Source organism: Juglans regia, chromosome 2 (assembly GCF_001411555.2).
Source record: "Juglans regia cultivar Chandler chromosome 2, Walnut 2.0, whole genome shotgun sequence".
Taxonomy (NCBI): domain Eukaryota; kingdom Viridiplantae; phylum Streptophyta; class Magnoliopsida; order Fagales; family Juglandaceae; genus Juglans; species Juglans regia.
The window spans coordinates 13,704,743-13,776,831 of NC_049902.1; the positions used below are offsets into that span (position 1 = coordinate 13,704,743).

The 72,089-nt window shown below is 36.7% G+C and overlaps 2 protein-coding genes and 1 long non-coding RNA gene across 4 annotated transcripts in view; all 3 read right to left on the reverse strand.

The window, feature by feature from the left end:
* Window positions 1-5,535: 5,535 nt before the first annotated feature.
* Window positions 5,536-38,838, reverse strand: LOC108996090. Its single transcript, XM_018971861.2, has 9 exons — window positions 37,965-38,838; window positions 28,722-28,851; window positions 26,987-27,477; window positions 25,292-25,372; window positions 25,056-25,160; window positions 23,957-24,070; window positions 23,796-23,879; window positions 22,126-22,197; window positions 5,536-6,135 (listed from the first exon to the last, which is right to left on the reverse strand). Exons 1-9 carry the CDS (start codon window positions 38,283-38,285, stop codon window positions 5,863-5,865), a joined length of 1,671 nt encoding a protein of 556 aa, XP_018827406.1. The 5' UTR covers window positions 38,286-38,838; the 3' UTR covers window positions 5,536-5,862.
* A 26,786-nt stretch (window positions 38,839-65,624) lies between these two features.
* On the reverse strand, window positions 65,625-66,536 carry LOC108995857. The gene is made up of 2 exons (XR_001996920.2): window positions 66,205-66,536; window positions 65,625-65,983 (listed from the first exon to the last, which is right to left on the reverse strand). It is a non-coding gene; the product is annotated as an uncharacterized LOC108995857 (long non-coding RNA).
* A 392-nt stretch (window positions 66,537-66,928) lies between these two features.
* LOC108996056 (cold-responsive protein kinase 1) overlaps window positions 66,929-72,089 on the reverse strand; it is a 7,183-nt gene continuing 2,022 nt past the window's right edge. Inside the window, exons 4-7 of one of the 2 annotated variants that reach the window (XM_018971841.2) lie at window positions 71,957-72,089; window positions 71,451-71,688; window positions 70,620-70,770; window positions 66,929-67,662 (exon numbers count right to left, since the gene is read on the reverse strand). The exon at window positions 71,957-72,089 is cut by the window's right edge and continues 78 nt beyond it. In XM_018971841.2, coding sequence (XP_018827386.1) covers window positions 67,255-67,662; window positions 70,620-70,770; window positions 71,451-71,688; window positions 71,957-72,089 — 930 coding nt within the window. In that variant the 3' untranslated portion in view covers window positions 66,929-67,254. The remainder of the gene's footprint in view (window positions 67,663-70,619; window positions 70,771-71,450; window positions 71,689-71,956) is intronic. The other variant, XM_018971847.2, reaches the window with a different exon arrangement.

Consider the following 72,089-nt stretch of genomic DNA (forward strand, 5'->3'; position numbering starts at 1 on the left):
AAAAGTGATGCTCCTCAAGAATCTTCATCACTATCTTCAATTGGGACTTGTGGTCTTCAATGTTCTTGGAGTATACCAAGATATCATCAAAGAAAACCAAAACAAACTTCCTCAATAAGGGCTTGAAAATGGTATTCATGGCGGCTTGGAATGTGGAAGGTGCATTACACAATCCAAACGGCATCACAAGGTATTCATAGTGCCCATTATGCGTTCTAAAGGCCGTCTTGTGCACATCTCTTTCTTTCATACGGATTTGGTGGTATCCCGCCCTCAAGTCAAGTTTAGAAAAGATGCTAGCCCCGTGCAACTCATCTAACATCTCATCAACGGTAGGTATGGGGAACCTATCCTTGATGGTGGCCTCGTTCAAAGCCCTATAATCCGTGCAAAATCTCCAAGTACCATCCTTCTTCCTTACCAATAAGACCGGTGAGGAAAAAGGACTATTGCTAGGCCTTATCAAGCCTCCTTTCAACATTTCTTCCACTTGCCTTTCTATCTCTTCTTTTTGGAAATAAGCATACCGGTATGGGGGAACATTCACCGGTTTGCCCTCATTCTCCAAGGCAATGGAGTGATCAAAGACTCTAGAAGGTGGCAAGGTAGTTGGCACCTCTAGAACTCCCTTGTGGTCCTTCAAAACTTCTTGGACCTCCACGGGCAGCAATGACATGTCATCCCTCTTGCTCCCGTCTTCATTTTTCTCAATCTTCAAAAGTGTCTCTTGCTTTGCTAGAATAATGGCAAAGCAACTAGCTCCACCTTTACATAATTTTTCAAACATCAAGGCCTCACAAGACCTCACCTCCTTGGAGGTCAAAGCTGTCCATAACTTCTTTTTGGACCCAATCCGAAATTCCATAGTCATCTTCTCATAGTCATTAACAACTTTGCCAATGCCTTTGAGCCATGCATTACCCAAAACTACATCAAGTCCCACTAGTGACAAAATGTGCAAGTCCGCCATGATTCTAACTCCTTGAACATTCATCTTAACCTCTTTCACAAGGCCCTCACACCTCAACTTGTCCCCATTAGCCACTTTAACATCAAAAGGCTCAATGGTGCTCGGTTTCAACCCAACTTTGGTGACTATGTTGGCGTTGATGAAGTTATGCGTTGAGCCACTATCCACCAACAAGGTGACTTCAAATTTCCCAATCCATGCCATAACTCTCATGGAAGTGGGTCTTTGGATTCCGGACATAGCATTGAGTGATAGCTCGGCTTCTTCTTCTTCCTCCTTGGTTTCATTCTCTTCTTGCTCGGATTCATCTTGTGAGGACTCTTCATCCTCCTCTTCTTCAATCATCAAGTAAGCTTTACCCGATCTACATGCATGTTCCTTGCTCCATTTCTCTCCACATTTGAAACAAAGGCCTTTTTTGATTCTTTCTTGGACTTCCTCCCTTGACAACTTTTTAATTTCATAAGGCTTTGGTTTGGAACTACCCCCTTCCACTTCTTTTCCTTTCCAAGGAGTTTTGGTTTGCAAAGGTTTAGAAAATTTGCTCCCCACTTCCTTGGAATGGCGTTTCTCCATATGGGTGCTTTCTTCCAACACTTCGGCCATTCGCATTACCTCTTGCAATCTTGTGGGTTGCTTCAATTTTATTTCCTTGGCAAGCCAAGGCTTCAAACCGTCTACAAAAGTTCCAATCAAGGCTTCTTCGGTCCAACCCCTCACCATAGTTTGGAGTTGCCGAAACTCATCTATGTAATGGTGCACCTTTCCTTCTTGTTTCAACTTGGCCAATTGTCCATGGTGATTGACAATTGGTGATGGCCCAAATTGCATCAAGAACTCTTTTTCAAAGGCCGTCCACCCAAGTCGTCTCCTTTCTTGGTCATATTGGTCGCGTAGCCAACGCCACCACTTGCTTGCTCTCCCTTCAAGATGAAAACATGCTGTCGACACCCTCTCATCTCTTGGTACTTCATAGACACGGAAATAGTGGTCCACTTTGTCCAACCACTCATATGGATCCCCCCCATTGAACTTGGGGAAATCCACCTTTGGTCTCCTTGGTCCCCGGTCATGTGCCCGGTTTCCAACTCTATGGTCGTAGTGGTCTTCTTCATGTCTTTCATCTCTATGGCCCCTTTCTCGTTCACGGTTGTGACGTCTCCTATGGCCATGATCATCATGTCCATTACGCCCTCCATGGCCTAAGTCATACTCGGCCTCATTTTGTTCTTCATGTCTTGGGACCTCATATCTCACGTCTTGAGTTTCCCTTACTATACTCGGGCTCCTTGAGTGGTGGGTATCATTCCGAACCCATCTCTCCACGGCTATGTGGTCATTTTCCACTCTTCCCCCTCTTCTATACCCTTCTCTTGGGGGTTCATGTCTAGGCTCACGCACGGATCCGGATATGCTTGTTTCCACTCCTTCCACAAAGGCATCATGCCTTTGTCCATCCACCTCTTGTCGGGAAGCTTGGCCTTCCACAATCCTCCTCTCGATTCTTTCGATGTTCTCGTGAGTCTCCCTTCTCAAAGCCTCCGTGGCCCTTCGATGTTCCTCACTTTCTCGGTTGGTGGCATTCATGGCCATTCTAAGCTCGGCCATTGTAGTATTGACATCACTCAAAATGTCTAATACTCTTGTGTTGTGATCTTCAAGTCTCTCTATACGTTCCCGATTGGAACCCGCCACCATCTCGGTCTCTTGATGGCTTGTGGCCATGTTGCTTGCAAACTAGCTTCTTTGAACACTTGCAAACTGACTTGCGACTGAAAATTCTGGTTGAGGAAGTTTCGGACAGCAACTTGTACTCTTCAATGGCGATAGGAAGGGCTCTCAAGTCCAACCTTGAGTTGGCCACCTAAAAAGATGGACAACCCCTCTTGCACAAGCTCTTGTCCGACCTTGGATCCTCCACCTTCAAGGGTGGTCGATCCCTTCAAGAACTCTACTCCGTCCTCTACCTCAACCCCCAAACTCCAATGTTCAACAATTCACAAACAACAAATAATGGGATCCAACGAGGGTCTCCCCCAACAAATTCACAAAGTTTGGGTTAACGCGTCGTTTACCTCGTGGAGAAGTGAGCACTTCTCAAAAATCACCAAACAAGATACCTCTCAATGAAAGCACCATAAATGTTAGGGACCCCGGTCTAGTCCCTAAACACTTGCCTTGCTAAGCCAATAGTAACCTTGAGATGACCGAGTCCAAGTCCTTCTCTTGCTTGGTCCACGTCCAATGTAGGTCAAGATGACCAATGTGTCAATGGGAGAAGATGTATTTCGGCTAGAATTGGTAAATGATATTAAGATTGGATGATGTAAGTGTAGGGTTGGATGATGGGTGATGCACGAGCATGAGGTATGGTAGGGTTTCCCGACTTGGCAAAAGGGTAATGGCGGCTAGGGTTTATCAAATTAGGAAGGTAGTTGGCGGCTAGGGTTAGCTCAATATGGGATGTAGGTGTGGTGGCTAGGGTTGCCGAAATAGGGTAGTATGGGATTTAGGAAAGTTTCCTAATGATGATGGATGCAAAAGGAATGTTGGGTGGCGGCTAGGCAAGTCCCAATAAGGCAATAGTTGGCCGAATGGGAATTGACCTACCAAGTGATGCAATTCGGCTATGACAACCAAAAGGGTTAGGGCAACTTATGGAAAGTTGACTAACACTTGTTATAGTCGAAATGATGATTCACACGGATTGAGAGACCAAAAATAATGAAGAACTTCAAGAACAAATGTGGAACTCCAAGAACAATATATAGAATACTATTGCTCTCGAATGAACTAAAATGACACAAGGATCAAATGAACAATCAAACCTTGATTCACGTATTGCACAAGGAATGATTAAGCTACATAAAATGATAAATCAATTTGGGATTCACGTATTGCACCCAAATTGCCCAAGTGCTCATGCACCGAAGATGATCTCTCAAACAATGTTCTCTCTCTAGAGTTTTTGCCAAAAGATGGAAATGAAATGACTAGGGGCCCTATTTATAGGTTACAACTTGGAAACCCTAAAATGGTCCCTTCAAAGTAAATAACAAATAATCAAAGGACTAAATAAGTAAAACAAATAAAAGGGAGCCATGGATTAAACCATGGTGTGACATGCACGGACCCAAGGTGGGTCAAGTGGTTGCATGTTGGTTGGTTGGTCCATGGCTAAGTGTTGGTTCGGCATGGCCCATGTGGTTGGCTTGGGCGTTGGCTGCATGGCACGGGCTGGAGCCGTGCGCTGGATGGCACGCCTGGATGGCATGCCACTGGCCTGCTCCGCATGGCACGGGCTGGAGCCGTGCGCTGGATGGCACGCCATGGGACGTGCCACTAGCCTCGCTGGTGCGCTGCAGGATGGGCGTGGGCGTGCTGGCATGGGCGTGCTGGCGTGCGACAGGAGGAACCAAGGCTATGCGGGTGCGCGGCATGGTCAGCCTGGTCGTGCGCGCGCGAGCGCGGACTGGCTGGTCTGTGTGGCGTATGGGCGCGCGCAGGGCCCTGCGGCCCACTGGTGTGCGCACGGGCCTGCGCACTGCGAAGTGCCTGGGCGTGCGGCCCGCTGGGGCGCCTGGTGCTGCGCGCATGTGCGCGCGGGCCTGTGCTGCGCGCCTGCGCGCGCTGGCCTGTGCTGCGTGCTTGTGCGCGCTGGCTTGTGCTGCGCGCGCTGCCGTGTGTTTGCTAGCCTCGCTAGCCCGCATGCTGTGGAGGCATGGTTGTGGGTTAACCACGGTGCTAGTACCCACCATGGTTAGGGTTTGTGCTGCTCTCCTTGAGGCCACTCGACGTGGGGGTCTAACAAGAGTACTGTGAACGGCGCGCACGAAGACCCACCCCGTGACGACGACCCCGTGAGCCGACGATGCTTCAAGACCCACGCCGTGATTTTCGGTACAATAATATTTCGGAACCGTCGATGATGATTCCTAGTATTTTTCTCACTTTCTTTCAACAAGCAAACCAATGTTCCGAAACTTTTTCCGCACGGCCAAAACCCAGCACTTCCTGGACATTCGGACATGAATAGCTTGGAGAAGAAGCTGCTGTTTTCATCTTCCCGCATTTTGAAATTTTGATTTTTTTTTTTTTTTAATTGACGTGGCAAAAAAAATATTTTTTTTTTGAGCCGACTGTGCGCCGTTTGCACATGCCGACTGTGCCTAGAATTATTGATTTTAATATAATCTAGATTCTTGAAACGAATTTTCATCAAGTCTAGATTCTCTATCTATTTACTTGATTTTGACTTTTTTGAATGAGTTTTCAAATTAATTGTGGGTTCAAGAGATTCCAATCTCGCAGGTTGATATCACAATCATAATTGATTTCATTAACAGGATTCTCAAAATATGAAATATCAAGAACTATTAATATAAATGAAATGAAATGAAACAGCAGGAGCCTTTTGCCGCCAAGGCAGAAACATGTATCACTTGACTGCCGGTTACTAATTAGTAACCAGCTTCCTAAGAATTTTACTCAAATTTGGAAGGTTTTGTTGGTCTGGGATAGTTCCCATGGTTATTTGGGAATCCAGAAAGTCGATGGAATTCACATATTCCCAAAGAGTCAAACAAGGTTCTCAACCTCATTGGTTCTCTCGACCTGAGAATGCCCCCCCGTCTTTGGTCCATTCATTTAACCAAGTGATAGTCCATTTACAGCTTTTAACTTGGAGCATTTCTCAAATTCATTGGCACAAATAAGTTTCTAATTAACCTACATTCTTCTTTGCATATGTGGGGCAGTGTCGAGCATTATAGACCATTCCCACAAAAAGTAAATGGAATTACCAGTGTTTGCATGTACAAATCCCATCACTTCTAACCGTTGATTTCAGCAATCCCCCTTGGGAGGGATGGCAAGAAAACTAATACCAGTATTCAGCATGAAGTTCTTCGGTGCCATTGCTTCTTCCCTTTCTTCTGATGCAAGTTGAATGGACTCCAGCTCTTTCTGCGTTTGGAGCACTCACAAAATAGGCCAGAGGCGAGAGCCTGCTGAAGCCACAACTCAAATGCCTCTTCTTCTTCATCCAGCATTTCAGCATCCAAATCCCATGGGAATCTGCATGAGCTGGACCGTTGAGTTTTCTCCAGACCAACCATGTTTACGTGGAAGCTGGGACGATGTGTGTTGGGCCTACAAGCCATTCCCTGCACACAGCCGTTCAAAAGCTCAAATAATGAAGGAATTATTAATCATGTAAAGAAAAAAAAAAAGCACTGATCATTTTCTCTACCAAAATTATGCCCAATGCGAAAGCAACAGAAACAGACAACACTTGCAAGAATTCAAATGGTTGTCCATGTCCAGGGGATTAAGAATCCCCGGTAACTCTTGTTCTCAGATCTCAAGACTCCTACAGGAAAACTGCAGGCCACTATACAGCATTTCATATGCCTATAAACGTTCAGCAAGATAAAAAGGCCAATCTTATGTTTTTGCAATTTCTTATAACCTTCTTTCAGAAAACATAAAAAGATCGCCAAATCTATAGAATGAAGTCTACAAACTCATACAAATATATATAACAACACAGATATGAAACTACATGCAGCACCCAGCAGGTACCCACTTAAATAATTTAAAACTGAAAAAATGAAAAAAGAAAATATATAGCTATTTCGCAGCAAGTTAAAGGATGATCTTTCAAAAGGACATTCCATCAAAATCCACATTGGATAGCTATCCAAAACAATTCCTAATTGGATTAGGAATTCTCAAATCTGTAACAGCCGATCGATAGCATCTCACTTGAGGAAAATCCACGCGAGGGAGAGGCTGTCACAGCAAAGAAGGCTGGACATAGTGACTGCTGAGAACTACCCAAGAACAACTCCTAGAATCAAAATAATTCTTTACAGCTCATCACATATAGCAGTAGGTGGGGACACATAAGATAGCAGGCAAGTAGAGTTGGGATGTACTTTGGGTTGGGCTCTTTAGTCTTATGCAGTAAGAGTCTCGTACGTAGTTAGTTAGTTACAGAATAAGCCCATGTGCAGAAATTGTATAAAAATGGGTCCATGTAAATACAGAGGACTCATTCAGTGATTTTTTTTAACAAGTAGATTCATTAAGTGATTTTTCTTCAATGAAAGATTTGGAGGATATCGCTTCCTTAAATAAGCCAGTCAATTTTTGTTCTTGAAGTCAATTTTTCTAATTGATTCCTTTCTTTTTCTTTCTTGTTTTAATCTTTTTCACCTAAGAGTTCTACCAAGTTGGTATCAAAGCAGTTGCAATCCGGAGGGCAGCTGTGAAGAATCAGAGATGGCAGAGGGTACTTGAATCAATCAACTTCAGAAGTCACTTGTTAGTACCAATAGGCGGTTGGAGCAGCAGAAGCAAGTACAAGATGAACACTCAAGTACCTTGAAGGATATAATGGTTCAGCTGAGGCAGCTGAATTTCCAGTCTTTTACCAATGGCCATCGTAATGGTCCAAATCAAAGAGCAGAGGATGATGAAGCAGAAACTTCAGCAGCGGGTCAGAGTGCAGCAGGTTTTGCCAGAAATATTAGGCTTGAATTTCCTAGTTTCGATGGGACTGATCCAGATGGTTGTATTTACAAAGCCAACCAATATTTCTCATTACACCATACTACGTCACAGCAGAAGCGTTTCTAGTCTTCTTATCACATGTTAGGAGATGCCTTGGTATGGTTCCAAGATGCTGCATGGCTGTTTTCAGAATTGGGATGCATTTACCAAAGCCTTGGAAGTGAAATTTGGGAGTGCTCTGTATGATGATCCAATGGAGGCTCTGATGAGGTTGAAGCAGACCATGACTGTGGCAGGTTTACAAAGGCACAGTTTGAGGTAATTTCTAATTGACTCAAGTGTTTACCTGAAAGTTATTTATTGGGTTATTTTTTGAGCAGGTTAAGGGATGATATTATTATCAGCCTTTGGGTTAGCAAGATTACAAGAAGAGTTGTTGGAATACAAATAGGAAATTTGCTGTAGTTAACCAGAAAGGTGGGAATTATTCTGGGACATATTGTAATAATCCTGGATATGCAAGCAAGTCCTCAGTGGTTTTCGAGAAACCTAGTATTCCGATTCAGAAGGTTAATTCTTCACAAATGGAAGAAAGGCGCAAGGGCTATGCTTCAGTTGTAATGAAAAATTTGGTAAGGGTTATGTTTGTAAAAAACCCAAAATCTACTTGATGGAGGGTGTACAGATTGATGAAAGGAGCATGAGGCAGAAATGGAAGATTCCGAGGCTATAGTGTGTGATGGAGAAACCGAATTGGTGCAGGGAATTTCCGAGATTTCATTGCATGCAATTACTGGGTGTCCTAATCCCAGAACTATGAGGTTCTTGGGCCAAATTGGGTCTCATTGGGTGGTGATTTTAGTAGATACGGGCAGCTCCCATAATTTCTTGGACTCTTTGATTGTGTCTAAATGTGACGACGTTTCTTCTAGAGATCAACTTAAAGTGAAAGTAGCTAACGGGAGTTGATTGTAAGTACTGGCAAGCGTGGATCAGTGGAGTGAAAGTGCAGGGGCTTTAATTCTCGACAGAGTTCTATGTCATAACTCTGGGAGGTTGTGATGTAGTGCTTGGGGTTCAATGGTTGCAGCACGTAGGACCCATAGCATGGGGTTTCCATAAGTTGGCTATGGAATTTTCTTTCGGTGATAGAACTCATATTCTAAAGGGGCGTACTGTTTCTAATTCCATTTTGGTCAATGACGATTGTTTAGAACTTCCTAAGAAGGAAAGAAGAGAGGTGATTTTGCAGTTGACAGCCAGCAGTGAGGAAGTAACTTCAGATAACCAGTTGAATGGAAGTAGTGATTGTTTAGCTTAGCAGCAACCCCACAAGAACATCGGATCAGCAAGTGGTTGAAGAAGTTTGAGGTCGCATTTCAGGAACCAAAAGGGTTACCTCCAAGCAGAAAGCAAGACCACCAGATTAATTTGAAAGAAGCAGCCAAACCAGTTTGTGTACATCCTTATCCCTATCCTTTCTATAAAAATTTGAGATAGAAAAGTTTGTCAGGGAACTTTTGGAGTCTTGGGGTAATTAGGGCCAGTCTAAGTCCATTTTCTTCTCCTGTTTTAAAGGCAGATGGGAGTTAAGAGGATGTGTATTAATTATAGAGCCCTTGATCAAGAGACAATTAAGGACAAATTTCCGATACCAGTAGTTGATGAGTTATATGGTGCTATGATTTTCTCTAGGCTTGATCCATGTTCTGGTCATCACCAGATAAGGGTCAGAACGGACGACATACACAAGACTGCCTTTAGAAACCATGAGGGTCACTATGAGTTTATAGTGATACCCTTTGGGCTCGCTAATACTCCTTCAACTTTTCAGGGCTTCATGAATGATAGGGCTGTACAAAAACCGAGGAAACCAGCCGTCACCGACGCTAACCGGGCGCTGGAGTACCGAACCGGCAAAGAATCGGTTGGCTGGCAGTAGAAATATATGAAAACCGACGTCGGCCGATTTGGTCCCAGTTTGAATCTAGTTTAAACCGCCGAATTGGCCAATTATATATATATATTATATGTATATAAAACGACTTCATTTCAATTAAGTGAAATGGCGTCGTTTTAGACCAGACGTTTATAAAAAAACAAAAATTGAAACCGTGCCATTTGGTTTAAGCCAAACAGCGTCGTTTCGGCCTAGGGTTTAATAACCCCCTCCCCCTCCCTCTTCTTCTTCTTCCCGATTAATTCTTTCAAATCCTCTTCTTGAAGCCTTCGAACCCCACTCCCAACCTCGCCACCCCGCAGCCCCCCACAATGTCGTTGCCCTCAATTTTCACGGTGTTCACGCCGTTTGTTAAACACCTACACGTCTCCTCTCCCGAACTTATCTCATCTCTTCAAAGTCTTCGTGACTTGAGTTCCACTTCTCTGACGCTGCACGCCGGTGGCTTTTGTTCTTTTGAGGTTGTCATCTCTCTGTGACTCAAGTTCCTCTTCTGCACGTCGTATTTTTTTTTTTTTAGTGTGTTTTAATGTATTCGGTTTTGATGTGTTCATCTTTAATAATTATTTTTTCATATGATTTGTTGTCTAAATTGTTTGTGTATGTACAAGGATTTTAAAAATTTGGGATCGTGAACAGTGACCCAAGACCTAATTCCCCCCGAGTGTTAGATAAAATTATTGGGTGCTAATTTAATATTTTTTTGCATAAATTGTTTTGACAATTGTGTTGCAAATTTTTTTTGAAATAAATTGTGAGGTTGATGAGCGAGCTAAAATCTAGATTAGAGTCTTAGACTAGTGATGTTTGCCACGTTGCAAACTAGTTGATGTGTAATTGTGCTGATGTTCGTTCTTTATTTGTTTTAATTTTGTGTTTTGAAATTAATTATGCATTTAAATTTTCACATGTTAGATGAATTCTTAGCCAACTCCAATTGATGTTGATCCGTTTCTTAACAATGGTAGTTGTCCACTTCCTAAGAAACGGAAGGGGAATGATCCGTTGATTGTTTGGAATCATTTTACAAAGGTGGAGGGTTGCCCTGTAGATGATCTTAAGGCTAAGTATAATTATTGTGGCAAGATGTGCGCTTGCCACTCAAAGAGGAATGAAACTTCAACCATGCAAAACCATCTACCTTCATGTCCCAAAAATCCTCATAAAAGTGGGCCTTTGGATATATACCAAAAAACATTGGCGGTCGAGGCAACACCCGAGTGGGGGGTTGGAGGGAGTGATGGCAATACGGTAAGGAATCTTGTAACCCACAAGTATAGTAAAGAGGCTGTGAGGTTCTCGATTGTAGAGATGGTAATTATCGATGAATTGTCATTTAGAATTGTTGAAGGATGAGGATTTAGGAAAATATGTTGGTTGCTTGAACCTCGATTTAAAGTGTCATGTCACGATCGCAAGAAATTGTATGAAATTGTTTGCATCAGAAAAGGAAAAGCTGAAAAAGTCATTTAAAGATAGGGGCATGAGGATTTCATTGACTAGTGATACATGAACATCGGTACAAAATTTTAATTATATGTGTCTAACTACACATTTCATTGATAAGGATTGGAAATTGAAAAAAAATATATATAAATTTTTGTTTAATCCCTAATCATTGGGAGATACTATTGGGAGATATATTGAATCGTGCCTCCTTGATTGGGGCATTGATAAGATATTTACTGTTACTGTTGATAATGCTAGCTCAAATGATACTGCAATTTCATATTTGAGACAGTTTTTTACGATGAATGTGTTGGGGGAAAAGTATATGCACATGAGATATTGTGCTCATATTTTGAACCTTGTTGTAAATGAGGGTCTGAAGGTGTGTAATGATGCCATCACAATGGTTAGAAATGCGATTAGATATGTGCACTCTCCTTTACAAGATTAGACAAATTTAAGAGATGTGCAGAAAAAGAGAAAATTGATTGTCATAAAATGTTGTCTCTTGATGTACAAACTCAATGGAACTCAACTTATATGATGTTGGAGGCAGCTGAGAAATTTGAGAAAGCTTTCAGGCGGATAGAGAGTGAAAACTACAATTTCCTCGCTTACTTTAATGATGGACACGTGGGGCCTCCTAGAGCTAAGTGGGAGACGGCACAGGATTTTGTAAAGTTTTTTAAAAATGTTTTATGATGTCACTACGAGATTTTCTAGATCTTTATATGTCACGGCCAACACTAATTTTTTGGAGATTTGTATGCTCCAAAAAAAGTTGATTGGGCTAAGTGAGAGTGATGATAGTTGTATGCTCCAAAAAGATCTTGACTTGAGCCAAAAAAAGGCCCAAAAGAAGTGGCCCAAACTGGCCGGAACCGATCCGGCCAGTTTCACCCCTCTACATCGGTTGGTTTCGGCCGGTTTTCCTAGGGAGAAACCACAAGTCAGTCGGTTTCAGTTTGGGGCCAAAACCGAACTGACCAGTTCAGTTTTCAACCCTAATGAATGATGTATTTAGATCCTACTTAAGGAGATTTGTTATCGTCTTCTTTGATGACATTTTGGTTTACAACAAATCAATTGAAGATCATTTGATGTATTTGAGAACACTACTGGCCACTTGCAACAGCAACACCAGGTTAAATATTTGGGTCATGTCATTTTGGAGAATGGTGTTGGAGAATGGTGTTAAGGCTGATCCATCCAAGATTGAATCCATGTAAGCTGGCCAGTACTCTCAAGTCTTTGAGTGGTTTTGTTGGGCTAACTAGTTACTACATGAAATTTATAAAAGGATATGGCCTCATTGCTGCACCACCCACTTAAAAAAGAACTCGTTTAAGTGGAACCAAATTGCAACTGATGCATTCCAAAATTTTGAGAAGACTTTCATCGTGGAGTGCGATGCTTCCGAGGAAGGGGTAGAGGTCGTTTTGATGCAGGAAAATAGACTTATTGCCTATCTCAGCCAAGCATTGAAAGGAAGAGCTTTGAGTCTTTCTACCAATGAAAAAGAATTGTTGGTCTTAGTACGGCAGTGAGAAAGTGGCGGCCTTACTTGTTAGGGAGATCTTTTAAGGTTAAGGCAGATCACATAAGCCTCAAGTTTTTGCTAGAGCAAAGGGTAAGTACACCTCAGCAAAAATAGATTACAAAGTTACTGGGGAATGACTTCACTATAGAATATAAGTAGGGTAGTGAGAACCGTGTAGCTGATGCACTTTCACAAAGTTAGGAAACTGAGCCTCGGTGTGGTATGCTCAAGTATGAGGAAGAAGGGTTGTTCTCATCTCTCATTTCTTATACTTCTTCGGAGTGGCTTGCTGAAATCAAAGCCTCCTATCAACACAATGAAAGGGTTCAAGTAGCGATTGAGCAACTAACCTTAGGCCAAACACCATAGAAAGGTTATAGCCTTAAGGATGGTCTACTATTGAGGAAAGGAAGGATCTTTGTGGGGGATAACTGTGCTCTCAAAGGAGAAGATATTGGACTATATTCATAGTCCTGTGGGTGGTCACTCTGGTTACTTGAAGACTTACCAACAAGCCAAGGCAATTTTTTATTGGCAGGGTATGAAAAAGGATATTAGACAATGCATCAAGGAGTGTGATGTTTGTCAGAAGAATAAGGTGAAAAACATCCACCCTGTTGGGCTTTTACAGCCACTCCCTATTCCTCAGAAGATCTGAACAGACATTTCTATGGATTTCATAAAGGGTTTGCCCTTGTCTTATGGGTACAGTGCAGTCTATGTAGCTGTTGATAGGCTCTCGAAATATGCTCATTTCATGTCAGTAGTACATCCATATTCTGCATTAAAAATACCACAGTTATTCTTTTCTCCTATGTTTAAGCTACATAAATTAGTATTGTGAGCGACTGTGACCCAGTTTTCACGAGTTCTTTCTGGACTGAATTACATCGGTTGCAGGGCACTCAATATCTCCGAGTTCCTCTTACCATCCTCAATCTGATGGGCAAACTGAGGTGGTTAATAAATGTGAGGAACATTACCTTCGTTGTTTTGCAGGTGAGAAGGTGAAGCAATGGTCTACATGGTTGCCTCTGGCAGAATGGTAGTATAACACTAAGCACCATTCTGCATCTAAGATGACACCATTCCAAGCAGTCTACGGCATTCCACGTCCAAGATTGATAGAGTGCATTCCTAGCACCACTCTGAATGCAGTAGTGGAGGATCATATGAAGTCAAGGGAGGGAGTACTAGCAACTTTACACCCCAATTTGTTAGCTGCACAGGAGAGGCTGAAGTTTCATGCAGATAAAAGGAGAATTGAAAGGTCTTTTGAACCAAGAGACTGTTTAACTACGTCTACAACCCTACAAACAGAAAAGCCTTGCTTTTCAAAAGACTCTAAAGCATTCCCCTAGATTTTTTGGCCCCTTTAAGATTCTACAGAAGATTGGTCAGGTTGCTTATAAGTTGGATTTTCCAGCTTCTCAGATTCACCCAGTATTTCATGCTTCTTGCCTTAAGAAAGGGTTCTTCTGTTACCATCTCTTCCACATGCTGATGATACTGAAGTTATTCAGCCAGAACCAGAGAGTTATAGAGACGCGAATTTTAAAACAGGGGATGAAGGCTCTTGGTGCACTGGAAGGGAACACAGCCAGAGGATGCCACTTGGGAGGAGTTTTATAGTTTTATATCCTCAGGCAGCATTATCCTCATCTGATGGGTAAGGTTTTCTGAAGATGTTGCTCAAACTTGAAAACAAAGTTTTATTGAAGCAGGGGCAAATGTTAGGTAGCTGAGGCAAGACTCAGGGTGACTTCGGGAAAAGGACATGTGGTGTGATGAAATCTGATTAAGGAACATGTGGGTTGTAAAGAAATTTATTTTTTATTAGCATCGGGTGTCCAGGAACAGCGCCCCGACTAATCTTGGGGATGCACAGGCCCTCGCTTGTGGGTTGTAAAGACATATAGCAGTATGTGGGGGACACGTAAGGTTGCAGGAATGTAGAGGTCGGTTGTACTTTGGGTTGGGCTCTTTAGCTGCATTTGAATGCTGAGGTGATCTCAGATTATTAGTTAATCTGTGAATAGTAGTATTTTGTGTCCTATTGAGATGTGTTTGAATGTAAATAGGTTGAGATTCGTGTTTGAATATATGAAGTAGGTTTAGATGAGTTGAACTTTTTTATGTGAAGTTGAAAAAGTAGTGGGTCCCATCAATAATTAGTTTGAGATGGGTTGATATCACTTTAACAACCAAACATAGCAGTCTTATGCAGTAAGAGTCTTGTATGTCGTTAGTTAGTTACAGAATAAGCCCATATGCAGAAATTGTATAAAAAGGGGTCCATGTAAATACAGAGGATTCATTCAGTGATTTTTCGTCAATGTAAGAATTGGGGGTTATGGCTTCGTTGAATAAGCCAGTCAGTTTTTGTTCATGATTCCTTTATTTTTCTTTCTTGTTCTAATCTTTTTTGCCAAGAGTCCTACCACATACCCTCCAGAAATCAAACAAAATTTGTAAAAAACCCTAAACTTCGTGCTGCAGCACACTGTCCTGAAAATCAGCCAGCTGCTGCCATAGAGGATCTTGACTGAACTCCGGCTGCAGTATATCCCAAGATCTGAACCCTGGCTGCTGACACATACCAAACAACCCTAGGATTCCTAAATCTTGGTAACACTAAGCCACAAAACCCAAGATTCATAACCCTACATGTCAAGTGCACAAGCTATGAATTCATGCATACTTGACATGCCAAAACACAACTACATGCGCACACAGCATACAGCATACAGTGAAGACTAATGATAGAAATCATGGTTTTAAAGTCAGATCCTTACAACTTACAAGACTGCCATTATTTATACAGCATGCATACCTAAAACCTACAGCAAAAGTTGACAATTTCCAAGCTTTCCTCTCATATGTTTAAAATTTTAAATAGAAGCTCTTAACATAAGCATCACACAAGTTTACATCACGTCAAAAAGCCAAAAATTTAAGAGCATGATCTGCCCTTACAACCCAATAAACCATAGGCTTATATCCCTCTCATGCAAGTCCTGAAAACTTGCTAAATTCACATCAAGGATTGACAAGAACTGCTGTCAGCAAACCACAGATCACCCTAAAACCAAAATCCCACTCTTCTTTTAAAGCCTAGGTATGAGCAAAAACATGCCACATGATAGGGATTTGATAAACCTTCAATACCGCCCATAGCATGACAGTTTGACAAGCATCCACACACACAAAAATGGGACAAATCCCATTGTATCATCAAAACCAAGGGGTTTTCATGGAGAGAATCCCACAATACTTGCTGGAAATTCCAGAATTTCCAGCAAGCATGCCCACATAGAAAGATTGAAATTCAAGGATTATTAAACACTTATGTTAAGGGAAAATGGCACTAGAAATACCAAACAATCATGTGACACTCAAATCTGTCCCTTGGTTTAAGAGATGGAAGTTCAGATAGAAAATGACATGATGATATACATGTGATTATATAGGTGTTTGTTGATGTGATTGTTGATTATTTGCACAAGGCTAAAGGTAAGTAATTCTCATCATACCCTTCTAGTTATTTTTTTTATCGGTAAACAAAATTTTATTGATACAAGAGCGTCACATGAGCGCTAATTCAGTGATATAAAAAATTCATGGAAACTTATTTCATTGAAATCGATTACAGCCGACCAATGAAGTAAAGTATTGAAAAACAATTCCTAAGTTCTTCCATTGATCGCTCTCGATCTTCGAAACTTCTATCATTCATTTCCCTCCAAATGCACCACCATAAGCATATTGGGACCAAATTCATATTGCTGCAATATGAGAGTTACCCTGAAGGCCTCTCCAAGAAGCTAAGAGATCAATCGTCCCTGCTCGGCATCATCCAAGTGAGTCCCACCTAGTGAAGAAGTCATTCGACAAGGTCGTGGCAACCTCGCGATGAAGCAATAAACGATCAACTGACTCCCCACTCTTTTTGTAGATGCAACACCACTCCATGACAATGAATCAACGTTTCCTTAGATTGTCAAGTGTGAGTATCTTTCCCAATGAACTTGTCCACACAAAGAAGAGTGCCTTTAAGGGTGCCTTTGTTTTCCAAATACTCTTCCATGGGAATGGGTTTGTTGTATGTGTTCATGGCTTAATCGAAGTAGCGGCTTCCCTTTCTTGGAGTGACGCCAGAAAATCTTGTCATCAACTTCCCTCCTCATGCGAGTTGAATATATGAGATCATAAAATTCCGACATTGTGTCGACTTCCCAATCATGTGCATTTCAGAAAGTGTCATTCCATTGAGGAGTACCATTTGATGTAACCCAAGGTCCGCAAGCAAGGCTTTTTTCTTTCTTGCTATACCATAGACTTCTGGATAAGCATCCTTGAGTGTCCTATCGCCACACCATATATCATGCCAAAATTTGATTTAGAGTCCATCACCCACCTCAAATCGAGTATTTCTAAAGTAGGCATCCCATCCCCTTCTTATGTGCTTCCAAAGCCCCACACAATATTGCCCACTTACCTCATTTGAACACCAACCTCCCTCTCCACAACCATTTTTCCAACAAAGCCTTGTTAAAAACCTGCAGATTAATAACTAGACCTCCTTCTGAGATAAGGGAGCATGCTATGGCCCATTTTACCAAATGAAACTTACTCATCATTCATTCCCCACCCCAAAAAAAAAAAAAACCCATAAAAAGTCCTACTGAATTTTCTCCATGCATTGGGCCACCTTGGTAGGAAGCGAGAATAATGATAAGAAATAAATCGGCGAGTTGGATAAAGTACTTTTAATTAAAGTAACCCCTCCAACTAGCCAATTTCCTCTCCATTTTCCCTAATACATCATCTCAAATTGATTTCAATTGGAATGGCGCACCCAATGGGAGGCCAAGATATTTCATCGGCAATGAGATAACTTGCATCCCAAGATGGAGCCATGCTTTCAACACTAGTAACATCTCCAACTGGAACCACTTCTAAATTGGTCAAGTTCACCTTCAATCCCAAAATAGCTTCAAAGAAAAGAAGAAGTGTCCTCAAAGCTTGATATGATCATTTCTGGCCCCACAAAAAAAGGGGAACCCTCCTAGTTTTTTATTTAAACAAAATGCTCTCTTCGAAGTTATATAAAATATTCATGTTCCTCAATGATTATATGATGTATAGCTTGTTCAATGGTAGCCCATGTTATATGTCACCTTCAACAATGAACATGATGAATAAAAAAGAGAATTGTGTGTATGCTTACACTTGCCATGATATAGGCATAAAACTATTATATGCTACATGTGCAAAAGATAAGAAAGTAGAATAAAAAGGGAAAGAAAAAAAAAAAGTATAAGATACGGAAAATAAAGATAATGGATAATTGAATGTATGCTTAGAATGAACCTGTTTTTATAACTGAACCATGATTGTAGAGTATTAATGATATCGAAGGAGAGGGCTGGGTTGCAAAGCTAGGATTGGTTCACTAGTAGTGAGCCTAGTGATGTACATCCCTAACGTGGAATAAGTTCTTACCTGAAAGTAGGGCTAGCAATTTTTGACATGATCCGCAAATTTGACATGGAATAATAAGGTTAGGGTCGAGCATAATTTGACTTGAGTCAATTTGACACGAACCCGAATGACCTATTATTAATTGGGTCAACCTGGGTAACCCGCAGGTTGACCTAAATGACCCATTTATTTAATACATCAATTTTCATAGTACACAATTTTGTTTGGTATAGTCCCCAGATACCTATATTACAAATCTTTTAAAAAAGTCTTAATGATGTATGAATAATATTTAGTGACGTTTGACGCTAAATAGTAATGAAGTCACAAAAATATCTTATCTATTTTAATAATTGAGTGAGTTCAACAAAATCAACATTTGTTGAAAAGTGAAAACCTTTAAACTGTGAATAATCCTTTGAATTTTAAATTGAAAGAAATATTAGACTGAAGATCTTTAAAAATCGAAATCTTCAAGATCGAAACTCTAATAAATCATAGAACCTCCATCTTTATGTTGTTTTATTGACTACAACAAGAGGATAGTCAAAGCTCACTCCAACCCATATTGCCAGAGATTGCTCTGATTAATAGGTGTATGAGCCATCGCTGATGGTCCAAATGGAGAAAATAATGGAGGAGTCGACAGTAGGGTGTGTAACGGGTACAAAATCAGGTCAACATGAAAAATCACCGCCTTGCGTTAAAGCTTCGGTCTAGAATAGAAAGAAAAATATAATGGGCAGCATGGAAGCTATTCCACTAGAGTCCAAGGTGGTGTCATTGCCGGCGAAGGAATTTCTAATAGGAGAAGGTCCACAAGAGCCTTGTACTGAGGTAGGTCCAGAGTTTTCAGTTCCATTTCTTGACAGTAATGAGGATGCCTTACGGATGCTTGTTGCTACTAATGAGGATCAAGATGGGAGTGCAAATCTCTCTTCTATGAGGGAGACACAAAGGAAGGAACTAAGATGGCCGATTAACCCGTTCCTTTAAATTCTTTGCCTCCATGTCAGCTTAGCTTTCATCCTCTAAGTGGGTGATACAAAAGGTGTAGGAAATCCAAAATTGTGTGGGGATTGTGTGTGAGGGCTTTGAGGAACAATTCATGGCATTGCTCACTCCCATTGAAGCAGGTCATGCTCAGATTAAGAAGTCAGATTCCAAAAAACAATGGGAGCTAAAAAGATTGACCTAGTCTATTGCAAGCAGAGGAAAATACAAAAGGAGGGTGCATTCAACTTCTTTATGAAGCCTAAAATTGTATATTGGAATGTCCGGGGACTTAATGAGGCTAACAAGCATCTTCAGATAAAAGATTTTCTTAGTGAATGGAAGGTGGACACTATTTGCTTGAAGGAAACTAAGATGGAAGTTATTTCTAGAAGTATTGTTCAGAGCTTGTGGAGCTGTCCATATGTTGGTTGCGCTTATCTTGCATCTCTCGGGACCTTGAGTGAGTATTAGTAATGTGGGATCGAAGGGTGGTAGATAAAGTTGAGGAGTACACAGTGGCATATTCCTTTAAGAATGTTGAAGATAATTTCAAGTGGGCTTGTCGAAAGTTTTTTTATGGGAGGAGATTGCTGGGTTGCTAGCTGGTGGGACTTGCCATGGTGCATCGGTGGTGATTTCAACGTTATCAGATTCCCAAGTGAGAGATCAATGGTGATTTAAAAAATCTCAGGCACTATGGTTAAAAGAGAGGGATCAAAGTACAAAATTTTTCCATAGAGTAGCCAATTCATATAGGAATAATACCATTGAGATTTTGAACATCAATGGAGTTGTTTCTACAGACCTTTCCATGATTAAGGAGCACGTTGCTGGTTTTATAAACAGTTTCTCACTGCGTAGGTGGCGTGGAGGCAAAAGCTTGATGGGTTAGCTTTTGAGACCATTGAGCATCAGAGCACTTCTTGGTTGGAGAGGCCTTTTGATCATGTAGATGTCTATGAAGTGGTGAGGAGGGTGGTCAAAGATAAAGCACCTGGTCCATACATTTTTTCTATGGCTTCTTCCAATCCTATTGAGAAGAGGTGAAGGATGATACGTTAAGGCTCTTCCAGGAATTTTTCTCGTTTGGAAAGTTTGAGAAAAGCCTCAATGCCACTTTTTATTGTGCTTATTCCCAAGAAGGTTGGGGCCTTGAATATAAAGGAATTTCGGCCTATTAGTCTTGTGAATAGGGTGTATAAGATTTCTCCAACGTTCTACCAAACCGACTGGGGGAGGTCTTGGGGAGGATTACATCAAGACCCCAAAATGCATTTTTAAGGGGAAGACAAATATGGGATCCAATATTAATTGCCAATGATGTTTGGAGAGTAGATTAAAATCGGGCATACAGGGCATTTTATGCAAGATGGATATGGAGAAGGCTTATGATCACGTCACTGGAACTTCCTACCATACTTACATAGGAGGTGTGGTTTTGGGGAACAATGGTGCTCATGGATTAGGTATTGCACCTCCACAATAAGGTTCTCAGTTTTGGTGAATGGGAGTTCAATTGGTTTATTTAACAGTTCTCGAGGCTAAGATAAGAAGATCCTAGATTTGTGCTGGGAGACGGATCTAGAAGCAAATTCTAGCATGATAGATGGTGTGGACATAGAGATCTCAAGGACACATTGCCTACAGTTTTCAGGATTGCGTGTGAACAGGAGGCATCAATGGCAGATCTCATGGAGATGTCGAATGGCTCGATCCAATAGAATGTGAACTTTATCAAGGCGGCCCATGATTGGGAAATTGGCAACCTTTCTGATTTTTTTCAGCCTCTTGTATGCCATGAGGTTGACTCAAGGAATGGGTAAGATGTGGTGGGTACCTGCTAAAAATGAAAATTTTCTATTCGTTCCTACAATAAGACCCTTACAAACCAGCAGACGAAACGCATTTGGAGAAATAAGGCGCCTATAAAGGGGGTATTTTCACTTGGACAGCTTCTTTGGGGAAGATCTTGACTATGGATAATTTACAGAAATGCTGGGTGATTATTGTGGACTGGTGCTACATGTGTAAAAAGAATGGTGAGATGGTGGATCATTTGCTACCACATTGTGAGGTTGCTACGGCATTATGATATGATGTCTTTAGAATATTGGAGCTAGCCTGGGTTATGCCTGAAGCTTGACCAGCTGGACAAATATGGGCGGTATTCCACAAATCACAGCAATTATGGTGCATATTGAAGGAAAGAAATGATCGGACTTTTGAAGATAGGGAGTGCTCACTAGAGGAGATTAGATTGAACTTTATTGCTATGGGCTAAAGCCGTTGATTTCAATGGCCTAGATTTTCATAATTTTCTTGTTACCCTTTCTTCCTTCTAAACAGGTGTTACCTCATTGTATACTCCTTGTGTACTTGGACTATTCCTACTCTTATTAATATAATATTTTACTTATAAAAAAAAAAGATTTAACTCGTATTTTTAATGTGCCAACCAGTGTGATAATGAAGCTAAGGGACATGACATAGCTCAGGGAGATTAGACGGAAGCCTATACTATGCTAAAATTAAATTTATGCTTTTGTAGTTATTATTAAGAGATTTTTTGTGAAACGGCACAAGACTCGGAATTTTTAAAAGTGCTGTTTACGATTTGTAATAATGTTTGAACTATTTTTGTTATTATGAAATCTTTTAAACCTAGCTCGTACAAAATATTTTTAAACGATACTAGCATTCCTAACTCTAGAGAAAGGGGGTGTTACAGTAGAGCAAGGCCAGTCCACCTAGCTTCACGTGCTTCCAGTCATTTGACATGAGAGCACACTTTATATCCCCATGTCAGTGAATAACACAGCGAAGTCATTTAAAATCAAACACAGCGTATAAAACTCCTTTTTTTGATAAGTTGATGGATACCAAAATGTCAAAACTGTACCAGAAGAGCCATACTCGCAAACCAAACAGATAGGAGTACAAGTTAGACTTCTGCTTTATTATATGGAGAAGATATATTAAGGGGTTAACTCTGTGTATGAAGCTCCTATTACACCAGTCTTGCACTCCTATCTTACATTGACCCAAGAAATAAATTAGTTTTTAGCCCTCTCTATGACCTGATCATCCCCTTGTCTTCTCTAACCTTGGCAGGTCTGAAAAAACTAATTCAGCAAGTCCTCATATCGTATTCTATAACTCGAAAAAAAACATGGACAGGAATAATATTTTTGAGTATACAAAACCACTGACCTGACAGATGGCCCATTCTGATACATCAAAGATTTTGCTCTCAGCACAGACGAAAGCACATGGTATTTCCACCTAAAATATGAGAAACCAAACTTCTTAGTGGATACTGCATGCCATATTACATCAATACAATCAGAAAAGATATTGAAAATATTATTTGATAGTGATTTGAATTAACAAATAAAATATGCAAGGTGGAATGGTAAATAAAAGATTAAAAGCACAAAAGTGGGCTTGGTATTTTGAACTCTTAAACACAATTTCATCAAGATATCTGATGGAGAAAAATGAAGTTCAATTGTATGTATCTTGGGCTCCAATCCACCTTACTATCTTCAAATACTGTTTTGCCGCCTTTTTATCGGTAACATTTGTATCTAAGATCCACCCCACTCCATCCCTTACATCTAATGCTTATAAATCTTCCTGACCTTACATATATAATCTAGCAAGTGTTGAGACAATAAACATATTTAGGCCAAAAGCGGAATCACTAGGGTATTTCAAACTTCTGTACATACATCTGCACAATCTGTGCTTTACTTTTCTTTTACATTGAACACTTTCTGCTCCATTTATCAGTAATCTTAACCATATTCAAGGAAAAATAGGATTAATGTATAAAACATTTTTTTCCGAAAGATGAGTTTTACAAGTCATCAATAAGAGAGAGATAGGTATCATAGAAGTCCACCCTCCACCGCAGGGGGGGGGGGGTGTTTTGCAAGAAAATCCTGGAAAGCAAAGCTAGAAATGCATAGGTTGGCTGCCATCAGCAGTACAATGTATGAAAAGAAGGCCTTGAGGTCTTTGATGCTTCTTGCAGTGTCTTTGAAACTTCGGTCATATCTTGTTGAGTTTGGCTTGATTTCCTGCTGAAAATGCCATTCCGGATGCTTGACTTGACTATTACTTGACCCTGCTTGACTGTGGCTCGAGCGACCCTGGCTCCAAACGTTGCTCGAAAGTCCGCTTGAGCGAGAAGCCAACCCGTGAGTTCGCTCGACACTCAGCTCGAGCGAATGTTCAGTTTTAGGGCTTCTCGCACCGTGGCCTATATATACATGCTTTTCTCCATGTATTTGGAACTCATCAACAGCCGTATACTATAGAGAGAGAGAGAGAGAGAGAGGGAGAGAGAGTCCTTTTGTGAAGAATCCTGAGTGTTCATTGGGTGTATTAGGGCATTAGGATTGAGGATTTTGTGATTGATCTCTTGTACTCCACCTTTGTTGATAATGAATTCGTTGAGACCAACCCAGCCAATGGACGTAGGCTCACATTAAGCCGAACCACTTAAATCTTGGTGTTCTGTGTGTGATTGTTGTTATTTCTTTTGTTTGTTTCCACTGTTATACTTCAAATTAGCCTTTGATAACCGGTTTATTTTAACAGATCTTAACATAAATTTTTACAAACCATGCAACTCATGTCCTAACTTTCTTTGCTAGACTTTCCAAGAAAAAATACTCTGAAAATTCCAACTCATAAAAGTGAACTAGCATATGATCTTTAACTAAGTTATAAATCAATTTTTTGCTGCAAAAGCCATATTTACACGAAAAACCAAATATCTTAACTGGTCATTGACGATCAAAGATATAAAGAAAAGTTAAGTTCTCAAAAGATTGAAACTACATGAACTTTATCCTACATTCATATATACATACCTTTTGAGGACGCTCAAAGACCAATGAGCCTCTGTATTCAACCCATCCATCTCCATCCTTGGCCTGATGATACTGACAGCAATCCTGATGCCAAAACAAGTCTCAGAACTCAGCCTACAAAAAGGATGTGCAGAAATGGACGGTAAGGGAGAGAGAGTAACCTGACACCATCTTGCCTTGGCCTTACTCCTATTGGTGCATACCCATATATGTGAATGGCCACACTTGGTACATTGTATACGCCTTGACTCCTCAGAGCAAAAACCCGGACCATCCTGATCATGGTAAGACTCTCATTAAGAATTTTCACAGAGGGTTATCACCCAGCATCAGTGAATTAATTCAGCTATGTGAATGGACTTAAAAGCAGTACAGATTTTTGCATTGCCTTCCATTCAATAGAAATATAACTAAAAGGCAGGATTCCATTAGCAAAACCAACTCTTGCAATCCAGAACAATATTACTATCCCATTTAAACTGATTGCTTGATAGGTTTTTTTTTTTTTTTTTTATTGGCACCGGGATTTCACGACAAGAAATTAGAGTGCACCGTAAATAAGATGTTTACCTTCATAGGATAACAAATTTGGAAGAGATAATGCTGGAAAGAGAAACCAAAAACATACACAATTTCTAAAGAGAAGTGCTATTCACTGTTCCTTTTGCCATCATCCTCTAATGTGGCATTAAATGATTGGATAACTATTTATCATTCATTACTAATCATCCAATCATTGGATGCCACATAAGGGGATGGTGAGAGGATGGTAGATATAATTTTTCCCTTCTAAAAAGCAGTAACATAGTAACCCCGGGATTAGTCAGGACACTGTTCCTAGACACCCGGTGCCAATAAAAAAAAAAACAGTAACATGGTATATGTTTTGCACACAAGCATCTAAAGTTATTAGTTGTACAAAAAAGTATCTAGAATCATAACTTTTTCCTCTGGAGTTTTGTTATGAACTTCATCCAAAGATTTAGGGTAGGTTTGGGGGGTGAGATGAGAATTTTGTGTTTTGTTTTGAAGTTTAAAATATTAAATTTTAATATTATTATTATTTTGGGATTTGAAAAAGTTGAATTGTTTATTATATTTTGTATGGAGATTTGAAAAATGTGTAATGATGAGATGAGATGAGATGAAAATTTTGTATTTTGTTTTATGTCTCAAACCTGCCCTTACAAGTAGGAAATTCTCCCAGGAATTGATGCAAATCAAAATAATACATCAATAAGCAATACCACATGATTTTACCTGATGTGAAGTACCATGGGACTTCTGACAAACACTCTTAGTCCTCGATTCTTCTTTTCTCAACTGCTCATCATAATCTCTTCTCTTTGTGGAATCAGAAAGAACCTAAAATATGATGCCATTATGGGTTGCAACTCGTTTGAGTAATTTAATTTTCCAACATAGCCAAGCATTAAGTAGCAACTAGAAAATACAATCATAAAAACATAAAACTGCACTTTCTCATTGATCTTTACCTCATATGCACACTGAATTTTCTTAAAGGATTCACTTGCCAGTGGACTCCCCATATTTTTATCAGGATGCACAAGCATGGCCTGCCAAAAAAAAATAGAAATACAAATTAAAAGAGAAGGGCAGGGTCAAAATACAAGAAGGCGATTATATAACAGAGCATATCAGAAACTAGCTAAATTTTTTTTATCACTCGGATCCTAGTACTCTTGGTCATGGGCATCCATTCAGCACCTTCTTCACCCCAGTAAAACTTTTCAAAGCTTTTAAAGCTGCTATCAGTAAGGTCATCTCATAAAGGTTAGAAGGTTCTGTTGAAGCGGAGAAGACGACTAACACTGTTTGGACAAGTGGAGTGAGGAGGGGTAGGAGCGAGAGGGAGGGGGAGAGGGAAAGAAAGAGAGTCCATCTGTTTAGTGGGAGGAAAAAAGGGAGAAGTGGAGGGAGGGGGAGGCAAAACCTCTCCAAACCCACCCAAAATCAATACCTCCAAAAAGTTAGTGGTGCAGGGAGAGGAAAGAAAGATATTGTTTAAAAAACATGTAAAATCTCACTTTTGCATCCCCCTTTAACCCATTTAATAAAGATATAATGGTCTTTACAATTTTTTTTCCTCCTACCAAACAACACGAGGGGGAGGTGAACTCACACTTCCTCCTTCGAAATTTAACCCCACCCTTCTCCATCCCTGCTATTGAGCAACATAAGATGGAGACTCCTCGTGCTTCTCCCTGCTTTCTATTAATCCCACCCTTCATTCCTATTTTTCACCTACCAAACATAGTTTAATTCATCAGTCATTACCGAGCTTCATTTCATTCTTCCAACTGTATGAGGGCCTCACTGTTGTCAACCTTAGTAGAAGTGTTTGCTAATATCATGTTCCTTCATTCTTTCCTGGGTAAATTCATCCATTGGTCCCTCAAGTTTTGCCCAATTTCAAACAGCCTCCTCCTAAGGAAAATTTTTTGACAAAAAAGATCCCAGTAGTATATGTTGAATTTCAAAGTAGTCTCTCCATCCAATCCCATTAATTATATTAAGCTTTTTTTTCTTGGTTTTAATCTTTATTGTTTCAACTTAACCGTGGATTTTTAAACTTGATTTTTTCATGTTTCCTGTATTCAGTTTATTTTTTACTTCTAGTATTCAAATTTTAAATCTTTTTTTCCCTAATTTTAGTTTTCTTAATTTTTTGATGATTTTTTAATTTTTAATTGATTTTTCAGAACTTTTGTTATTTTTATTTCATTTTTCTGTCACTTTTCTAGTTTCAAACAATTTTATGGTGTGGCATGCTAACAAGGATTTTTATTTTTAAAACGCTAGCTGTGCATTTCTTACACGTGTCATCGTGAGATTAGTTCTAATGTGGCATGTGGGTGTCACATTAGCATGTTCTGTCATATGATTAAAAAAAAAATGGACAGAGGGACCACTTTAAAATTCTACCACAAGGATCGTTTCTCAAAAACTTTACCCTAGGGGCCCCATTTGAAAACAGGCAAAACCCCAAGGACCAATAGATAAATTTACTGTTCTTTATTTTAAATGTGAACCAAATTAAATGGTTCTTGTCCTTTACCTTTCAAACAAGCAACTGTTTGCTCAGAGAGAGAGAGAGAGAGAGAGAGAGAGATCCTAGTTGGGGTTTCAAAAAATAATTGCATAAGAGGCCTAATAGAAATTTTGCATACCTTCTTCTTGTATTCCTTCTTCAGAATTGTTGCATCAATTATTTTGTGGCGAGCGAATCCAAGTGCTTCGTAATGATCCCCACTACCCAAAATCCTTTTCATCTCATCAGCTGAACTTGTCTGTTCTCTGACCACCTTGCTCGCAGTAGACTCTTTGTGGTCATTAGAAACAGATGAAGTCACAGGTGGCGTGCTGGATGATTTGCATGAGTGCAACTTTTCATCCTCACTAATTGGAACAAAATATTCTGACTCTTCAGAAAAGTCATTCCCCATTACCCTTTCTGATGGTTTTTGCTCTTCAAAGTGTGTGCTTTCACTCATATTATCACACCATTGTAGCAAAAAATTCAATAAATCATTCGATAGGAATGCAAGGTTTATTGAGAGAAGAACACCAAGCCATCCGACTTGAACTTTGACACAGTAACTCGCATATATAGCTGACATTAAGACCACCAGCCGTGCATGATTTAGGGAGAACAAATACCCTGCATTTATATGATAGAATTTTTTTAATTAATATAAATAGATAAGCTGCAGTTGAGAAAAATGATGAAGGTCGATCCAGAAGATATGCTATACTTATCAAGATAGCTTTAAGATATAATTGTACTCATTGAAAAAATATCATTAGATTTAGTTGTAAGAATTGATATAGCATAGTGGTCGGTTCAGAAGCATAGTTGTAAGATATGGTTGTTTGTATCTACTGTAAAACTGCTCATCATAATATTATGAACAATAGGTAATAATTAGGACAAAAACTAAATAAATTAAATAAATAAGAAGCAATAGGGAGATTGAAGGTTAATTGAAGCTATTATCTCAAGCATCTAGAGGATGAATGATTTTTATACCAATGTATTGAAGATCTTGTGAAGAATGAAGCAGACCTCTTCCATGAGATCAAAGCAACGCAATGACACCATGCATACTGGTGCATATGGGCCCACTTATAAGGGTAAGATATAGAAACAAATACAAATCGTTAGAGACTCTAACTTATTTGTACATCATTATCTTATCAAATTTTGTATATTACTGCCAGATAACACCTGCTAGGCATATGCGACTCCCTGTATTTTCAGTAATATGGAACAAACAACTGCTTTCATAAGAAGGATTTTCACAACTATTTGGTTTTTGATGTTCACACTGCATTTGACAAGATTTTTTCCACCACTTGAGTAGCCGCATCTGGTTTGGTTTGGCTTCATGATGTTACGAACAACAAAATTCTTAGAGAAAGTACAAAAAGGTACATTTCCATGCCTAAAGTAAGCCATTCCACTAACAACTACAACCCCTGCATCTTTCCCAAGTACACATGTAACCTACATTTTTCTGTTCGCATGTGAGGGTACCATCTAGAAAGTTTCATCTAGATCTCAGTCGAAGATAGGCAGTTAAGATCAATAAACACTGCAAGGAACATCCTTTGCATGTGCCAAGACACATAGAAATGCATATATATATATGTATACATATAGATCCACACACTCACACACAATATATTAGTGTTAATACTGTTATTCAGAAGGTGATTCAGTGGTCATCGCTTATTGTATAAAGGCTTAATATGTTTCATCACAGGGGTTTCGTCCAGCGGCTTAAACTTGCTCCTTTCCTAGTCTGATGCAGGATTTAACTTCTTTATAGAAGAAATCAAGCAATCCATGAAATCAATTAAAAGTATATGGCAAAAAAGAAAAAAAAAAAAACAAAGTCATACCTCCAACCATGAACAATATTCCTGTTATCCAAAAGTTAGCATACATCCATAAAACTAGAATAGCAAAGAGCCCAACAATAAAAAGTCCAGGAGTGTAACCCAAGTACTGAATAGCCACTCCAGCAGCTCCCTGAAATATCCAACACAAGATTGCCATCATTATCAAAGTTTCATTTATATAATGTCAATTTAATTGATGCAACTCAAAAAAGTAAATATAAATAACATCCTTGTTTAAGGGGTACCAACAGAGTCACCCATTAGCATTCTTATTCTAAACAATGTTTCATAGTGATTGCTATCACTAGAAACATAAGCGCTAAACATTTTCTCACCAGAAAAAATAAATGTAGAGAAAGAATGTAAGGAACCCATGACAACTTGATAAAGGAGACAATTGGTAGTGAGACTTCTTAAGATAGTAATAGGTTATACATACCTCTCTAGCTGAAATAATTCCAAATGGAAAAGGTGCATTCTAAAAGATGTTTCAAAACACAAAATCAAGGTAAAGCAATATGAAAAGTTACGACTTTGGAATTTTCGAGCTACTCTTGAAGCTAAATATTAGAACACATAGGCACCAAATCAGCCTGATTAGTCATTAAATAAAAACTTACACAATGACACCAAATCACGTTATTCTTAATGACGTTTAGGTCCCCCCTGCACCCCAATGCTGGTGCTTAAATGGGAAACAGTACACTTCTTTTTTATAAGTTATAAAAATTTCATTAGAAATCTCAAAATGCGTGCTCCAAGAACAGGTTGTATGCAAGAGAGATATCTATCTAGAAAGAGAAAAAGATTCAAGGAAATCATGTGTTCAACCCATTAGAGTCTATAGAAGGTGTCCAAAGGAGTAAAATATTGAAAAGAAAATCTTGAGCTCCTCCATAAGCAGTATACTTCATTCTTATCATGTACACCAATTGTAACGACCCGGCCCAATAATTCTAGGGTCAAAATAGTGATGGAGCCTAAATTTTATTTAATGGGCTATATTGGATAAGCCCACGAGCTATAAATTTTTTAGATTGATTAGGAGTTTTTAATTAGGCTGAATAACTAGGTTAAGACCTCGTTTGTTTTCGCATATAAAATGAGATGAGTTCAGATTAAAGTTAAAAATTGAATAAAATCTTATTTGAATATATTTTTTAATATTATTTTTATTTTGAGATTTGAAAAAGTTGTATTGTTTATTTTATTTTATTTGAAAATTTGAAAAAATTGTAATGATGAGATGAGATGAGTTGAGAAGAGTTCTAAAAACAAACGAGGCCTAAATCTCATTTATTATTTATTCAATGAATTAGACTCCTTTTAGAATTTAAAGATCGGCTATTAAAAATTTATTTCAATTTAAAATATCACTGATTGAAGTTCCCTACACAGTCTCAGTCACTTCTAATCCTACATTAATTGAACTAATAGAGTATGTTTTTAATTTCAAACACACTAGGATTACAATTCTAGAATCTTCTTCACCTTAAAATTCTTAAACCCAACCCATACCATCACTCGCATAGTATAAAATCCTACGATTACAATGCACTGTACGTGCACCTACCTCTTCAAGCCTGAGTTTTTTTTTGTTTTAGCTCTCTTTTTACCTTCTGCATGCCGCAGCCTCATCTCCCCCACCATGAAACACGGCAAAGCCACCATCTCTCTTCCTTCCTCCTACTCACAACCATCGACATCCCTCCATCGCACCGTGATCAATTTTGTGTCGGAAATTTTAGGAACTAACATTATAAGGTAAGTAGCTTGATCATAAATTAGGATTAACATACGTTAACTAGTTATACATATTATTATTAAAGCCAGTGTTTATGTACCACGCATATCATGATATTTGCAAGTACATCATTCATCATGTTTCATTTCACACATTATAGTTATGTATATATTATGCATCTTATGTAGACACGTAAGTTTTCATAAGTTCAAGTATAAAATAAGCTTAGAATAGTTAATCAAATGGTCATTTAGATGCATGGTATTAATGCGATTTATGGGTCGATTTAGATGTGCAAGCCACGAAGCTTAGCGTGGTCCACTATAGTATGCTAGAGTACTATTAGCAATTTACCTTGTGGCCGAAGGATGTGGGGCCAGTGCATGACCTTGCACATAAGGTTAAGTGTATAAGCCAGTATGATAAGTAAGATAAGTCAGATAAGCTAAGATAAGTCATGCATGTCAAAGCATACGTATGAAGTCATGATTTTAAGTTCTTAGTATGAAATATTTTATGAAAAATCTTATATTAAGTATGTTTACGTTATGATGGGTTTTTTTTATCAGTAAATAGAAATTTTATTAAAAATAGGTGAAGCCAAGTACACGGGACATACACAAGAACCACACCTATGCATGATTGTCTAAAGATACAAGAAAATCATGTACATTCATGCCATTAAAGTCTATTACAATCGACCAATGGAATAATGTATGAAGAAAAAAAGTTCTAATCTCATCCATTGTCCGTTCACGATCCTCAAAACTCTGACCATTCCTCTCCATCCATATGCACCACCATAGGCAAATCGGTATCATCTTCCACATCACTGCAATTTGAGAATTACCTTGAATGCCTTGCCAACTGGCCAAAAAGTCAACAACGCTTCTTGGCATTACCCAAACAAGTCTCACTCTAGCAAAGATATCATTCCAAAAGCTCATAACTACATCACAATGCAATAATAGGTGATCCACAGACTCTCCACTTTTCTTACACATATAGCACCAATTCAATACCATCAATCGGCATTTTCTTAGATTATCTAAGGTAAGAATCTTCCCTAGTAAAGTTGTCCATACAAAAAAAGAAGCTTTTAGGGGGGCCTTAGTCTTCCATATATTCTTCCATGGGAATATTCTTGTAGAATGTGTCATGACGGACTTGTAGTATGACTGTACAACAAAATTCCCCTTCTTGGATTGTGACCGCATAATCTTATCTACTCCTCCAATCACTCTACAAGTATTCACAAGATTGAAGAAATCTGTAAATGTGTCGATGTCTCAATCTTGGGCAGCTCCAAGGAAAGTGATATTCCATTGAGGAGAGCCACTAGAGAGATCCATGAGCTTTGCTACGGAAGCCTCCTTTCTCCAGGCGATGCCATATAGTGTTGGGTAGACTTCTTTGAGGATTTGATCTCCACACCATAGGTCATTCCAAAATTTAATTTTGGAACCATCCCCAACTGCAAAACGTGTGTATCAATGAAGATTGGTCCAACCTCTTCTTATTTGTTTCCAAAGCCTCACCCCATGTGATAAGCTCACCTCATTCGAGCACCATCCTCCCCACAGTCCACCATATTTCAACTCTATAATCACCCTCCATAAAGCTCCCCTCTCTTTGTTGTATCTCCACAGTCATTTACCCAATAAAGCCTTGTTGAAAACCAACAAATTCCAAATTCCCAGCCCACCTTCTTATATAGGGGTACAAACCGTAGCCCAATTCACCATATGAAACTTAAATTCTTCATCTATTCCCCCCCCCCCCAAATGGAAGTCTCTTTGCAATTTCTCTATCCGATGAGCCACTTTGCATGGTATTAGAATAAAGATAAGAAGTTAGTCGGGAGGTTGGATAGAGTGCTTTTTATCAACATAACTCTACCACCTTTGGACAAATACATCCTCTTCCAACTCGCCAGTTTACACTCCATTTTTTCCAACATTCCATCTCAAATAGACAATGATTTAAAGGATGCACCCAATGGAAGACCGAAATACTTCATTGGCAAGGTGGAGACTTTGCATCCCAACATATTGGCCAAGCTTAAAACACTTGGAACATTTCCCACCAGGACTAACTCTGACTTGGCGAGATTCACTTTCAAACCCGAAGCCGCTTCAGAGCAAAGTAAAAGAGCTCGCAATGCTTGAATATGGTTCTGACTAGCCCCACAAAACACAAGAGTATCATCTACAAATAAGAGGTGAGTCATCTCAAGTGTGCCAAATCTTGCCTCCCCTATGACAAATCCAGATAAAAATCCACCTTCCACAAGAACTACGATCATTTTACTAAAAGCTTCCATTATGAAAACAAAGAGTAATGGAGATAAAGGATCACCTTGCCTCAAACCCCTTGAACTTACAAAGAAACCCATTGGGGTACCATTCACCAAGACAAAAACGTACGGTGGAGATGCAAAATTGATCCAAGAGCACCATCTTGCTCCAAGTCCACATCTCTCGAGCAAGTGTAACAAAAAATTCTAGTTTACACGATCATATGCCTTCTCTATGTCAAGTTTTTTGCATAATAACCAAGGTTCACCCGACTTGATGCGACTCTCCAAGCATTCATTGGCAATGAGAACAGAGTCGAGGATTTGCCGACCTCGGATGAATGCATTTTGGGGCTTGGATATGATCTTCTCCAATACCGTACTCAATCTGATAGCCAATACATTCGAAAGGATTTTGTACATTCCACTCACCAAGCTAACAGGACGAAAGTCCTTAATCTCCACCACCCCAGGCTTCTTTGGGATAAGAGAAATGAAAGTAGCATTAAGGCTTTTTTCAAAAATAACTCATTCATGAAACTCTTGGAAGAAACTCATGATGTCGTCTTTAACTACCTCTCAACATGCCTTAAAAAAGGCCATAGTGAACCCATCAAGACCCGGAGCTTTGTCACCGACCATACTTCTCACCACCTTGTGAATCTCCACCTCCACAAAAGGCCTCTCTAACAAACTTGCTTCTTGCTGATCGATCGACTAAAAACAAGGCCATCCAGACAGGGTCTCCAAGAAAATTGTTCAGAAAGTAGTTGTGCATAGTAGTTAGTAATATGATCCTTGATCTCAGACGGATTCAATGTAATCCTCCCATCTACCAATATGGACTCAATGATATTGTGTCTTCTATGCGAATTAGCCATGCAATGGAAGAACGTGGTGCATTTATTCCCTTCTTTTAATCATAAAACCCTCGATTTTTGTCTCCATGAGATCTCTTCCATTAAAGCCATCCTTTCAATATCCGAGGTGACTTGCTTTTTGCGAGCCTTTTCCTCTTCTGAAAGCCCCCTCTCCTCCTCCACATCCTCTAAACCCTGTAATTCATCGAGGATGGACTTCTTTCGACGTTCCACATTCCCAAACATTTGCTCATTAACTTCTTCAAGTCCTCCTTGAGAGCCTTTAACTTACAAGCCAGCACATAACTTGGGTTGCCTTGTACGAGTTAGGACGGCCATCATTGTCTAACTCGCTCAACAAAGCCTTTGGATTTCAGCCACATGCTCTCAAACTTGAAATATCTTTTACCTCCCTGTATGCCTACACAATCAATGAGAATGGGGAAGTGGTCCGAACATAACATTGGAAGCCGTTTTTGGATTAGATCTGGAAAATGTGCTTCCCAATTGGGCCAAATGAGGAATCTATCAAGTCTTGACCAAGTTGGATGTTCTCTATTACTGGACCATGTGAATGTTCCACCCACTAAAGGAATATCCAGAAGATCTTGCTCATAAATGAAGTCTGAAAAATCCATCATTGCTAAGCTAGAGCTAGGACCTCCTATTCGTTCACTTGGGAAGCGAGTGACGTTAAAATCTCCCCCAATGCACCAAGGGAGGCTCCATAAGCTACAAAGACCAGCCAATTCATCCCACATGCCTCCTCTCAATATTGGTATTGGGACCATAAACACCGGCAAAGGACCATTGATACCTATCTTCCACATTCGTGAAAGAACTAGCCACCATCTAATCTCCCACACACTCATCTGTTTTTTCCACCACCCTTTTATCCCACATTACCAAGATGCCTCTCGAAGCCCCCTTAGACGGCAAATATGACCACCTCACATGACAACAATTCCACAAACTCCATATGATGTTATGGGAGATGAGTTCCAGCTTTGTCTCTTGTAAACATATAACATCCACTCTCCAACTACGAAGCTAGTTTCGTACTTTGGTGCGCTTCTCTAATTCGTTCAACCCCCTTACATTCCAAGAGACTATTTTGAGCTTCATAAAACCACTGATTTTGCACTACCCTTTGTTCCACCATGACTCGCAGTTCCTTCATAATTTACCAAACAAGTAAGTCGATTTAATTCCCTTTTCCCTTTTCTTGGCTAAATGGCTCTTCATGGTTGCATTGGACTGCCCAGCTTCGAAGGCAGCAGCCAAGAACTGATCTTCATAATCGAAACATTGGAGCCCAACACACAATTGACTCTCCTTGGCTTTAAGTAAAACCCAATCCGATGCTATTTGTTCTTTCAGTGGGGACATTAAATTCAATGGAGTATGCTCAACTCGATGATCATTAGCTCCCATATTCCTACCTACTGCTACCTCCACCAACTGGAACTCCCCCTCATTATTGTGTTCAAAAACTCTTAATATAACCATGTGCTAGCATCGATTTGGTTGTCATCCTCAAAACTGTCCCCCATCGACATCTTAGTGTCCATTGGAGGCTTCGGTGCAACTTGTAGGGATGGGCAGCGGGCCCCCCCACCCCACTAAGCCGCCCTCGTTCACCCAGCCCTACATCTGAGGGCCCAACCCCGCCCCACACTTTTATATTTTATTATATAAATATTTATTTATAAATATTTACTATTTGTACTATATATAAATATAGTAATATGTATTAAGTAGAACTTTTACTTAATATTTTGTGCAAGTTGTTGTAGTGTAGTAGGGTAACCATTTTATAGTTGTAGTGTAACTTTTACGTAATATGAGGGGTACTCCGCCCCCGGATCCCCCCCGGGGGGGGTAGCAAGTCCTGATGACCGGACCACCTCTGCATAGGACTTAGGCAAAGTGTTCATCGACACTTTCTAGTTTAAGTTTTGAAACCTTGACACCCAACCATTCTCCCCTTCTCCAAGCTGTTGTAAGCTTCCTGCAATGCAACCACCATTTTTTTCCACCCTTTCCTCTCCATTTCTTCCAGTATAAAAATAAAATTTCGTCTGCCGCCATTGCCATATTCTACTAACGCCATATATCAACTTTGAGCATTGGAACATCTCTAAGCAATGTAGCTTCTATGACTATTCCTTGAGGTTGAAAATAACTCTTTTTTATCACCATATGAACATTCCTCAAGGGCTCTAACGAACTAGTTCACCGTGAACATCTACAGGACCAATGCTTTCGTAACCTTCCATCTTCTCTTTGTTATGCGAATCCATCAGCTACCTTCCTCAGACAGTTCAAAAACTTTATATTCTATAAGAATCTGCTTCATGAAACCCATGATAACCTTATAGATAAGCACCAGAAATCATCACCAGTGAGAAAGTGTACGGAGAGAAAGTTTGCTTGACATATTGCTAGCATATAACTGTAACATTGATGTTTTTAAACCACCCCATATAACTGTAAAATTAATCATCACCAGTCATCAACTCATTTTAGTTGTTTTATGTTTTTCAACCACCCTAGGTCAGAATATTTATGAAAGTATTGCTACAGGACGGGATTTGGTCCAAAGAGGCGTGACAGTGACCTAGATCATGTACAGAGACTTTAATTTATGATTTTTATGACACAGACTTTGAGAAGTTTTAATAAATGCTTCCGCGCACTCTCATTTAATACAAAGCGTATTTGTTATAAGGAATTTTTGTACTTGGCACTTCCTTTATAAAAATAAAAAAAATAAAAAAAAAACAAATACATATTTAAGTCAGGTTCAGTAGTAGCAGTCCGGCTCCCGTGATTTTCTAAAAAAAACGTCTTTCTTAACTGTGGGGAGCGGGGTGTTACACCAATATTGAGGGGGAATGAAGCTTCAATATTAAAGTTGAAGCTTTTTTTTTTGTGTGTTCTCTCTATTATCAAACAACTACTATTGTGATTCTTTTCCATATTTGTTTTTCTTAATTGTTAGCTTGTAGGTATTTTTACAAGCGTTTCTCTAACCTCCTATGTACATGGTTTGTGTTTCTTTTGGCACTTGAGTATGTTCTTTCCTAATAACTTATCACTCTACAAAAAAAAAAATTTATGACAAAAAAAGTAAAAAAGGGCTTGTAGGTTAAGGAAGGAAAAGTTTCATAACTAATCTCTTGACAAAGTTTCATCCTCATGTGTATCCATTATCCTCTCCAGACACATTGGAAATAGCAGTTTTTTTCCCACTGAATCTGTAAGCGTAGATACGTTATACTATCTTTAGATGCGTGCGTGCGTGCGTGTGTGAAAAACAAAAGCCAGTGCAAGCATCCAAGAACTGCACTGTTGGGACTTGTAAGAATGAGGAAACACTAAAGGGAATAGTTAGCATAATTGTCTTAAACTAGAAGCAACAATAATTTGCCATGGAAAAATAATTTGGGGATTCTTTTATGCAATTCCAAGCCTTCTCTGATACCACAAATTTCTGACACAATGTTATCCCAAGAAAATTTAAGCAAGCCCGTCTAGTACAGTTGGTAGAGCACAAGGCTCTTAATCTTGTGGTCATGGGTTCCAGCCTCATGGTGGGCAATGAGAATCTAAATCAAATTATCCTTAAAATTTTCAAAATTTCACATATTTATCAAAAAATTGAGAACTAGAATAGTAAGCCACACATTTTAAAGTGTCAATGAACCCATAAGCAAAAAGTTAGTCCAAACACTTCTTTTTTATAACTACAAGTTAGTCCAAACACATTACCACGCATGAATATCTTATACTCTAATTAGACCAAACAATTTTGACGGACTCACATGTACATCTTCAAGGAAAAATATCATATTCCCTTTTTTTTTCTTCCAAGAAAGAAATCAAGTATTTGAAGCTTATAAGGACTTGAAGTTTATCCAGTGGCTTTGTGTCAATCTTAACAGATTCAAAATATGGAGAAAACCCTTCACCTTCAAGCGTCAAAAAGGAAACTTGTATGAATCTTATTTAAAGGTCAGAAATGATGGGTCCCAAATTTAGAACTGTAAAAACATTTGCTATCAGTAGTTAACGTAACATAAACTTGACGTTGAATAAGACTTTCTACCACTCAGTAGTTATTGAATGAAACTAGTGGTGTGACCAAAATTGCATGCACAGGGAAATCAATTCAATATGCACTAAATGGCTAGATACAAAATTAGTAAAATCTCGGCACCCAGAAGTAAATAAACTCAAAAACTTAATTTGCTTACTCTTTATCACCAACATATCAAAAAATTTAAAAAAAAAACAATAAAGCAAATAAACAAATCGAGAGGAGTACTCAAACAACATACCATACTGAGAAGCACATAGATTAAGCAAGAAATGGAAGTCAGACTAAGAAAGCAACTCCACATAATAAGCAGCAGAGCTGCCGAACCTAAAGCGATCAATGAACGAAACCCCCTTATCACACAGTCCCTCCATTGAAGCAACAAGAAACGGAGTAACCTGCCGAGCCTGAGAGTCCCAGCCCACACAGTCGGCCAATGCCGCTCCAGGAACGTACCAATCCTGTCTTTACAACAACTGAGAGCGATACGGGCGCGAGGCCAGGCATCCTTTTGCGATCGCAGCCATTTCCAACCTTGTTTTACCAGTCCTATATCCTCCATCACTTATAATTCCCTAGAAATATTCTGAATGATAAAATCTAGTGTAGTAAAATGCTAAATCTCGAAAGTTCTTCATAGCCAAAAAACCACAATCTTCCCCAACCAAACCACCCAAAAAGTTTCACAAATGAAGATCCAGCGGCTTTTTAGACGCAGTAAATCCGGTCACGTTGTTGGCTCGGCACAAGATTGCTTCCAAAATACGTTCCAGAAAAAGTACATAAAAGCTTTTTCTTTCTCCACACTGACAACGCCTTTTTGTCTATGAAATCCACAGAATCTGAAACTGAAAAACCCAAAATCCGGGTCTCACCCAGTAGCTGGACCACTCCAAAAAACACATCAACACTCTAGGAGTGAAGATGAGGACCTGGCTCCAGAAATCCCATGAGAGAGGGAGAGAGAAAGAAGAGCACCGACAGGTAGCTTTGGCTTTCAACAGGGGCGGAACCCTATCTTTTTCAGTGAATGCTCGTGAAAAAGAGAGAGAAGTTTGAAAAGTTTCAGAAAGTGGCAAAAGTAAAAATACACACACATAATGATTAATGAGAAGGGAAGAAGGTAGGTGTTAGGAAGATAGTATTTTATTTTAATTTATTAGTCTGGAATTGTTGAATTGAATGATGAGGTCGATCACATGATGTCCAATTGCACACTCCTCTCAATTTTGAGAGCATGTCGGGGAATAAACCATAATATTGTTTAAGCATGTCTCTTCCTGTTAATCCAGTACCAGGGACTGCTCACTTTTTACTAATTGTTCCTTGAGACTCGTTTCTGTAACCATACTCCATAAATTATGGAGATTGGTGGCGCTGTTGCTCGAGATTTTTCTAAAATTTCTCTCCTTTGATTACTCCCAAATTTTAGATTATTTTAGATCAATTCTACTATGCTCAGTCAAATTTCTGCACACTGCTGACACGTCAATACTTTTTTTTATTAAAAAAAATTGATCAAAAAGAAGATGAAGAAAAAGAAGAGGGAATCGACGGTTCTAACGTTGTAAAAACATCTCCCCATTTTCACACTCGAAGGACTCGAGTTGACGGCTATCTATCCCTCTCCTGCTTCCTCTTGTAGTTCAGCTACTCTCCACTGCCACCAACGTCTCTCTCTTCTGGGCTGCTTTCGACTGCTCTCCTCTGTCACGGACGTCAGATCTCGACTGTTGACTTCTTATCAATCTCATCAAACGATGGTACAGAATCGTTGACAAAACTAGACACATCATATTCATTTGAGCTTACTTCAAAGTTTTCACGTTCACTCTGTAAGTCTTCTTCAAATCCTACAGCTAAATTATCACAGAATTCTTCCTTTTCATTCTTGCGGAACTCTGAGAATGTTGCCTTTGGCATAGGGCACAAGTTATCAATATGTTGCTCGTTGGAGCCAATCATCAAGTCCAACTTTGGTTTTATCTTTTCTCATACATGCCTCATCCAAATTTTGATGCTTCTTTTCAGTCCTATCATTATTTTGATTTTGACGTCTCTCTTTCTTTTTATTGCACCTGCAGTCAGTCCACTAGCTCTAATTGTTCTCATTGATTTTCCCCTTAAAAAAGCTTTCGTGAGGCTTGCTGGATTCATGTTCGATTTCAACAAATCCGTCCTGCAGTCCTCACAATCCAATTGATCCATTTCTAGGTATTTGTGGTGATGGTGAAGCCTCATGAAAAGCACCAAGAAAACTATTCTTTTTTCCCAAATCTTTCATCTTCAAGTTTGGTAACTTTGAGGAAATAGAGCTTGAGGAAGAGATTGAACTATTTTGGGATGAGAAAGATCTTGTGGACCTAAAAGACCGTGATTTGAGCGACTCAAATTGAATTTCATCAACCGAGAGAGGCCTGAAATGCGTAGGGAGGTTCACATCCCATGCTTCATTTCTCGTTTCCATCCTTATAGATCTCGAATGCCATGGAATTGGCGAAGCTGCAGCAGCAACTTCATTAAACCTCTACCCCAAATTCATAGGACCTAAATCCCCAAAATGAGTTTCCCCCCAAAATTTCCACTTTTGCTTCTATTAGACCTAAATGAACTGTTGATGTCGTGTTTTGCAGCCCGAACAGTTCCACAAAACCCAAGCTCCTTAGTGCCTACAACTAAGAAGAAAGAGAGGCTCCCGTAGCCTCCGAGGTCACTCCGATGCCTAAGTCAGTGAGTAGTTCTCTAGTGACGGAGAAGGAAATACAGAGCAAAGTAAAATAGTTATGCAAGTTGAATCGAGAGTCTCCCGTAGGAGGGTTATCCCTTATTTATACCTAATTAGGGTCCTTCCGTTGAGGGAGATCGTAGCGTGTCAAACGTCAGGCCTGCCACCACTCATTCTCTGTTGCCTTAGTGGGTGTCAGTTTGCGGCCTAGTGGGAGATCATGTTGTGCCTATCATCCTACGTGTGTCTGGCCACCACTTCTCTGTCATGCCAGGAGGAGTCAGATCGCGGGCGAGCCATCCTTGGCTAATGGGACGTTCCGTCGCACACGGGATTCCCTAACACTGATCTGGGCTGGCTCATGTCTTGGATCCGTGACTCTGGGGCCGAGTGCATGTTGATGGTGTGCTCGTTCGGCCAGGTGATCAGACTTGCTAATTTGCAGACCCCCAAAGCGTTCCTCTAGATCCTCCCGGGCCTTGAGTTGACAGGCCCATCTTGACCGAGCCTTCACTTACTTCCCAATCCTCTCGCCCCGGGTTCCCCATTCCCTCCGAGGTATAATTTCATATCTCGGGCCCTCCTACATCAGTCTTCGATCCTGTGGCCCTGGGTTTTAGCTCCCCTACTCTGGCCCGGGCTTTGTGGTTGGGTTTTCCTAGGCTCGGGCCCTTCTGGGGTGGGCCTCCCCTCACATGAACCATTTGAACCTGACCCAAGTTCACTTCCACTAATAAACTCGAGACAGTCTAGCTTTCTCACCTTCGATTTTACGCTCCTAACGGGCAATCCCAACGGCTTATGATCAATTAGGGAGGGGGTTTTGCCCCATTTCTCTACACTATAATTCGGTTGAGCCACTACCACCATAGGTTCACCTTGAAAGCACTGAGAATTCCAAGCTTGAACCATATTGTTCTGATCACGCCCATATCAACTTTTACATTTTTTCCCAACACCACTGCTATGATTGCAACTATTAATATGCTCACTCTCAATGTACTGAGAATTCAAACTATTAATGAGACTGTTTTCATTAGGCCCACATGGATTTTCATGACCATCTTTGAAAATAGAAGAAACATGAAACATCCTAGACACAAAAAACTAGGAAATATCGAAATTTGAGTGACTTTCATCGATGCCTAGTTCAACATTTTTTTGACCAAACAAGCCTTATGACACAGCGATCGAGAGAGGCCTGAAATGCGTAGTCTGTCTTATAGGGGCTTGCTGCGGACTTTGGCAACAAGGGATTTGGCTACGAGGGCTTTGGACATGGGGGACTTGGCTAGGGTTTGAGACTGGAGAAGACAAGAGAAAGGCTTCGTACGAGAGAATAGAGAAGGCGTCTTTAGCTAGGTTTACGGTTCAGAGATTGAGAAGAGAAGAGAAGGGGAGAGAATAGAAGGGGATGCTACGGGGGAATGGCAGAAGGCGTGGTTCAGAGATTGAAGAAGAAAAGAAGGGGAGGGATGTTATGGGGGAATGGACGAAGGTGGAGGACGTTTTCTCTCAATCCCACATCAAAATGCAGCATTTAATTTTTTGCCAAGTCGTGTGCAAGGGGTTCTAAAAAATGCCTATATTCAAAGTTTTTCATTTTAGATTAAACGACAAGGTTGGATGTCAAGAATATAATTAAATGGCCTACTCTAATGCTTAGACGGTGAAAGAAACGATACTTGGATACTCTTCTATAGTTTGAATAGTAAATAAAGTGTAGAAAATGTGTATAAAAATATAGACACAAAAACTTATGCAATTCAACATTAAGGCAGCCTATATTTATAAGTCTTTTACAAGTGAAATTTTATAGGCTCAATATGCTCTTGATTACTACATAAAAAATAGAAGATAATAGAGGTTGAAGATGATCATTTGGTTGTATAGAAGTGAAAAGTTCCCCCTCTTGGTCATGCGTGTGCCTAGAGTTATTAGATGCTCCATGTCTAGTTTCAAGATTTTTTTATGATTGTCTTTATCCTCTCACTCTAAACTAAGAGCTAGTGGCCGCTTCTATGCGCGATCGCAGGTTTGCTTATGGGTGGCAATTCATATTCGCAGATCATACTCATGTCATGATTATTAGATTATGTGAGTCAATTTGAATATGACTCGTTTAATTAAACAGCTCATATCCTAAAATTTTAACATGATCCATTTAAATAACGGATAATATGATACAACTCATTTAAACCATTTAATAATTATGGGCACGACCCATTTAACCTGTTTCAATTTGTTTCAGCACATTCAACATGTTTCATATAAATGGGTTGAGTTGATCCGTATATTTATTTTTTAAACCCAATTAATATAATTTCATATATAATACAAGGATAACTATATAAAATCATTCACAATTACAACTAGATCCATGATAAAATACTTTATTATTAATATCCAAATCAATAATATATAAGAAAATTAATAATTTCATAAAAGAAAATTACATATTAATAAAAAAAGCTTAATAATTTGAGATATTAAGTTGTCAAATACTAATATTAATATTACGTTCCAACAACAACAAAATGCATATAAAACTAAACATTTATAAAATTTCACAAGAGAATTTATTGGTGTTATACAGGTTGATTGCAGGTTTCGCGAGTTGACCTACAATTATCCCGTTTATTAATCATTTTTTATTGAGTCAATCCGTCTTGATCCAATCTCATTTATATGAAATCCAAATCCGCTAATATCGTGTTGTGTTTGTGTCAGATTATTGGATCATGTCATGTATTGTTAACACTAGTTTTGCCCCTATTTCATTATTCCCCTGGTGGTATCAGATTTTTTGTTGGAATTCTTACATTCCCAGTTGTAGGGTAAGACTTTTGTTATTTTCTCAAGCCATAAGACTTACAGAGACATTTATTTTTTGTATGTGCGGTCTAGAAGACATGTAAAATAAAATTTCCACACGCAATCATGGTAAACAAAGCAACAATTAAGATAACTTTAAGTGAGTATAATAAACAAGTTAGAGCATTATCATTGGTTTAAACATTAAATTAAAAACTTAAGGCTAAAGATGTTACTTTTTGTATCTAACCAATGTTTTTCCAGCCAAGCCCACGTTGGATTAGTTATTCTTCTCTATAATAATAAAATATTATTATTTATTTATTAATCTATTTTTTATTGCATATATTAAATCCATAAAATTAGCTTGATTTTCATTTTCATTATTTTAAAAAACAACCACTTATAAATCAAAATACATCCAAAAAACACTTAGCATCAAATTAAATAAAATTGGCATCCTCCTCAAAATTATATTAAGTAAACAATGTCAAAAAGAAAAATATCTTTACATATACAAACACCCATTATTATAATAGGAATAAAATAAAATTAAGAACAAAATATCTCAATTGTGTAGAGAAGTTTTAGAAAGAGTAGAAAACATGAGTGATAACATTTGCATAATTTGAAGTTGAATTAATAGAAGTAAAGGAAAGTTTAAGGAGAATCATGCATCATATCACATTAAAAAACATTAAAATTGTGCATCAATCCATTGCGGTCAATTGCAATAATTAAATTATCAAAACAATTGTTTTAGAAGAATTCTGCATCTGGTCATAATTTGTATTGGAGTTGTCTTTTGATACGATTCAATCTTTAGAATTCATCTACTAATATCGGCCTTGGAAATAACATATTTTACTTTAATTTCACCACATAAAGGAATAATAATTGAATAACGTGTATTAGACCAAGTCATCTAGCAACATAATAGTTCGATAGCATTTCCACATATAAGAACAAGGCAAAAGTTCTCACATTCTCACAACCACAATATAACCACAACAAAACATCAATATGTCACAATATAACCACAATATCATAGAATTAAAGTCCAAAATGACAACCCACACATCCATTGCAACCCAAAATTACAACAGAAAATGACAAAAACTACACATCAATATGTCACAATAGTTGCTACCCAAAAATTTGTCATAATACCAACTAATATCCGTCACATAGTTGCTTCGAACCACATGTATTTTTAGCACGTGTGGCTATCCTACCACTAAAAACATGACAATAAGTGTTTCATGACAATATTAAATGGACAACAACAGTCCAAAAAATGTTTAACAAACAGCTAAACACCTCCAAAAGGTTGATATGGAGATGAAGATTAAAACCTATTTTTTGAAATCTCAAAAATTTACTTACGAAGATTTGAGAAATAGTTTTGATGCATTGCATCAATTCCAATATCTAATTTCATAATTTCCATCTCAATCTTCCTCTTTTTAAATTCACATATATTGTCTCTGTCTTGCTGACCGCTTGTCTCCTCTCCATCATGCATATGATTCTACTATTGCTAATATGACTTGAGACATTATTAAACTCAGTGGCTGAAGCTTTTTTTCCCTTCCTCTTTCTTTCTCAACCATCTTGCCTGTAAGTCTCTCATAAATGGTCTCGATGTTGTCATCTCTTGTATTATCTCCTAGTGGAGTCGAGTCCGCAATAACTAAATGTTTCTCGTTGGTTTTATTCTCATTAACAACGTCAATATATGTTGTTGCTATTTTGTTCCAGGGTGTGTTTGGCCTTCTCAATCTCTCTATACATGATTTTGGCATTCTCAATCTAAAAAGGCCAAGTGAGAATGTAAGTATGTAATTTCTCCTAACAATTTCAGAATTGAAACACTCAGAAATTTATACATTGTCTTGCTTCATGGCACCACTTGGGTGTAGTAATTCTACTTGAGCAACAAGCACAAAACTTATTTGTGCATTTTATTAATTGATGACCATCGATTGATCAATGACACAACAAAGCGTTTTGGATTGCTAGGTTTTTTATACTTCTTGTAATATTTATAAATTTTATCCCACATTTGTGTGAACTTTTGGTTAGTCTCTCAAATAGTATCATACTAATGTTGAGTCAAGCCGATATGAGGAGATTGATTTCCTCTACAGTGAAAGACATACCTCATTGTAGTTTCTTACTAGGTGGCCTTTTTTCACATTTCAGTTGTGTTGCTTGGAGTACACCATTATCATGTATGCTAGATATTGGGGTGGTGTTTATAACTTTTTCACCACTTTACAGTAGAGTGACGAAAAATGGATTTTCATCAAATGGTGTTTCCTTCCTTAAAGAAAGTATAATTTTTCAAAATCAAAACTACTGAAATTCATAATTCCAACAGCAATACAATATGACATTGGCAATTTTCAGCAGCAATACAACATGACATTGACAATTCCAAGAGCAAATTATTAAGCTTTTTCCAATGCTTTTTCAAATTCATAATTTCAACGATAATACAACAGAACAAACATAGAACACACTTTTTCCTATATCCTATATAACAGAACATGTTTTTTCCAAAGAATTTTGTGAACTAATGCTTTTTCAACAGTAAACTTAGACACCCAAAATCATGTAATTCATATAATATAGTGGCTATATATACTACATACAATCGCAACAAGTCCAGTATCAGTTCATAAACCACCCAACATCACTAAAAAATTAACATAATCCAACCAAAGTTACATAAATTGCCAATACCCATCAACCATTGAGCAATACTTCACTTACAGTATCATTGACCATTTCACAATACTTCATTTATAGTACCATCAACTATTTCACAATACTTCATTTACAGTACCAAAATACCCTAAAATTTCACCCAACAATAACGGCCTGGTTTGTTTTCACAAATCATCTAATTCCATCTAATCATTACAACTTTTCTAAATTCTCAAATAAAATATAATAAATAATTTAATTTTTTTAAATCTCAAAATAAAAATAATATTATAAAAGTATATTCTAATACTATTTTATTCAACTTTTAAATTTTATCTCATCTCATCTCATTTGTATAACCAAATGAGATCTTAGACACCCGTTATCCTTCAACCATAATAAAAAAATATCATATGAAAGTTCAAGAAATTCGTGAACAAAACATTTACGTTACAATTGAAACCACACAGCAAGAGAATCAAGAAATCTCACCCAACAATTTGTAAACAAAATGTTGCTCAATGGTCAAGAAACTTCTCCCAGTAGCCAACTTAAACATTATTGTATTTTAAGTTGTTGGATAGTATACGTGTAACATGACTTTTGGTTGCTAGATAATTATATATAGTGCACACAATTTGAATGCAAAAATTAGTTATGGTTTTGTTTTATGTTATAGTCCATTAACAGTTTGATTTTTCAAAAAATAAGTAGTAAATTTAAATAAATAGTATTTATTATTATGTAGAGGAAGATGTCTAATCCAATATGTAGAGGAAGATGTCTAATACGGTCCGGTTCCGGTTTTAGGATTTTTGGGACCGGACCGGACCGGTTCATAAAAAAATATACAAAAAAAAAATATTTTTATATATAAGTTATTAAGTTTTATACAATATATTATATATATATTAATATATAAAATTATAAATTTATATGTGAAATTTTTATATATAATATATATAATTATATATTCATATATGAAATAATTTCATATTATAATTTATAAATTATTACATTAAATGTTAATACTAATATATAAGTTTATAAATAATACTAATAGTCTAATATAGACTATAGACTATAGTTATACTTATAATTAATACTAAAAGATTTTACTAAAAGTTTATAACTAATACTAATATTAAATATATAATTTATAACTAATACTAATATATAACTTATAACTATACCAATAGTCTTATATTAATACTATTATATAGTTTGATATATTATTTAGCTATACTAATATTAATATTATAATATATAAGTCTATAACTATTTAACTAATACTAACAGTCTAATATAGACTATAGACTATAGTTATAATTAATACTAAAAGTTTTTACTAAAAGTTTATAACCAATACTAATATTAAATATATAGTTTATAACTAATACTAATATATAACTTATAACTATACTAATAGTCTAATATTAATACTATTATATAGTCTAATATATTATTTAGCTTTACTAATATATAAGTCTATAACTATTTAACTAATAGTCTAATATTAATAGTTTAATATAGACTATAGTTATACTTATACTAATATAGTTATACTAAATCACTATAGACTATAATTATACTTATACTAATATAGTTATACTAAATCACTATAGACTATAGTTTTAGTTATACTAATATAGCTATACTAAATCACTAAAAGTTTATAACTAATACTAATATATAGTTTATAACTAATACTAATATATAACTATATTAATAGGCTAATATTAATACTATTATATAGTCTAATATATTATATAGCTATACTAATATACAAGTCTATAACTATTTAACTAATAGTCTAATACTAATAGTTCAATATAGACTATAATTATAGTTATACTAATATAGTTATACTAAATCACTATAACTAATACTAATATATATAATATAACTATACTAATAGACTAATATTAATACTATGAATCTATTATATAGTCTAATATATTATATAGCTATACTAATATATAAGTCTATAACTATTTAACTAATATTAATAGTTTAATATAGACTATAATTATAGTTATACTAATATAGTTATACTAAATCACTATAACTAATACTAATATAAAACTATACTAGTAGGCTAAATGTATATTACAAATATTTATATATAGTTACAAATATTTATATATATAACTATACTAATATTAAATTTATTACAAATATTTATATATAGTTATATTAAATTACTATTGTCTATTAAATGTATAATCACCAATCCATGATAAATTATTCAACAGCAATTAAGATAACAGTATAACAATATAATCACCAATGGCTCTAATACCAAAGGCGTATATCCCAGGTATAAAATAGATAATCAGATAATATTAATAGCAGATAATATTAATAGTAATGATAATAGGCGGTATAACCGGCCATATGCATGATAACAGATAGAGCAGACGGTTTAACCGACCATATGCATGAGAAAGTAAATAATATAAGAGAGATATATGAAATAAACTTCTTCATTAAAAACATAATACTTACAAGGAGACTAATTCTCAAGAGAGTTGAAGGTTGAAGACATTAGGAAAAGAGGATTGGGAGATGGAGTGAGAAGGACTGGATGGACAGAGAGATTTGAGCGAGAGAGGAAGGGATTTCAGATCAGAAATTCTGAATATCCTTCTTTCTTCGTGAACCCTTTTATATAGACACTTAAACAGTAAGTGTAATAATACATGAACAGTACCAGCCGACACTAAAAACAAGAACAATATCAGCCGACACTAAAAAATAAACACAGTATAGGACACGTAATCTTGTATGTACAATAATAATCTTCTGGAGAGATAATATTCTTGACAATTTCCATCTGTCTTAATCGAAAATCAATAATCTTTTAGAGTCACATATTCTGATGATCGTAATTTGCTAATTCAAGTTCAAATGAGTTTTAAGAATCCATCAGTTATACTGGATGATAAGGTGAGTAATCTTGAGAGGGAGAGACGGCTTGGTTACTTTGGGAGGCCTGTTGAGAAGGAGAGGCCTGATGAGCTGGTGATAATGCAGATTGCTATAGTGGAGATAATCTGGCTTGATGTTGTGCTTCTTTTTCATCGTCACTGTCTGATACTTGTGACATTGCTTCAGCTAATTTTTTCAAATCTTTCTTGTTTGTAATGGATGCTAATTGTGCTTGAAATCTGCTTCTTTAGACTAGGACTTCTGGAGTTTTGGTGACTTTCGAAAACATTTTTAATACATGATCATAATTGTATTTTTCCCACCATTTGACAGAAACTTGGCGGGCTAGAAACATAATGGTTTTGAGAGAGGGATGAGGTTTGATAACATATTCCCATTTCATAATCCAATTTAATTTTGTTTTGAGAAAGAAGAGTAGAAGTGAAGAACAATGGTTTAATGCTGGTGGATTGTCATTTCGGAGACTTTCTTGAAGGGGAAGAGGAAGGAAAAGAGTTTCAGGTCCGTAATATTCCCACCATAGTGAGAACCATCTCGAGAGTGTGGTGATTTCTTGTAATTTGTCAAAATGAAGGAACCATGAATGACGCAGGTTTTTATTTTGTTTTAGAAACATTTTTGTCCATGCTTGCTGGTAATCATAGTAATCATAATAAGCGGGATCATAAGGATGAGAGAAATTTCTTGTTAAATAGGGATTTTTTTCCCATTGTTCCAGAGTGAGAACCTGTTTAATGGTGACTTTATGAAAAATAATAATTGGTGATGTAGGTGGAGAAGGTTGGGTTTGTAGAGAACAAGGAATTTCAGAGAGAATAATTGAGTCGGTATCTACTAATATGAATTTATAAAAATGCTGAGTTTTCTTAATGTTTTGTGGAATATAATGCCAGTCTGGTAAAACGAAGACATCAAATAATTTATGGGGGTCAGAGAGGTGTTGAATTTCAGATTCAATAGGAAAGATTGGGTGCCAATGAGATTTGATGATAATAGGAGATGAAGAAGGTTGGGATAATAATGGGGGATTAATAATTTGGAAAGGAGAAGAGGAAGAGGGAGAAACAGCTTTGGAATAGGTCGGTAATTTTGGAGCAGCTAATGGTGAAAATGGATTATAAGAGGGTTTAATGTTTTGTGGTAATGACCCCAATACCGTATATGGTCTTGGAGTTACGGAGGGACAAGGTGAAGGATAAGGAGGAGATGGTGGCCTCGCATATGAGGATTTAGACTTTACTGTGGACTTTGAGTAAGACATGATTTTCCCTATAAGAATTCTCGGGATAGAAAATCAGGAAGAGAATTAGTTTCTCATTTAATATGTTCAATATCAAAATAAAAAATACTTAATATAGCTTGCCATCTAGCAAATACTTGCTTAGCAGCCAGATTTTTAACATCTTTAATCAAAACTTCATTGGCTGATTTACAATCTATTCTAAATAAAAACTTTTGATTCAGCAAATCATCTTGAAATTTAGAAATACATAATACAATAGCTAAAATTTCATTTTTAATAGTACAATAATTCTTTTGGGTAGGATTCCAACATTCTGAATGGAATCGAAAAATTTGTTCCAAATCAGTTGATAATTTCTGTTTCATAATTCCTCCATATCCAAGATCAGATGCATCTGTTTCAACAATTTTAAAGGTATGCGGAGATGGAATTCCTAAACATGGTAATTTCTTAACATGGGCCTTAATTTATTTTATAATATTAGTATGTTCATCTGTCCAAGGAGGTGGGTTCTTTTTTAATCTTTTAAATAATGGTTTACATAATGGTCTGAGAGATTTATAAAAGTCTACGACATAATTGAGACTTCCTAAAAATCTCTGTAATTGGTTTTTATATTTTATTTCGTCTAGAAATTTATCGGCAAATTCTATAACTCTGCTAATTGGTGTAATAGTTCTTTGATAAATCTCATGTCCAAGGAATCTGATTTTATCTTGAAATAATTTTATTTTAGGTGATGAAACTACTAACCCATTTTCTTTGATGATTTGAACAAAAGTATTTAAATGTTTCTAATGTTGTTCAATAGATGAAGAAAATATTAATACATTATCTATATAAACTATTGAAAATTGAGTAAAATGGGTAAATATCTCATTCATAATATTTTGGAATTCACTAGGGGCATTTTTTAATCCAAATGGCATAACGTTCCATTCAAAATGTCCAAAAGGGACTGTAAATGCTGTTTTATATCGGTCTTTTTAGCAATTTGAATTTGCCAAAATCCACTTTTCATATCGAATTTTGAAAATACTGTAGCATTATAAAGTCCAGATAATAAATCTTTTTTATTGGAAATTGGATATCTAATCCATTGTAATACTTTATTTAGAAATTTATAATTGATGACTAGGCGAGGAACTCCTCTTTCTAATTCTGCCAGTTTCTTAACATAAAAAGCAGCACAACTCCATGGTGATTTACTTTTTCTTATTAATCCTTTTGATCTTAAATCCTTTATTTCTTTTTTACAGTATTCTAATAATTCATTATTCATTTGGATAGGTCTAGCCTTGGTTGTAATATTTTTCTCAGAAAATTTTTTTTCATAAGGTAATTCAACTATATGTTGTTTTCTGTTTCAGAAAGCATTAGGCAGGTTAGAGCATACTTCATTTTCAATTATAGTTTTAAAATTTTCAATTTTTTGGGTTAACAACGGGTCTTTTAATTGTTCTTGGATTCTTTTGTATTTTAATTCTTATTTTAAAAAACTTATCTAGTTTTCTTTTGTTTTAATTCTATTTCTTGTTAAAAAATTAATTTCTTTGGTTAATGAGATTTCTTTTAAAAAATTAATTTCTTTTGATACTGGAGGAAATAAGAATTTAAATTGGATTTCCTGTCCAAGTATTTTAGTAGAAATTCCTTCTTCGGTTACAGAGAAAGGATAAAGTAAAGCAAGAAAAAGATTTCCTAATATTACTTTAGTATTAATATTTTTTACTAAAGTAAATGTTGTTTTAAACAAATTCCACTATTACAAATGTATGCATTGGATAATTTATAATTTATGTTTAATTTTGTTCCATTAGCTTGGGATAATGTTTCTTTTGTCTTTTCAAAATATTTAGAGGGTATTATTCCTTCTTGTATACAATTTAAATCTGCCCCTGTATCTAAGAGGGCAATTGTCGTAAAAGAAAATTCTTGGTTAATAGAAATTGTTACCTCAGTATACCATTTTTGAAAATTTATCTTTTCAAGGATATTAATGAAGTTATCTGTTTCATCTTTTATAGCTAAAGTTGAGTATTCTCCTTATTCTTTATCATGTTTTTTATTATGAAAATTATTTCCATTCTTCTCTATTTTTAATAGTATAATTTCTTGTAATAATTGTTCATTTGAAACTTCTAGTTTAAGATTTGATATTTTTAAATTTTTAATCTCCTGTTTTATCTCATTAATTTCTTGTTGTATATCTTGTATCGTAATTTTCTGTTTGTCGGTTTTAAATCTTCCTATTATTTCTAAAAAATTATAGGGTGTTGCAGATGCCGTTACTGAAGAATTTTGATTACTAAAAGTATCTTTTAACTTTTCTAAGTAATCTTTTCTTTCTTGAGGGTTATTAATTTTATCTATCAATTCTAATATAATGTCTTCTTGGCTTGAAAGTACATTAATAGTTTTGTTACAGATACAATTATCTTCATTTAGACAATTACAAATCTGTACTTCATCTTCTTCGAATTCATTATCAGAAGATTGTTCTGAAAAATTTGATTCTTTTAATTGATAGATTTCTTCTTCCTCTGAATAACTATCTTCTTCCTCTTTGCTTGAATGTATTATAAAGATATCTAATAATCTATCTTTTAATGCTTCGGATATATCTAATTCATTAATCAGTTGTTTGACTTTACAATTTGATTTATAATGTCCAACTTTTCCGCATTTATAACAAACAATCTGTTTTTTCTTTTTATTAATCTTTTTAGGATTTTTTTAGTGGCTTATTATATGTTTATTTTTATTTTATCTTTTTATAGGGTTTTTTGTATTTTCGTCTTTTATTAGAGTAATTCTTGTAAACCTTTTTCCCTTTTTTATGTCTACTTGAAGGGGCTAATAATGGAGTTCAGCCAAATTGTTCACAAAAGGTAACTAATTCTTTCCTAACAAATTTCTTTTCTTTCTCCATTTGCTTTTTTAATCTTAAATCATTGCACATAGTTAATGCAGTTCTATTAATTTTACTTATTATATCACCATATGTAAGATTATGAAAATCAATAGTACCATCTGGTCTTAATAATGATTCTTGTACCTTTTGAGCGAAGTAATATGGAAGTCCGGCTATGAACTTTTCCTTCCAGTATGGCTGTTGTCAATCATTTATGATTATAATTTTAGTTAGAAATACATCTTTATACCAACGAAAATCAGATAATTGGGGGCATTTTAAATTAATCAATAAATCACTAGTTCTTTCTTTGAACTGAACAGGATCACCCACAAAGTGTTTAGTTAATGCATATATTAATGTGTTTACAGCATCTTCTATAGGTAAATCATTTTCAGTTTTAATGATTTGTATGTTTTCATCATATTTATAAGCATTTAATTTTGTGACCTTTGTTCGTATGAAAGATAGTGATTCCACCAGCCTTTTAATTGGCCAGTAAATTCTGTGATAATAATGTGTGCTACTTGATGATCAGTCTTTATATTACTTTTATAAACATTGACAACCGTAATCATCTCCTGGAAATGATTTAATATTTCATTCATATAATACATCTGGTGCGAAAGCAGATCTTACTATATGTTCTCTTTCCTCGAATTGCATATCCGGCGGAGTGGACCTGGAATACCAATTTTGAGTAATAGAAATATGATGTTTAGAATCTCTAGCTGAAAAGCTATTAACATGATCTCCTCTAATCTTATTTATTTGTAAGTCTAGATTTTTAAATTGGTTTTCAATATTACTAATTTCAGAGTCAGATAATACAGGTGAGTCTGTCTTACTTAATACGTTAATATGAGGTTGTTTTGAGGTAGAAGCAGAATTACTAATAGTTAGTTTTTCTAATTTACTAGAGATTTGTTCTAATAAATCAATTTTACTTTTAGAAAAAGTAGTTTTTAAATGAGATGGAATCTCGTGGGGAACAAACAAAGGGGTTTCTTTTTCTTTTTTAATAGTAGGTTTTATAGAAGATATTTAGGCTTCAATTCTTTCTAATTGTTTGCCCATAGTTTTTAAATATAAATTGGTATAATTATTTTGTTGAATTATATTATCAAGATTTTTATCAATATTTGTAATATTATGTGTTTTTATTGGTGAAGCTAAAATTTGAGTGTTTCTTTGATTGAACTTGATAACTTCAAAATGGGGGTATTCCTCATAAACAATTTGGTTATTTTCTCCTTTAATCCATTGGTTAGTGGTTCTGTTTATAGTAGATAATCGATTAGATTTATATATTTCGAACCATGTAAAGAACGGTATATTAGTCTGTATTTTTTCTAAATCTTCATAATATTTTTCTTGAATATAATCTCTTTCTAATTTTGTAAAAGTCGAGAAGAATATTATTCTTTTGTGACTATTTTCCTCTTTCATATAATCTTGTTTAAGGTATTCCTTGTTGATTTTAAAATCTTCTTTATTTAGAGTATATATTTGAGCATCATCTCCAACTACTTGTGAGTACGTTGTGGAATAAGGTTCAGGTTCTTTTTCAAGATTACGAGAGGTGGATGCTTTATCAAGATGGCTAACAGTATATACTGGTGTATCTATAATATTTCCAAGAATAATTTTCCGAATCTGTGTGTCAAGATTCTGGGATCTAGTATCAAAATTTTGAGATTTATTCGGAGAGATTGATGTAAATGCAGATCTGGGTGTCTAATAACTAGAGGGTGCTGGAGAGGAATAATGTGAAAATGATCTTCTAAAGGGTTGAAAAGCTATTTGAACTGTTCCGTCTGTTTTTTGTTTTATATATTCAAGATTATCTTTAGAATTATTTTCTATCTTAGGTAATGAGATAATATTCTCTAATTGCCATTCATTTGGAATTGTAATTTGATTCCAATTGATTTGTTTAGGAATTTGTATACTAGAGTTTTGTGTACTAGATTGCAATAGTAATGTATATCCTTTTGGACTGGTAATAAGAGCTTGTGGCTCTAATGTTGTTTTCATTAATTTGTAGTGTATCCTATAAACTACTGTTAAAGGATGTGATTCTTTCATCATATGATAACCATTTGTTTTAATATTTAATATTAAAGAATGCAAGATATTGATATCAAATAATGAAAGGGAATAATTGGGATAACAATTAAAATATACTGGTCCTTCAAACAGACTTGATTCTACCATTCCAAGTAAAGAATCATGAAAATTATAGTGCATTTCATCTCTTAAACAGAGTAATACTGAGGTGTTTAATCCACTTCTAGTAAGTGGTTTTATAGCCACTTATACTAATCCAATATGTATGAAAGAGTATTTCTATTATTTGTGACGATTAATTGTTTCCTTTGTTAATAAGTGTAATGATTCATAATCATTATTTAAACTAATAGTTTTTTCTACTGTTTTAATCGTATAATTCGTAAGAAATGATATTTTAGAAAAAGTAGAATGTTTGTATATTTGATGATTTGGAACATTAGGAATTATCCAGTCTTGCAAGTTTCTTTCTATATCTATTTTATTATAATCTTCTTGGTTGATGTTATTAGGTTCTGTGGGAATAATATTAGTAGGTTCCTTAGATTTGAATAAAGATTTCATTGAAACAGGTTTTTAAGCAAATATTTCCTATACCCAAAGAGGAATAGGTAGATTAAGAACTTGAGGGAACACCACAGGGATCACCCTTAAAGCTTTTTGCATATATGGGCTGATCATCGGTTTTTCATGGCTTACCATCACATGCTTCTTAATATACTTCTTCTTCTTTAGTTATGAGTTATCTTTGTAAAAATCTGTATCAGTGATTTTTTACCTTTTTTTTTTTTTTTTTTTTATAAAGCAAGAATAGTTAAATGATTTTTTACACTTTTAATCTCGTTTCTTAAAAAGGTGCACTCAGCTTCTAAATATTCTATTGCTGATTGCCTGCTTTAATATATATGATATTTACTCATCATTAATGTATAATCTTGTCTCATCTCTTGTTGTTGTCTTTTAAGATCTTTTATGTTATTCATTAAGATCTCTAATTCAAGTCTTAAATTATATTCTGTACATTTTAATTCATACAAATCACGAAAACCAGTATTATGAGCATATAGTTATATTAAATTACTATAGTCTATTAAATGTATTACATTGAAAATATATTAAATGTATCAGTATTACAAATATTTATATATAGTTATATTAAATTACTATGGTCTATTAAATGTATTACATTGAAAATATATTAAATGTATCAGTATTACAAATATTTATATATAGTTATATTAAATTCATAATATCATTTAAGAAAAAAATACATAGATCAAATATTAATTAAATAAAAAATCCATAGAAAAAAACACATAGATCAAAACTAACCCGAGTCCCGCAAGCTTCAACCTTCATTGAATCATTAGTCATTACACTTCAACCCTAAAAAGTTAAAAACTAAAATCGCCTATCTGCTCCAGCCTCCAACCTCTGTCTCTCACGCAGGCGCCGTTTTCAGCTCAACTCTCAGTCTCTCCCGTCTCTCAGTCTCAAGTACTCTCTCGTCTCTCCCGAGTCCCGTGTCTCACTCTCTCTAGTCTCTAGTCTTCTCTCAACTCTCTCGGAGTCTTGCTGTCTCTCTGCCGAATCTGCCCCTGGGTAAGTTTTTTTTTTTTTTTTGAAATTACATATTAAGATTTATGTGATTTAATTTTGTGATATTAAGATTTTTGTGATTAGGTTTTGTGATATTGAGATTTTTGTGAATATGTGATTGGGTTTTCAGTTTTGTGATATTAGGGTTTTTGTTATTAGATTTTGTGATATTAGGATTCAATACTACTGTACTAGTAATCACTTCTTTAACCATTAAGAAAAAATAATAATGATTAGGAACTTTAATAATTTATAATCCAAGTTGATTCGATAAATAACTCTTGAAATTCTTGTATGAACTCTAAGGGCATCATGAGCGGGAGAGAGTTATATGAAGATTATGAGTCGTGACTATATATTACTTGACATGGAATTTAACCATTAATCCTATCTCACAGAATGGATGTAAAAATTAAGATGCTAAAACAGATTTTTTATTGAAGTAATTTTTAGTAAAGTAGATTTTTTTATTTAAAGTTAAAACAGATTTTTTGTAATAAAAGTTTGTAACACAGATTTTTTTAAATCAGTTTTTTTATTTTATAAACAAATTTTTAATGACAAAGTATGAAATTTACATTTTTAAAAAAATCGGAAAACCAGATCGGAAACCGATAAAACCGAAAGTACCGGTTTAGGAGGGTAACTGGTACGTAATCGATTTTGAAAAATACAAAACCGGTATATACCGGTTCAGTCTTAGATTTTGTCCAAAACCGGACCGGACCGGACCGGTTACACCCCTACCAATATGGGGTTTAACTTTTGAATGGGTAGCAAAAAGTTAAAAAGTGGCATTTCATTACCTAACTAATGCAAACTACACATTATTTTATTTGCAACCATTGCACCCGCACTCCATTAGTCATGGCTAGAGGTATAAATTTAAATCAGGAAACTAGAAAATCGGGGTGTAAATTTAAACCAGGAAACTGGAAAATCGGTCCGATTCGGAACCGGTTCCTATATTATGAAAACCGGTTGGACCCTGTTCGGTTTCGATTCTGTAGTTTCCGGGACCGGACCGAACCGAACCATAAAAATTAATTTTATATATTATGCAAAATATTTTATATATATACATAAGTTTTATATATAATATATAATTATATATTAAATTTTTATATATAATATATATAATTATATATCATATATGAAATAATTTCATATTATAATTTATAAATTATAACATGAAATGTTAATCTTGAATATGAATATTTGTAATTTGTTTGATTATATGTTATTAATATAATTATATATAAGATAATGTTATTATAATTTAAAAAATAAAAGTTTAATCTTAAAAATGAAAATTTAATTGATCATATGCTTCAAACATAATATATATATATATAATTATTAATAACATTTTATCATAAGAAGTAACACTTTATTATATATTTTTTACATTCTAAAAAAATTGAAAAATCAGATTGGACTGTACCGGAAACCGAAGGTACTAGTTTAAGAGTGTAACCGGGGCATAATTGGTTTTACAAAATACAAAATCAGCACATACCGGTTCGGTCCTAAATTTTGTATAAAACCATACTGGACCAGACCAGTTACACCCCTAGTCATAGCTAGGGCATCTTTTGGTTACACAAATGAGATGAAAGTTGAATAAACTATTATTAGAATATTATTTTTTTAATATATATTATTTGTTTGGATTTGAAAAAGTAGAACTGTTTTTTGTATTTTGTTTGGGAGGTTGGAAAAGTTGTAATGATTAGATAAGATGAGATGTGATGGTTTGTGAAAACAAACTAGGCCTAAAACACATGGTGTCTTTAACTCAAAATTTTACTTCATTATTTTCATCAAATCTAAGAAAACATATTGTTCGATATAGTAGGAATGGCGTCCAGCCCATTGGAAACTCATCACCAATAATGAAGGAAAATATAAAATCAAAAGAGGTTGACTCAAATAGAAAAATGTGAAAGTGATATAAAGAAACTATGATTCAACTAATTTAGGAAAAGTAGGATTCAATCATTCTAAAGATCAAAGAAACTTTTATAAAATGAGAGGATCTCTAAAAATCTTCAGACTTCCCTACCCACAAAGACTCCTCAGATTTTTGGCTCTCCCCTTTAGATTTCTATAGCGAAGGTGTCTTCTTTGACCTCTCGGGAACCCTAGTTTTCTATATTGTATTGAGAGCTATGAAAGGCCATCAAAGACTATAAAATCACCAAATATAGTGGATTTTGCCCCCAAAATCTAGGTTAGTCTCTATGTCTCTCTCTTTATTTATAGTTTATATGCTTATTTATTATTTATTTCATAGATGAACATCTGAGCACCATATCAAAGCCCAACCATCATCTTGCTCCATTCAACCGTATTGTTGGGCTATGGCCACGTCGAAAAAATGCATCAAAAATTTGGTGCCATATGTGGGATCGATTTATTACTCTTTAAAAATAAAATAAAAGGATGATCGACTGGCTTGCAAGATCTCTAGAAAGGCATAAAAGTATCCTTCTTACTTTCATTTCTCCATCATTTGGTATTTCTTTTATTTCATTAGGACTCTAGATAACATATATGTGTATATATAGGCACACACACTTACACATATAGCACTCCACAACATATTGTATGGGGCCACGCAATATGTTCCACTGACCTCAAGGTTAGCACTTATCGACCTAGCTTACGGGCAGGCAAGCAAGATGCTCGTCAGTTTGTCCACAGAGGCATGAGCAAACATAGACCCAGTCGTGGGCACCACCAGAATTGCTCACAAACTTAAGCTTGAAACCATTACACTTCACCACTCCATTCACACAGAAAATCTAACCAGGTTGAGCTCTACACAATCTAACCTGCATCTCAGGGTCACACTTGGGCAAGTGCTATCTGTAGTGAGCAGCGACCCATACCATTGAAATTTTAGTGAGAGAGCTCTAAGCCCACCAACTGTGCCCCAAGTGGTGAGCAAGATGCCCACCACGCCGATGGAAACCTACTGAAAAGGTTGGACTTTTCCTTCTGGTTCGTAGCCACTAGGTGCACGTGACCAAACACTAGGGGCGAGTTCAAGTTGCTTGCCTCCATGGTCGTTTGACCTAATCCAAAGGACTAGAGGTCTCCCCACCACATCCATTCCTCACCAATGTGACTAGTAAGCCTGTATCTTGCCAAGTCGAGTCTATTTCATGCCCTGTTTTTTCCTTGCATAGTACTAGTTAGCTTGCCACTAATAGACAAGCGTGATGTTGCCACTGCAAACACAGAACAATAGTGGCCTCAAGAGTTTCCAAGGACAATCTATGACCACCATAAAGCAAGGTCGACCAGAAACTCCATGTAGGGCAAACCTGCCTCTACCTCGCCCCAATCCCTCCAATGACTTTGCTCATCACTCAGAGCTTGCACGTCACCTTTGCTTGCCACTGTGCATGCCAAGCTGGGAGCACATGGAGGGTTGGAGTATCTCACCTCTTGCTACAGTGCTCATCGTGGATGAGACATGCTTGCCAACTTTGTTGAAGTGTGAGAGCCCGCCATGCTTAACTCTGCCATGAGCCATAAATTTATGCTCGAGCCCTAAGACAAAGAATTTATTGATCAAACAGCTCAGCTCAGAATTCTATAAGGCTCTAAAAGAGACTGGACAAGCAAGAACAGAACGACAGAAAAGTTGATAAACGACACCCTTTGCTAACTAGTCTTAATCAACAACGCTCAAGCGTCCTGGCTCAATGATGAGTCCTAAGACATGTAAGCAAAACAAAGATGATACACATGTGGGACAAATCACACCAAAAATAGTTAAGAACAAATAACCTTCAATAGGCAAAAACCACTCATAGGAGGACAAACTCCATCACAACAAAAAATACTCAAGGACAAGCAACATCCACCATGCAAAAATTACTTAGCTGCGAACAATCTCAATCATGCAAAAATTGGAAGCAACAGCTAAATGGCCTGGTGTGCCTTTCTCAAACTCACTATTTGAATTTTATTTTCACTAATAAATTTGGTTTTTGGAGGTTTTTCTCACAAAACTCCTTAGGATTCTGTGTAAATCCCAAAGGATGAATAAGCAGGAACGCACTTTGCTAGCTAATCTTAACCAAAAATAAGTTCAGACCATCTACATCCTAGTCAAGAGCCCAGGCCAAATAAATGAAGCAAAGATGATGCACAATGGTGATAAACCCCGATCATAACAAACTTAGAAACCATCCACCTAACTTGGAGCATTAGCTGCGAGGTCGTCCTCGAGCACCGCCCAGACACCTCAGCTCCTTATATTCACTAGAAAAGAGGAACACGTCGAGCAACAATGATTGCCTAGACCTACAACACTCTTCCCCGACGACAATGCTCGCCCAAAGAAACAAAGTTCTCCCGAGCAACAATACTCGCCCACACAATAAAGGGACTGTGCCACCCTCAAACCTCACTTGAGCACTAGGGAATCGAATTCTTACCAAACATCACGCCACTTAGCTCAGGTTTACAAGTCTCAAACTCGTGATTTGGATTATTTATACTAATGAGTTTGGTTGTTGGTCACCCTAGAGTCAAGCACTTGGACCCTCAAGAAACCAAGGCTACCATTATCTTCGCGACCATGCGCCACTGCAACAATCAAGGGTAACACAACCTTGGCAACATATGTGTGCCTAACAAATCAAACCCAACTAAAGTACTAGCCCAATCTTGGTGACCAACATGCCACCTCGACAATCAAGGTTAACAAGAACTTGGAGACCGACGTATGCCCAAAAAATCGAGCCTAGCCTAAGTGCTGGCTCGATCCTGGTGATTGTCATGCCACCTTGACCATCAAAGCTATCATGACCTTGGCGAACAATGTGTGTCCAACAAATCGAGCCCAACCATTGGAAATCCATACCAATAATAAAGGAAAAGATAAGATAAGGAAGAGATAAGGCCAAAAGAAGTTGACTCAGATACAAAAAGGTGAAATTGACATAAAAAAAAAATATGACTCAATTACTCCAAGGAAAGTACGACTTAGCTACTCTAAAGAATGAATCAACCTATATATATATATAAAGGATCTCTACAAATCTCCAAACTTACCTGCACAGAGAGATTCCTCAGATTGTTCACTCCCCCTTCGGATTACTATAGTGAAGGTGTCTTCTTCAACCTCCCAGAAATCATAATTTCATTCATTGTATGAAAGACTTTAAAATCACCAAATATAGTAGATTTTGCCCCCAAAACAACCTGTGGACATAAACTTTACTGTTGAACGATGTAAATCTCTATGTCTCTATCTTTATTTACAGCTTATATGGTTTATTTATTATTTATTTCATGGATGAGTATTCAAACACTGTATCAAAACCCTACCATCACTGTGGGCCATTCAACCGTATTGTTGGGCTCCGTCCATGTTATAAAAATGCATTAAAACACATAATTAAGCTTTAGCACCACCTATATACACAATCATGCATGGATACCCCCATCTAAATTCCCTTGGTTGAAACATATAATATTAAACCCCTAAATGTGCTTCCTCATTTCCAACTTACCCAAATGTATGATTTTGCCTATAAACCTTCCTCCACCCCAAGCACCTCACAAAGAATGCATTGATTAAGTGTTAGGCTGTGTTTGGTTCCTAAACTCAGTTGAGCTCAGTCTAATTTTAATCTGAGCCTAAAATCCAAACACTCAAATCTCAAATTACTAAATTCATCCCAACTTAAAACCTTTTTACACGTGGACCCACAACTTTTTACAACTTAAAACATCTTTATACGTGAGACTCACAGACTTTTTTAATTTCTCATAAAAAGTACTAAACTCATCTTAACATCTAAACACACTTTAAACTCAGTTCAAATGGGCCCCACATAACTCACTCCACTACTCAATTCACTACTATTCATAAAGAACTCAGCTCAGCTCAACATCCAAACACAACCTTAAACTTAAGTATGCATGTTCACATTTTTATATCTTTATTTCAAGTCACATAATCAGACCCCATGAGGCTTGGTTAAATGATAACTTCCTTTATCATGAAATTTCAAAATCATGTGAATCATGCCATGGCCGAACTATATGATGTAAAAGACTTGACCTTTTTTCAATTCTCTTCATAAAATCTCTTTACCACTATTAGATTTAAGCATATACATAAAAACCCTTTCACATTATAAGCATCTATCTTCAACATACCCCATGGCCGAAGCACACAAGCAAAAGATCAACCTTCTTATACATTTCATCAAATCAAACTTTCTAATATGACTCTTTCTTCACATGATCGTCAAAGTACAAAATTCAAGAAAAGAAAAAATGAGAAGATGATAAGGTTGGCCGAAACTTACATTGCTCAAAACTTCTCCAAGAACTTGCTATTTAACTTATCTAAAGACTCTAAGTTAAGGGCCTTAAGTCTAAGGAAGGGGGAGGAGGTTGGCTTGGTCGGCTAGGGAGTTTGAGAGAAAATGAGAGAGAGCTTCAGGTGAAGGGGTGAAGTAAAGTGTGTGAAATGAGCAGACTCCACTTTGCAAATAGTGGAGTCTGCTAATTGTCAATATACTTGCTACCACATGCCATTTTTGTTTTTTTACTTTTGTTTCAATCACCATGATCATCATATATTATGATGAAATTTTAAATTTGTGGTTAAATAAAAATTAAATTTTCTATTTCTATATCTTCGTTAATTTCACTCTTGGATTTCTCTCTCTTTGTACGAGTCATTACCCAATCTATCACACAAAAAGTAGCCGCTACAGGGTTTTATTTGATTTTTGTTTTTATCATATATTATTGTCTGTAGTATTTTTAAGTATTTATTGTTTCATTATATTTTTTTTTTGTTGAGTTGTGATTGGTCGCTACTTGCATATCATATTGCAAAGTTTGGTTTTGCAACATTAAATATTAACTACTTGAAACATTATTCATAAGGCCTCAATATATTACCTAGAGATGAGTTGGCTTTTGAAATTTAGCTTAATCCCAAAGTGTAGACCCAACAAGGATTTTGCTCCAATAAGGAGGCATGATTATTTGTGTTTCGACTCTATCATCATGGGTGCTAACAAGGGAACGTATAATCAGGGGCGAATCCAACTTAAGGCTTAGAGGCTCTCGTGTCTTGCTCTTCAAAATTTAACAAAATTGCTAAAAACTAGTTATTTTTTGGTTTTCAATTTATAAAAATCAGCTTCCCACCAAAACAAGGTTGTTTTAGTTGCCTTTTTAATAAGAAAAATGATTTTTGCAATCGGAATGTGCAACTGGCGGAGAGTTTTCACGTCATTAAATGAAACGTTGTGTTTCATTTTTTACATTGTAGTAGGCAGGGAGGAGAAAATCTAGCTAACACATGAGCGGGATTTCATGTTTAATGAAACAGTGTGTTTCATTTAAAGTCATGACACACTGTTTCATTCCTCCTGCGAATTCCAACCAGGCATTCTCTCGTCTCTCCTCCCTTCTTGAACAACCCTTCTCCTTTGAAGTGGGTCTTTCTTACCGCAGACCTTGACCCAAAGTCGTTGTGGTACAAATAGAAGAATAACCAAAGACATCAATCAAGAAAACAATGATGTGAATCTGCCTGTAACGCCTACAAGGATGAACAATCATAGAAGAGCACCGACGACTTCAACTTGCAGAAACATTGAGAAGCAATTGAGGGAAGATAACAAAAATGAGAAGATTGAGGCTCAAGGAATGAATGATGTGCCCAGGACTCCAGCAATTACAATCAGCCGGAGAAGAGCCCCAACCGCTCCTGCTCACACGAAGTTGGAGACTCAAAATGTGGATACTTTGGTGCAACGAGTGTATAGTACACAATAGTCGGTGAGGTTGTTGGAGCAAAATATGGAAAAAGTTAAGCATAATGGAGAATGGAAAGGAAGAACTTGCAAAGGTTGATGACTTATTTGAAGAGCTGGGTAATACTTTGGAGAGACCATAAGTTTTTGTCAAACTTGAAAAGAATATTTCTGGAGTTAATAAGCAAACAAGGTCAGAAGTGGATTAAGAGAAAAATGATGACTCGGAAGTTTCTTCGGATCCAAAATCAATTGGGTCACCAGAGACTCGGAGTGAATCATAAGTTGATGTTAAAGATAAGGACAAGAGTGATGATGAGTATGAAGTAGATGTTTTAAAGTCATAACAAGAACTAGGTACTGGGATATCTGATGATCTAGGCATTGTTGAAGCTTCCAATGCAATAGATGAAGCTGTTAATGAAGGGTTTGATGAGTCGGATAATATTTCAAATGAAAAGTTGGAGGTTGTAATAGATGTAAATGTTGAAGCCATCAATGAGAAGGGACCTACTGATGTTCCAATTACTAAGCAAGATAGAGGATCTATAGATTATGTCGCCGTTAAAGTACCCATGGATGTTTTTACAGAGGCTTTGGACCATGTAATTGCTACTAAAGCTTTGCAACCAGAGCATAATATTGATCCAAATTTAGTTCAAGATGAGAACACACAGGATGAATGTTAGAACCTGACTTGTAAGGACTTTAACATACATGTGGCAGAGGTTGATGACATTGACAATAGTGATTCCGAATACACTACTGAAGGGAATTTCGACTGGCAGATTGCCTCGGATGAAAATTCAACCAATTGTGAAGATAACATCAGTGACGATGATGCAACAACAGTAGAAAAGGATCTAGAGGCTTCGGTTCTTCCTAAAGACCAGATGGTTGGTTTTAGAAAGTTGGAGACCACAACAAAATTTCTTGTAGACGTCAAAAAGTCCAAGGAAGAATCAAATCAACTTGCTACTAAGTATAACTATGCAGATGGATTAGATTGGGATGGTGGCATGACTATTGACAATGATTCGCCTTCTGAAAGCTTTGTTGCTCAACAATTGGAAATGCCAATTTCTATTGAATTTGCTAAATACGTAAGCTTGAATGGTGAATACATTAAGGCTCCCTGCCTTGTTCAGAGTATAATATCCAAGATGGAAGTGTATGATTCAGAAGCATTGGTGGATGTTCACAAGGACATCTCCCTGCTCTATTCGGCAACGAAGTCATCCAAGGAAGGGACCCCTTGCCATACTAATAATCCAATGTCAAAGGTCCAAGAAAACATTTAATCTAAAAATTTAGTTAATGTAAAGCCAGTGCACGAATTAACTCATAAATGCCCTCCATCTTTGGACAAGACTCCAACTTCGTTGAAGAAAGTGAGTCCTGATCTGGTTCCTGACAGAAAAATCACCTGCAAAAGTCCATATCAGCATTTCAAGCAGACTAGCTCTCTAGCCAGTTTCCTCGTCCAAATCAGTTGACACTGAGAAAATCTCTAGCTATAGAAAAATTAGAAGATCAGCGACAAATTGATTTTGTTTTCAATTTAAACGAACAGAAAGATCAGCGACAATTTATAATTTTAAATAAATATAAAAATAAAACGAATTTCTTGCTTGCTAATTGCTATACCCATAGAGAGAGAGAGGCAGAGACACGCTTGCCCTTGACATCAATCTTCAAGTCGAGAGAGAGTTTGGGGACACCAATGGAGACGGTGCCGCAGCCAATTCCTTCTTCCTTCAATGCTTGCTTCTCAGTTTTAGTTTGAGGGCACCTCTTGGTCGGAGGGCACCATTGGGGACACCTCTCGGTCGGAGGGTTAATTTCAGTCGGAGCCCTAATTTCATTCAGAGGGAGGGCTTGTTTCAGTCGTTAGGTTCAATCGATGCTTGCTTCAGTTTTCATTTCAATTTTTTTTTTTTTGTCAGATGCTGACATGTTAGCCAGTGGCACAGTGGTTCCACATGGCCGATTGTACCTAGTATAAATGTTTTAATAAACTTTATGGTTCGGCCCCTAAATATGATGCAAGTTTAGGGGATTGCCTTGTACTCCTGCCCTTCCTACCCACAAAGAAAGATTGCTCCATTGCAACACGGCCCTCAAACAATATACCCAATATCCAAAAAATACAACAACTTTGTTCATGTTTTATGTTATTTAGATTGAACAAGTCAACTCTATTCTCATGAGTCACCAAATTCTACCTTTATAGAGATTATCCAAGACAATCATAAGTAGATAGGAGAAATGGAACAGAACTATCATTTCATACCCAACACATGCACAAAAAAAAAAAAAAAAAGTATGCATGTGTAGGTGTGTAAACTATAAGGAAATTGCGATCTGTATGAATCTTATAATGCTGAAACTTCATGTAATTTTAAAAAATCAGCCCCATACCAAAAAATTTCTTTAAGGTTACCAAACCTGGTCCATTTACAAGAGAGTAGCATTGGCTAAAGATCTAGGTGAAAGCTTCGAACAAGAAACGAGGTTGTAAAGTTTACACAGATAACAACCTTCAGAAACTAAAGAACTAGAATGAATAAAATTTTAATCCTACGATCAAAAGGTAAACAGAAAAAAATGTTGTAAAATTTACACAAGACAGTAAGCCTCATAACCCTAAGACTGTAACCGAGTAAATTTGAATTGACAAATTGTTCATGTTGATGTTCAACTGCTCTGGTCGTACATTGCAGTAAAGGTCAAAGTTGCAGCAGTCGTCGTTGCTGATGATAAGGTAGAACTGTCCAGGTTGTCTGAGCCTGAGGATATGGTATAAGATTTATTTTTCATGTCAGGCTTATCCTTCATGTCCAGCTTACTTTTCTGGGCACCTCGCACTTTGAGGTCCATGAAATCGGTAATCAAGCCTGGCTTTGTTATCTTAATGTCATCAACATCAACCTCACTAGTTAGCATCTTGACAACAGTTGACATGGATGGCCGGAGCTTTGGAGCGTCTTGGGTGCAGAGAAGACCAATCTTCAGAAATTTACAAGCCTCCTCTGCATCAAAATCACCATTCATTGCTGGGTCAACCAGTCCAACCAGCACCCTTTGTTCATAAAGTTCCCACATCTGCCAAAGGAGAATTCACATCATGAGCAGTCCCTAAATTATTAAATTGTTTTCTTCATGATTTCAAATAATCTGCCAGCATAAATAAATTTATCTTATTATTCTTAAAGATGTTCCAAAGGAAGACCCAATCTTATTTGGTAAGAAATCTGCATATTCATAGAAATCAAACTCTACCGAAACTCCTGGCTTGAAGATAAACTTGAAACTGTTCAATCAAATACAATGGCCTTGATTGACAAGGCGAGAAATGGATTAAATGTCAATAAGAATATGATTAATTCCCGATGAAGAGAGACAGATTATATGCATTTCAATCGCAAATAATTATATTCATATAAAAATGGAACATCAATGCGTCAAAGTTCAATAGAATCAATTAACAGGAAGGGGCACCATTTTTAATACATCATAGAGAACATATAAAATCTTTAAAACTAGAATATATATTCAAAACAAGGTGGCAATAGGGACTCATGAAGAGGGTGCTCATGGCAGTTCAGTTAGCTCACTATGTAGGATGGAAGCAGTCAAAAAGGGTTGCAGCTGACTTTTAAGGGCCCTAACTAGAATACACTAAGAAACCTTACATCTACGAGGTGAGGAGAGAGGAAAAGAGAGGAAGGGAGAGCAATGACGAACTCGTACGAACCATATCTGTATGAAATGTGTCAACTACTATAAAATCAGCTTGCTTGCCACTCCAATTGATTTGCACCATAGTGAGTTTTAAAGAAAAAAATGAAAACCCCCTCTAAGAAGTCAATTGATCTAGAGCCCCTTATTTTAGAAGGAACATCAGGTTTCTGGGATGTGGGTTATAGGTCTACTTTCATATTTGACAATCTCCTCTTGCAATTGATTAAAGCTTTCAACTAGGTTGTAGTCAAACTTTTCAAGCAATCCTAAGTTTCTTTTCCTCCGTACCATCACCCTCTTGAGCTTCTTCTCCAATTTCCTCAAAAACATCCTCGTTGCTTTATTGGGGTGGTGTTATAAGTGACTGCCGCATCATCAAATGCTCTATAGTCTCCAACTGCTTCAGTTGTACCTCAGGCTGTAGTTCCTTCTGTTCTTATTGTATGTGTATATTGAATATAGTTGCTAACTAAATATGGTGGGACCAGTTGCAACTTTACAAAATGTGACAAGGAAAAAGAACCCTTCACGCATGGCACAAGATAAAGCATCTGTTCAAAAGCTCAATTCCCACCAAAAGATTGCATGACAAAAATCGACCACAGTGAATACAACTGCATTTTGTCAATATATTTCTTGACTTCTTCTAATCATGAAATATTATCAAAACAATTCCATCGATCTTCAATGCAACCAAGCCAATTCTCTATTTTTTTCGAAGTACCAAGCCAATGCTCTATCCTAAAGTTCTATACAATCATGCAACCATTTTTACCTTCTTCTTCTAAAATTCCCATTTAATCATCATATTTTTTGACTTCTTGCAATCAGTTAAAGTTCCTTCAATTCCATTGAAACTACAAAAAACATTGTTACAAAACTTCCACTGATCTCCATTGGCTTGCCTCCTGATGAAATCAGCCACGTAGGTAGGTAGCTTCACCACAAAATCTAGCATCACTCTATACTCCAGCACTACCGTCTCTATCAGAACTTTTATTTGTATCTCTCATTCCTTCTGATCCCTTGGCACATATCTATTCTAGGTCGTGCTCATATCTCACAACACATTTGTATCTTTCAATTGATATGGGTGTAACTTGTTACACCCATATCCATTGATATCATCAGGTATGCTAGTACGACCATATCTTTCAGCTTACTAGTATATTTTAACAATGCCGTATCCACCGTTGTGTTCTTATCTTCCAACACTGCTAAATCATGCATCCATATCCAAAGCATCATCACTCAATGTAAAGAAGATTATGCTCACAAACAAGTTGCAAGCAAATCCCATTGCCGGTTTCAACTCTTATCATAAAAACTTAAAATGACACCATTGGACTCCTTCATTAACCTAAGCTCTGATTGGGTTTCATGCATAGCAAATTGGGATCATGAATGAACCAAAATCTGACTTAGAAGAGTCCCATATCCACTTTGTGTCACCCAAATGGTTTTTGCCAGTATGCTTGGCTGCCATCATTTGAAGGCTATACAAGGCTTTGATAACAACTAATGCAAAATGAGAGTAATGAATAGGGTGTTAACCAACCTATAAAACTATGAACATCCTAGAGTCTGCTACGAGCTCTACAATCCACTAAATATATTTATTGAATTGGTTTTTGAAGGTTAGTATATCCCTTAAATTATAGTAGGAATCCTAGATGATAGTCAATGGTCTTGAGACTTGCAATGGTTCTTACTTGATCCTGCAAAACTAAGAAGGGAATTATCTCGGTTCCCATATGATTGACCTCAGTTCTCATTGATCATGCTGAACATGAGTCATTGTTCTTGGGTAACTTGTCCTACATCAGTTCATCATAGATATATTTAAACTTTGACAATCGAAGCCATCATTAAACGGTAAAGAAGAAGCTTTAAGATCATGTGAAGTGGCATATCTTACTACTATAGATTATGCTGACAAAGCATGTGGCTCATACAACAAATTTCTCATGGGGCATGGATATAAAGAGTACATGGACTTGCACATAAGTTAAATCAAATCTAAGGCTTAAAGAATTATTGTCATACCATTGAACAAGATTTTGATCAAGCGTTGGAATCACTTTAAATAATTAAAGACTTTAAATAATCATACACAAAGAACTCAAGATGATTATACCTTGATGCCTATACTCTAAAACAACTTGATACGATTTTCTTTTTCACAATTTCACAAGAAGGAAGTCGCAAATCAATTTCATCTTCTCAAATCATGGAATGCATATGCAATCTTAATCTTATAGTAAGAAAAAGGAAAACAACTCATGATTTATTTGAGGAGCTCAATAAGAAATTCTTACCCTTTCTAGGAGATACTGTTCTTCAATAGGTAATCGTGTATTTGTGTTGCATCTCCCGCTTACTATTTCCATAAGAAGGACACCAAAACTGTAAATATCTGCTTTCCGCGTTAATTGCCCCTTTATTGCATATTCTGGTGCCAAATAACCTCTAAAATAACAAATATAAATGTTAATAGCTGATTCATATGTTTTACAAACTCAAAAAAAAAAAAAAAGACATAAAATAAGAGATAAATAAATAGAGAGGGAATGGATGATGGACAAATATAGACTTTGTTTGAAAATTGTGATGAACGAAGATCAAAGAAGCTTGACTTGTAGGGATGAAGCACCCCAAATTCGAAACATATCAGTACAGATGAGCTGCACCAGAGAAAGATCCTATACTACGTTTGTTCCATTGGGAAGGTAGATTCAGGGCTATTGAAGCATAACTCAAAGAATAAATCAAACCTGAGTTACATGGTTATATCAACATAATCAGAGCAAGACTTTATGACAGGTGTATGTTTACTTCCCACGTATGCCTGGGGCATAACATCATTTACTTTAAAAAAATCCAACCATTGGAACCCCCCTACATAATCATCAACCAAATTAACAGCATTGACAGCTAAAATGCCTATCATCACATCATTTACTTCAAAAAATCCAATCAGTGGAACCCCCTACATGATTATCAACCAAATTAACAGCATAGACATCTAAAATGCCTATCATTTCGAAAAGCTAATGCGTGGACCCAAAAGTGGATAAGTGAGTCTGAACAAGTTTTCACTTTCATTTTACCAACTATCATTAAGGCAAGAGAATAATACTAGAACTTACATTGTTCCTGCCACACGTGTGCTAACGTGAGTCATGTTGGGTGGGATAAGCTTTGCAAGCCCAAAATCTGAAATCTTGGGTGTTAGGTCTTTGTCAAGGAGAATATTGCTTGCTTTGATATCTCTGTGAATAATATGGGGTCGTACTTCCTCGTGAAGGAAGGCAAGCCCACGTGCAATACCAATACAAATCTTAGTCCTTGTTCGCCAATTAAAGTAGATATTACTTTGACTTCCACCTGAAACCGAAAAGGTTCTAGGGCATTCAGGAGCTGTTTAATTGAACAACTATGAAAGTCAAAATAAGATGCATGTCCACAAAATTGAATGTTTCAAACTGATATTTTTAATCAGTCCATATATTAAGGCAGGAATTTAAAAATATATATTCCTGAAACTGTCACAGTAAAGATGTTAAATTATAGATCAATATTGCTGAGGCAAAAGCAAAGGTATAATAGCATAATACAAGCAAGGCCTTCCAAAACAAGAACAATAGGAATTTACCGATAAGTGTTTGTGCAAGGCTATTATTCTCAAGATAGTTGTAGACCAAAATTCTGTGATTTTCTTCCACACAACAGCCGTAGAGCTTAACCAAATTTTCATGCTCTATATCTGAGATCACATTAATTTCAGT

Coding starts and splice junctions, on each gene's coding strand:
- LOC108996090 (XM_018971861.2), bottom strand. CDS start 38,285: ATGGAGGATATAGGACTGGTAAAACAAGGTTGGAAATGGCTGCGATCG. Junction 28,852..37,964: donor TCTATGTGCTTCTCAGTATG/GTATGTTGTTTG, acceptor TGGATATTTCAG/GGAGCTGCTGGAGTGGCTAT. Junction 25,373..26,986: donor AGAAGGAATACAAGAAGAAG/GTATGCAAAATT, acceptor TTTTTTTGGCAG/GCCATGCTTGTGCATCCTGA.